At 39.6% G+C, this 71009-nt stretch overlaps 4 protein-coding genes across 5 annotated transcripts; 3 read left to right on the top strand and 1 right to left on the bottom strand.

The window, feature by feature from the left end:
- The first annotated feature begins 34894 nt into the window (after nt 1–34894).
- On the top strand, nt 34895–45400 carry parn (poly(A)-specific ribonuclease (deadenylation nuclease)). The gene is made up of 26 exons (XM_086295096.1): nt 34895–35020; nt 35266–35343; nt 35437–35516; nt 35690–35757; nt 36874–36955; nt 37126–37186; nt 38563–38731; nt 38897–38959; nt 39052–39090; nt 39170–39212; nt 39297–39377; nt 39494–39550; nt 39772–39849; nt 39979–40022; nt 40120–40162; nt 41071–41146; nt 41236–41346; nt 41422–41491; nt 41591–41646; nt 41957–42043; nt 42131–42205; nt 42310–42478; nt 42562–42686; nt 43089–43146; nt 43229–43383; nt 44517–45400. Exons 1-26 carry the CDS (start codon nt 35002–35004, stop codon nt 44561–44563), a joined length of 2034 nt encoding a protein of 677 aa, XP_086151222.1. The 5' UTR covers nt 34895–35001; the 3' UTR covers nt 44564–45400.
- A 2145-nt stretch (nt 45401–47545) lies between these two features.
- On the bottom strand, nt 47546–56071 carry rexo5 (RNA exonuclease 5). 2 transcript variants are annotated; one of them, XM_086295093.1, is made up of 19 exons: nt 55881–56068; nt 55031–55303; nt 54775–54901; nt 54565–54676; nt 54271–54378; nt 53586–53674; nt 53054–53169; nt 52750–52888; nt 52390–52484; nt 52213–52315; nt 52069–52133; nt 51011–51098; nt 50680–50796; nt 50461–50598; nt 50272–50364; nt 49798–50158; nt 49552–49709; nt 48022–48131; nt 47546–47935 (listed from the first exon to the last, which is right to left on the bottom strand). In XM_086295093.1, exons 2-19 carry the CDS (start codon nt 55279–55281, stop codon nt 47881–47883), a joined length of 2325 nt encoding a protein of 774 aa, XP_086151219.1. In that variant the 5' UTR covers nt 55282–55303; nt 55881–56068; the 3' UTR covers nt 47546–47880. The 2 variants fall into 2 exon arrangements, with proteins under 2 accessions (XP_086151219.1, XP_086151220.1); XM_086295094.1 differs by lacking the exon at nt 47546–47935 and adding an exon at nt 49299–49412 and having other exon boundaries at nt 55881–56071.
- A 503-nt stretch (nt 56072–56574) lies between these two features.
- On the top strand, nt 56575–61975 carry eri2 (ERI1 exoribonuclease family member 2). Its single transcript, XM_086295095.1, has 9 exons — nt 56575–56938; nt 57191–57252; nt 57349–57429; nt 57522–57649; nt 57730–57886; nt 58111–58211; nt 58462–58543; nt 58626–58714; nt 59457–61975. Exons 1-9 carry the CDS (start codon nt 56916–56918, stop codon nt 60921–60923), a joined length of 2190 nt encoding a protein of 729 aa, XP_086151221.1. The 5' UTR covers nt 56575–56915; the 3' UTR covers nt 60924–61975.
- Nucleotides 61976–63203: 1228 nt separating this feature from the next.
- Nucleotides 63204–66203, top strand: thumpd1 (THUMP domain containing 1). The gene is made up of 5 exons (XM_086297540.1): nt 63204–63695; nt 64174–64351; nt 64444–64529; nt 64750–64912; nt 65001–66203. The coding sequence occupies exons 1-5, from the start codon at nt 63489–63491 to the stop codon at nt 65327–65329; spliced, it is 963 nt and encodes a 320-aa protein (XP_086153666.1). The 5' UTR covers nt 63204–63488; the 3' UTR covers nt 65330–66203.
- The last annotated feature ends 4806 nt before the right edge of the window (nt 66204–71009 follow it).

The raw sequence follows: 71009 nt of genomic DNA, 5'->3' as shown, positions 1-71009 counted from the left end.
TTCAAACTAGAGGCAGGCATTGGGCAAAAGTGCTGCGTGCTGATGCAAATACAAGGCTTCAATTACACTCCTTTGTGTAAACACTGATTGTGACTGTTATTATGTTTAAAGGATCATATTGGAGTTTTGTTTTTTTCAGTCTATAATAAGGTTTTATAATTTTATGAGGATAGACAGACCGAATTGCAGACAGTGACTACGGGAGCATTTATTACAGATACATTTTGCTATTCTGCAATTATGAGGCACTGGGTTTTGCAGATGAGTGGGCAAGCAGGTAAGTAATCCAGTGATTCTGAATAAAAGTCCAATTACCTCCAAATGCACATTGTGGGAATCTAGCTGACTAGCAAGCAGTGAGACAGTACACTGGAGCTTCCTGGAGAAGGAGACAAGAGCAGGAGAAAAGTGAATTCAAACTAGGCTGCGCTGTTGTTAGCACTGAGATAGCTGAATGATCTGGTAAAAGTGAAGAAGAGAAGCCAATACTGCGTCCATCTCAAGATCACAGACAGTCTTGGGATTCAGGGTATGCAGTTAGTTTAATCCGTAGCCTTGTCACTACGTTTATCCTACACATGGCCCTTTTAAATATATTTCATTAATTTCTGATTAGAAATTATGGTCGTTTACTTGAGCAGCACGGGTGTTAAGCAGTAATCCAAGAAGCAGTGAGTCAAATAATGCATTCACTGGAAGAGAAGGAAAAGATCTGCTTTGAAGCAAATAGCAGACTCAAAGAAAACACATAAAATGTCTTGCAATTACAAAAATTGAGAGAGAGAAAAAGTGAAAAGGAGCAGATAAATGAGACATGCTGGTGTTACAGCAGTTTTTCACACACACAGAGAAACACACATGTGCACATTTGTCACCAGAAGATAATTTTCTTCTATTTTCATGGTTTATTAGATGGTAAATTTGACACTATATATCACATTACATATTTCTGACAGTGTTTATAATGAGTTAATGCTGAACCGCAGCACTCAGATATAGATAAGAGTTACTTTTTGCTCTACATTTGGGGACTGTACGGTATTTAAGAGTGTGTGTGCATGTTTGTGTGTGTGTGTGTGTGCATGCACGCATCTGTGTTAGATGCTAGTAAAACACAATCTCATTTCCTGCTTGTTTCAGGGCTGCATGTCGAAGCCAGAGTGTGTCCAATGTCAGCTTACAGAACATAATCAGTCCTTCTGTTGTGTAATAAACTGTTTACATGTACAAATATATTATTTACATGCAAATTATTTAATATATATTCATGCAAAAGGAAGCTCAAAGAGTAAACTACAAAAAATAACACTGTAGCTGCCCATGAAAAGCGAAACATAAATGTGTTTCTGTGTTAAATGTGTACACTGTTAAAAATTAGCAAATGAGAATAGCTTGAAAACTCCATATGATCCTCCTCATGTTCTCCTTTCGCCCTCTTTTTTCATTTTTCATTTCTTTATCGCTGCTTCTCTCTGCCTTCAAGGCTGAACTCAAGCTACCTCAGAATCCTCCCTCAACACAAGGCCATGCAAGATTAACAGTGTGTGTGTGTGTGTGTGTGTGTGTGTGTGTGTGTGTGTGTGTGTGTGTGTGTGTGTGTGTGTGTGTTTACCATAAATTCTCCTCTTTCCTCCCCATGTTTCCCCCCACATAGAACTAGATAGATGAGGTTATTTGTAAGTACTCTACACTGACAAAAACTGCTTTTATCTGCTCTGTGCTGGAAATGATAAAACAGGTCTCAGGATAAAAAAAAACATATCATGAAAGATGATGCGTTTTATTTATTTATTTATTATTTATAGGTTGAATGCGCTATGTGACTACTCCTCTTTAATCATTTTGCCTCTTTACCATTGTCTTATAGAATACCAATAGCAAGCCATAAGTGGAGACACTATGATGCCATAGTTTTCAAAATCTTGAACTATTCCTTTAAGGAGATCCACTGTGAAAACACATCTACAGTCCCCCCCTTGCTGCCTTCATGAGACATAAGAAGGAAGTAGCATTCAGGTGCTGATAATAAAATAGGCTTGATTAAATGGATGTGCAAGCAAGTGTGAACACCTTAAAAAAGCAGTACCTGAGTGCACAATCTTCCCATGAAAAAAGAAAAAAGAAATCCAAATCTACATCTCAGATTCTACAGCCCTTCATACAAGTACAATTATCAGAATCAGAACACTTTATTAATCCCTGAGGAAATAATGTGGTTAATTACTCCAGCTAACAAGACTAAATTAAATGATACAATATATTACAAAGTTACAAACTATAACAAAATAGCTATAATAAATACAAATAGCTCTAATAATAAATATCTGAGTATAATACACAAAACTAAATATACATGGTTAAACATTTAGGTGCCCGTCTTATCATACTGTATACTCTGTAGAGGATGTGCAGAAACTAAGGGTGTGCAACTAGTGCAGTCTGTAGTTGTTCTTTACATGGAGAAATTGTACAGTGAGATAGCCACATGCGGATCAATTTATTGATTCTGTTGGCATTCGCAGCAATCAACCTGCTGCCCCAGCATGCAACAGCATAGAGGAAAGCAATGATACCACAGACATGTAGAATATCCGGAGCATTGTCCAACATACAGTTATGTATATTTGGACACAAGTTTTACTTTTTTTTACCTGTTTACTGAAACATATTCCAATTATAGTCATATGATGAACATGGACATAACGTGTCGACACCCAGCTTTCATTTGAGGGTATCCACACTCAAATTAGATGAAGGCTTTAGGAGTTTCAGCTCCTTAACACGTGCCCCCTCTTTTTAAATGGATCAAAAGTAATTGGACTCAAAGGCTATTTAATGGGCAGGTGTAAGCTATTCTTTAGCTATGTCATTATCAATTAAGCAAATAAAAGGCCTGGAGTTGATTTGAGGTGTGGTGATTGCACTTGGAAGATTTTGCTGTGAACAGACAACATGCGGTTAAAGAAGCTCTCCATGCAGGTGACACAAGACATCCTTAAGTTGTGAAAAAGGAAAAAAAAATACCTGAGAAACTGATAATATATTAGGAGTCGCAAAATCTACAAAAGGGAAGAAAGCACTGGTAAACTCAGCAACGCAAAAAGACCTGGACATTCACGGAAGACAACAGTGGTGGATGATCGCAGAATCATTTCCACGGTAAAGAGAAACCCCTTCACAACAACCAGCAAGTGAACAGCACTCTCCAGGGAGTAGGTGTATCGATATCCAAGTCTACCATAAAGAGAAGACTGCATGAAAGTAAATACAGAGAGTTCACTGCAAGGTGGAAGCCATAAGCCTCAAGAACAGAAAGGCTAGATTGGACTTCTAAAAAAAAGCCAGCAGAGTTCTGAAAAAACAGTCTTTGGACAGATAAAACCAAGATCAACGTCCACCAGAATGATGGTAAGAAAAAAGTATGGAGAAGGTGTGGAACAGCTCATGATCCAAAGCATACCATATCATCTGTAAAACACAGCAGAGGCAGTGTGATGGCTCGGCCATGCATGGCTGCCAGTAGCACTGGAACACTAGTGTTTACTGATGATGTGACACAGGACAGAAGCAGCTGAATGAAGTCTGAGGTGTTCGTAGACATACTTTCTGCTCAAATCCAGCTAAATGCAGTCAAACTGACTGGGTGGCCTTTTTATAGTATACATGCACAATGACCCAAAACATACAGCCAAAGCAACCCAGGAGTTTATTAAGGCAAAGAAGTGGAATATTCTTCAATGGCCAAGTCAGTCAACTGATCTTAACCCAACTAAGCATGCATTTCACGTGTTGAGGACTAAACGTCAGACAGAAAGGCCCACAACCAAACTGCAACGGAAAGCTGCTGCAGTAAAGGCCTGGCAGAGCATTAAGAAAAAGGGAACTCAGCATCTGGTGACCTTCATGAGTTCAAGACTTCAGGCTGTCATTACCAGCAAAGGGTTTTCAACCAAGTATTAGAAATGAACATTTTATTCTCAGTTATTTAATTTGTCCAATTATTTTTGAGCCCGTGAAATGGAGAGATTGTATTAAAAATGCTTTAGTTCCTGACATTTTTAAGTATTCTTTTGTTCAGAATTAAAGCTGAAAGTCTGCACTTCAACTGCATCTGAGTTGATTATTTTAAATTCATTGTGATAACGCAGAGAACCAAAATTAGAAAAATGTTGTCTCTGTCCAAATATTTATGGACCTAATTGTGTGTTAAAAGACCTCAAAATAGACCTGAGAATAGAGACAGCTCTGGCTGGATTGAAACAGAAGTCACTGTTTTCCTGGTCCACAGTCATTTCTTAGGTCTTTAGTTAGAAAAAGACTGCACAAGTATGGGTTACTTTTAGTGACTGCCAGGTCAAAGTTTCGTCTCTCTAAAAAGAATGTGGTCGCACAGTGAGATTTCTGGTGCAGTGTAGATCAACAAGCGGAGGTTTTTGGCCATAATGAACAGCGCCATGTTTGGTGAAAATCAAACAGACACAAACATCTTATACCAACGGTCAAGCACGACAGTGAAGGGGTGATGATTTGGGCTTGTTTTGGTTTCCACCAGACATTTGAGTCGACTTTGAACCCCTTTATATACAAAGTATAGAAAATCTGTCTGACAGCTAAAGCTTGGCCGAAATTGGGTCATGCAGCAACAGCAGCAAATCTACAACCGGATGGCTGTAAAGAAAATAATCAAGATGTTGCAACGGTCCAGTCAAAGTCCAGACATCAATTTGATTGAAATGCTGTGGTGGAATTTCAAGAGAGCTGTGCATAAATGAACACTTGCAACTCTCAGTGAACCAAAGTGGTGCTGTAAACAAGAGCAGGCCCAGATGACTCCATAACAATGTGAGAGACATACGGAAAAATTATTACTTCAAGGTATTGCTGCTAAAGGTGGTTCTACAAGCTACTGAACCATAGGATATATTTAGTCTCTCACAGGAAAATTTTTTCACATGACTGCTGATAGGTTTGTAGCTTAAACCTATTCGCTGGAACTTTGAAGACAATTTAATTACACAGCAAAAGCAAGACACGAGTAGGCAAAGTTCTTTATGTTTCCTGTGCACGGGAGAGAACTGGACAAACGCCGTTCCTTCGCTTGACCCCAGTTTCTCTCATCTGCTCCCCCGTAACACTGCTCTTTTATTGAGGTCACATGAGTATACATAGGTTCATTAACATACAACGTATACATACACACAAAGAGTACCTTGCCTGTGCGTTGTGTAAGTATGTGTGGCTGTGTGTGTGTGTGTGTGTGTGTGTGGGGGGGGGGGTGTCAATGTGTGACCCCATAAAGACTTCTCTAAACCTGCTGGTCTGGAAGTCCAGCAGTTCAAGGCACTTAGACTAAAACAGATATAGCTACGTTTATCCTACCATAAAACAATAAGAGAAGGTACGACCTCTTCCATGCTCCCAGGATGTAAGTGTGAATGCCAGAACATTCTGGAATGCACACAAAGTCTTTGCAGACTATTAAGGATCAACCCTCTACCAACATGACATTGATTATACAACTCTAAGCATATATGAGTAGATATTGCTAAGCATAAATGACAATCAACAATACAAATCTAACAACTGCAGTTGATGACGTTAATATGATTAGTGGTGATTGAAAAATATGAATTAAAGTGTATCAGCATAAATATTCTCACTATTAATGCATGAAGGCGTCAGAAAAGCTTTGTGGTTGTTGCTATGCATCACAAATTCAGTTGGCAGAAGGACAAATCTGTCTGGTGCTGTTAAGTCCTATGACAGAGGCATCCACAACGGGACCTCTATACATCATGCTGAAAATATATGATTCAGGCTTTGGCTGAGCATCTGTTGGGCAGTAACAGAGAAATATGGCACTTTGGACAGTGCAGATGGGAGTTCAAAGAGAAAAGTAAAAAAGTAGGATCATACTAAATAAATGCTGAAAGTGGGGGATTGGTAAACGGGTGAGAACAGAGATAGAGAAAAGGTGAGATAGAAGAGATTGAGGAGGAAAGGAAAGGACACAGATGTAACGTTTAAAAGAAGAGATTTTTGAATCAACGCATTTCACACCGTGTTTGAAAAATTCATGGGCAGACTGTGAACTAGCAATCTCGCACATAATTATTTTATTCCAATCTCTGTGGCTTATATCACCACTGTGATGATAAGCACTCATTGATTTGGTGTTCTTTTACTACAGATGATTTATGCAGTCATACAGCATCCTAGCTGCCTTGAGCTCTTTCCTTTCTTTTTTGAAAGATAATGTTTTAGATCCTTCTCTATTTTCTTTCCTTCCTTTACCTGTGAATCACTCAGGAGTGGGAGATGTTTTCTTTAAAACATAGTTCAATTTTTCTACACACAAAAATGAATAAAAGTACTAGAAGTAAAGTTACATAACTTTACATAGTTAAATAATAATCGTAATGTTGACAATGATGTCCAGGAAGCCTGTGCAGTTTTCAGCTGCCCTAAAGGACAGACTGTGAGGTTGTTCATAAAGAATGGCACTGTCTGAGACTGAGAATACAATCAGGAACAGCTTTGTTCCCAATGACAAAAGCTTTTGTTTAACTTTTGTTTAGTTAACAGAGGTCAGCCTCAGTGTGACATGTTTGCAGCTTCTTTTTTTCTTTCAGTTGCTCCCTTTAAGGACCACCACAGGAGCTCATTTGCCTCCATCTCAGTCACACCAGCCCTCTCCATGTCTAACTTTGCTTCCAAACTTGAGCAGTCCCTCTGATGTGCTCATTTCTAATCTCAGTCATTCTGGTCACTTTCAATAAACATCTTAACATCTTCATCTCAGCCAACCTCCAACTCAGTCTCTTGTCTTTTTGTCAGTCCACTGTCTCCAAACCATGTCTAAGCAGATCTATGTTCTATTTTGTAAACCCTTTATTTTCACTTTTGTGTGACATGTATACAGCTGACTAACTTAAAATTGTGAAGCAGCTAGCAGCAAGTTAACAATTTAATGCTGCTTAAGCCTCAGTAACACAGAGACGCAAACTCTGGCAAACTCGTAGGTAAAAACTATGTACTCCCAGACCAGTTAGTGAGTGAGTGCAGCCCCACGCACGGGGCGATCTGCGTTAACTCGCTAACGGAGATTTGCCGCGTTAATGCGGTTATGGCGTTAACATCATTTTAGCGAGATTAACACCGACAGCACTACTTTAAAGACAAATGTCTTTGCTTCCAAGCGTTTACAGAAAAGTCTGCATCTTTCGGACTATAGACAACAGCAACCTGCATTGCTTTAGCAAACTATGCAATTGCAAGAATTTTTACGTTAGCAAATGGCAGCAATCAACTTTTTTCTTAGCAACCAGTGATTGTTTCAGGCCATATTTCAAGTCAGATTCATCTTCATAAATAAATTTTTGGTGTTTCCTATATATAAACTCCTTCATTGTCTCATCCTGCTTATTGTCCTCAATCCAGCTATGTTTGCTGCTGTCACTGTCAGCTGGCAGAGGTAGACACACAGCACCTCAGTTGGTTAGCATTGTTATGATATGTCATTGGATGTCAACAACTGCAAATGATGAGTGTGTCTGAGGTTGATTGAAGCCCTACAATTGTAGAATCTCTGGTGGGGTAAGTAATCTTTCAAATGTAGTAAATGCTTTTCCTGTATCGAACTTTTTGTTGTTCGTGCTTTTCTTTTACTTTTCCTGTTTCTTTTTCTTGCTTTCTCGCTCTGCGCCTTCACCCTTTTCTGTCATGTTCTACCTCTTCATTTTCCTTGGTCTGGTTTGTGTGCCTGTGGGTGGGCAGACTTTACAGCTCCTGAGACGTCTTTCTGCAGGCATGCCTTCCCACTGGTTCCCAGTGGATGATCCTGCCTGGCACACCTGCTCTCCAACAGCTCATCACCCACCTGTGTATTTAAGGACTCAGTCATCCACTCTTCATTGCATCATGCACCTTCAGTAGCAGTAACATGTTCAGACTCAGCTTACTTTCTTGCAAATGTGTTTTTTGTGTTTTGTGTTCTCTCATTTCCTGTCCTAGACTCTCCTTGGTGTTTGAATCTCCAGCCAATTGCCTGACAGCTCCTTTTGGAGCAAATCTCCTCTGGATTCGCTGTGGAAAAATCTTTCTTAGAAAAATCGTGATTGTACACTTTCCACCTTGTTCTTTATCACCATGTCAATTCCCAGAAAATTCACCTCATCCATTTCTTATCTCCTTTTGTGAAACAAACTGTTAAACTCTCATTTAGCTCTACCAGTTCTGCATTCATCAACAACTAAATTTTGTTTGAGCAATGTTTATGAAAGTCACACAGGATAATGACAAATAATTCAAATGATTGTGTAAACTGAAGAAACTTGAATGTTGATTGTTATAGAAGCATCTGTTCTCTATTTTAATTCATACTGATAATATAAGATTACAGTCGATTAAATCTAACGTTGAATCAGTCTGTTGGGTTTTTACCGGTGAGAGCTGCTCCACACAGTTTACACAATCTCTTTTTTCCTTGACATCAGATGTCAAATGTGCCAAATGTGTCCAAATGTTCACTGAACTATTTAGTAAATGTCTGTGCATGTCTAACCTTACTGCATGTCTCTCCACAACATTTTTATCTGTTTTTATTTGTTGATGAATGTGTTGGTACATTTCGTCACAATTCAACATGTATTCGTTTTTATTTTGTTATCATTTGTTATCAAAATAAACCTTTTAGATGAAAACTATGATTAATGAATCATTAATGAATCAGTGAAGTTAGCACTGGTTCACACACGGCCTACAGCAGTTTTGCCCTTTAGGGCTTAAAAACCCAAGTGGAGTTTGAGGCCTCCATAACAGTTTTCTGTGGGCGACCCATAGTGGGTTTGTGCATAGAAAATCATATAGGAGCCCCAAAGTGCAAAACTGCTGTGGGCCCTGTGTGAGCACACCCATGTTAAATAAGTGTGGGTTTTCCCCAACCCACACAGCCTCACCCCTACCCACTGTGGGCTCACATGGGCATGTTTGCTGGCACATTATTCATAATAAGGAAACGCCATATATTTTATTACACTGTAAGAAATATGAGGCTGAGAGAAAGTAAACTAACTCAAAACCTCAGTAAGATGAAAGATAAAATATATTATTGATGTAGTCCAAAAGAACTGAAGAAGTGAAGCTAGAAACTGGATGTTCAAAAGTATTCTGCAAGAAAAAGCATGCCCCCACACTTTTATTTCTTCCAGATTTAATTACCGTAGTGCACTTTGAATCTGGAATAAGTCATTAAGTTATCAACAAGCTATAATTAACTCAGTTTTATCAGTGAGGTCAGGGCGAGCAGGAGAGGAGGAGGGGTTGCTGTCTTATTTAATGAATCATTTCAATGTAAGCAGCTATCTCCTGGAAGTTTTCAGTCTTTTGAATATGTGGCTTTACAGCTGAAGGCCCCATCCAAAGTTGTGTTTCTTAATGTTTACAGGCCTCCCAAATACTGCACAGACTTTTTTAATGACCTCAGTGAACTGCTGTCTGTGATCTGTGTTGATTTCGACTGTGTAATTATTGTTGGGGATTTTAACATTCATGTGGACAACCCTCAGGACAAAGGGACTAAAGACCTGAGTAACACTCTGGGCAACTTTGGGCTGACTCAGCATGTAACAGAGGCCACACATAATAGAGGACACACTCTTGACCTACTGATCTCCAAAGGCCTGAGCATTTCAAAGGTTACTGTGTCTGATGTGGGCCTGTCTGATCATTACTGTGTTTTCTTTGAAAGTAAAATCTCAGCCCACACAAATATATCAACAACAGTGATCACAAAACGGTGTATAACTGAAGACAGTAGTGAGATCTTTAACCAGGTCTTCCCATTAACACCTGACCTGTCCAAAGGTTCAGTCAATGAGCTCGTCAATAGCTTTAATGCAAAAATGTTAAATGTAATGGATACTATTGCCCCCATTAAGGTGAAGGTTATCTCTGGAAGGAAAAAGTCTCCATGGAGAAACTCCACACTAGTGAAAAATGAAAAAAGAGAGTGTAGGAAAGCTGAGCGCAGATGGAGAAAAACAAACCTCCAGGTTCATTATGACATCTATAAAGAGAAACTTCACAATTATAATTTACAACTGAGGAATGCAAGGAGGTCCTACTTCTCTGACATCATCACTAAAAACAGCCATAATGCTCGGGTCTTATTTTCTACAGTTGACAGGCTAACAAACCCTCCTGTGTCAGTGGCAGCTGAACTTCATTCAACCATGGCCTGCAATGACTTTGCCAAATTCTTCACTGAAAAAATCCAAAAAATTAGACAAGCAATTGGTACATCAACAGCAGATCCAGGATATGTACTGTGTCCACCAAAAAACTGTTTAAACACCATGAAACAGTTTCAACCTATTAACAGCAAAGACCTGGAGGACATCTTAGGTCAACTGAACTCCTCCTCCTGCTGTTTAGATGTCCTGCCAACAAGTTTTTTCAAAAAGGTCTCAAAGACTTTAGAGTCAGACCTGTTACAGATCGTCAACTTTTCTTTATTATCAGGTGTGTTTCCAGAATCACTAAAAACTGCTGTAATCAAACCTATACTGAAAAAGGACAATCTTGACAAGACACAAATGAACAACTACAGGCCGATCTCAAATCTCCCGTTTTTAAGTAAGATCATTGAAAAAGCAGTTTCTCAACAGCTCAGTTACTTCTTAAAACAGAATAATTGCTACGATGCCTTCCAGTCAGGTTTTAGACAGAACCACAGCACTGAAACCGCTCTGACCAAAGTGTTTAATGACATATGTCTGAATACAGACAGTGGAAAAATGTCAGTCCTAGTTTTACTGGATCTCAGTGCAGCATTTGATACAGTTGACCACAACATATTACTCAAACGACTGGAGAACTGGACAGGTCTTTCAGGAACTGTACTAAACTGGTTCAAAACATACGTAGAAAACAGGAAATACTTTGTATCAATAGGTAACTTCACATCTGAGCAGACAAGTATCACATGTGGAGTTCCCCAAGGTTCCATCTTGGGACCCCTTCTGTTTAACATCTACATGCTCCCACTGGCACAGATTATAAACAACAACAAAATAAACTATCACAGCTATGCAGATGACACACAAATATATATCACAATGTCACCAGGAGACCGAGGCCCTGTACAGGCTCTTGGTAAATGCATTGAGGAAATCAATGACTGGTTGTGCCACAATTTTCTCCAGCTAAACAAAAACAAAACTGAGGTAATAGTCTTTGGCGCCAAAGAAAAACGATTACAGGTCACCAGAGAACTTCAATCTATACACCTAAAAACCACAAACCAGGCGAGAAATTTGGGTGTAGTGATGGATGCAGACCTAAACTTAGAAAAACACATTAAGACAATAACAAAGTCAGCTTACAATCACCTCAAGAATATATCAAGGATAAAAGATCTGATGTCTCAACAGGACCTGGAAAAACTAGTCCATGCATTCATCTTTAGTAGGCTTGATTACTGTAACAGCATCTTTACAGGTCTACCTAAAAAATCAGTCAGACAACTACAGCTCATTCAGAACTCTGCTGCTCGAGTCCTCACTAAGACCAAAAAAGTGGACCACATCAGTCCAGCTCTGAGGTCCTTACACTGGCTGCCTGTCCGTCAGAGGATAGACTTTAAAGTTCTGATGCTGGCCTATAAAGCTCTGAATGGTTTAGGACCAAAATACATCAATGACCTCCTGACCCAGTATGAACCATCCAGATCCCTCAGGTCATCTGGATCCGGTCTTTTATCAGTTCCCAGAGTCAGAACCAGACACGGAGAAGCTGCATTCAGCTTTTATGCTCCTTATATCTGGAACAAACTCCCAGAAAGCCTCAGATCAGCTGAAACACTCAGTTTATTTAAATCCAGGTTGAAGACTCACCTGTTCTCAGCTGCATTTGAATAAAGCACCAAATCCACACTTTAAGCTTAAATTTCAAAACTTACATTTAACTACTGATTTTATCTACTGTTCTGATTTTATCTGTTTTGATTTTATATACTGTTTTGTTTGTTTGTTTGTTTGTTTGTTTGTTTGTTTGTTTGTTTGTTTGTTTGTTTGTTTGTTAATTAGTTAGTTAGTTTATTTGCTTGTTTTAATCAATTTTAAATCATGCTTTTTATTTGTTCTTGTTTCTAATGTCTCTGTAAAGCACTTTGAATCACCTTGTTGTTGAATTGTGCTATACAAATAAACTTGCCTTGCCTTGCCTTGCCAAAATGCTGCTGCCAGGCCTCTAACACATTACACCAGCCCTTGCACCCTTTCACTTGTTACCAATGTTCCCTCTAAGCTGCACGCGTGCGCAATTGCGCACTGCTGGCACAGCCTCTGCACACAGAAAATCTGCGTTGCGCACAAAAAAATCTAACCTGAACTGCAATTAAAATTAAAACTTTAAAAATTCTGTTTTGCAGTGTTAGTCAGTAAGTGACAGGCTGCTACCATATGGGATTAGAACGATGCCACCTTATCCCATAGTCCAGCCAATGATGCGATTCACATTCGTACATACTCAGCTAATTGACATCGTTGACAGGCTATGACAGCATCCTTATGTGCCGACACCGGTGTTTTAGCAAGCAAAGCGGCGTGGCTGATGTGGAGTGAAGCTATGTTAATGACAACGTGTAGCCTACAACCATTGGAGATGTGAGCAGGACAGATGGAACAATTGACGGAAAAAGTGTGGACTTTATACCACTTTTTAAATTGTGTTGATAGACCACGTAAAACCAGAGTTATGATAAAAATATGCAATGTTTGGTTTTCTTCCCAAATACTATTGTTGTCTATTGTACATCATTAACAGTAAAACAGCATTTCATAAGGAAAGCGCTCTCCGACTGTGAGCAAAAACAAAAAAAAAACAAAAAAACCCCACCCTTTTCTATTGGTCGAAAAATGTACCATGTGGACCAATCAAAAAATGATATGGCAACATGGCATTTAGTTATTGGGGGGCGGGGGGAGTTAGGAGCAGCGGTGTTTTGAGATGTGAGAGATTTGCGACGTTTAGTTCAACTCTTGTGTAGTTAGTGTGTAGTGTAGTCAATAGTTTTTTAGTGTGTGTCAGAACAATGAGGCGACTGCTGAATGTTACAGGTGTTACAGGAGTGATACATCTCCTGCTGTCAGGCCTGCAGGTGTCAGGCTGTTGATCTCTTTTATCCCATAGTGGCTGGCGTGACCACAGTGCACACGTCTAATGTTGCTCACAGTGGTCCAAGGGACCGCTCAGAGAGTTTGTGTGTTCGCTCAGACGCATGAAAAATTAGAGGGAACATTGCTTGTTACCTATTAGATGTTATTGCTCATTTTTAAAGCCCTATATGATCAGGCTCCTGCCCACATCTGTAAGCAGCGTATTTTCAAGATCTTCCGTCAAGGCCATGGCGGTGATCTCAAAGATTCATCTGATCACTAAAGGTGGTCACTCCTTTGCAGTTCAAGCCGCAAAGCTATAGAACCTAAAGATCTCTGACAGGCAAAATCTGTAGCCTCTTTTAAATCTCTTCTTTAAGCTTATAAACGTATATAACTTGAGTGCTTATGTACGGTGGCCCCCAGAGACAAAGCACGTACAAACTCCAAAACACTTGCAAACTCCAAAACACATGCAAATTCCAAAACACTTGCAAACTCAAAAACACATGCAAATTCCAAAACACAACGGAAGTGCTCCAGGACGCTAGGGGCAGTGTTGAGCTCGATTTGCAAAATAAACGGCAAGTTTGTCTGTATGGGACGGTCTAGTCTCCGTCGCGCTTCCCAGGTTGCCTAGCAACTATGATACTAACTGCTGGAAACGTGTCATACAACTTTGTTTGACAGAAATGAGGGAGAACATATTTTGTTCATTTGTTTGTTTGTTTCTACAAGAGCTTTGTGTGATTTGATAAGTATCTGAGGCTGAGACCACAGGACAGTAAAACATGATTTTTGGGCTTCATTTCTGTAAAATGGCCTGCATTTGTATGGTAAATGGCCTGCATTTGTATAGCGCTTTTCTAGTCCATAGGACCCCAAAGCGCTTTACACTACATTCAGTCATTCACACACACATTCACACACTGGCGATAGCAAGCTACATTGTAGCCACAGCTGCCCTGGGGCGCACTGACAGAGGCGAGGCTGCCAGACACAGGCGCCACCGGGCCCTCTGACCACCACCAGTAGGCAAACACGGGGTTAGTATCTTGCCCAAGGATATTTGGCATGCCAGGATGCAGCCTGGGATCAAACCACCGACCTTCTGATTAGTGGCTGACCTGCTCTGCCACCTGAGCTACAGCCACCCCAGTGTACTGAACAGTTATTTCAAGATTAGTTATTTCAAGATTAGTTAGTAAATAAGAATTAGCTGATGTTGTTCATGAGACTAAAGTCATATCACTTTGGTAATGTAAATATAATATGGCCAATATTATAGTTATTATATTAATCATTATTAGCTATTACAGCAGTGAACATGAACTCTGTGTCAAATACTGAGCTTCAGTACAGATTCAAGTTGCAGTTATTTATATGTCCTATCACCTTAAATCTTCACTCAAAGACAAGTATCTTTGACAGTGTATATATAGGTGTATCATATATAAGAGACAAATGTTGTTCCTTCAGTATGTTGGCATTACTAAATTTGGCTCATTGCTTACATATATTTATAAAAAGAAAATGTACAAGCTGTGATAACTGTTTCTGATAAAATGAAGAGTAGACTGATATATGAAATATTCCTTTATTGGGTGAGAAAATCAGACCATGTCATAACTGCTTTAAGTCATACAGAATAGATATCAGAGCCTTAAACAGGCTGGCTTCTGCTAAATGGGTCAAACTGGGCAGAAAGTATACAAACACATAATATCCTTATAGAATATGATGTAACACTATAGATCAACTTACCTCAGAATATATGAAGCATATAAACAATTACAGCAATATGATGCAACAAACACAGCAGTACTACTAATCCAAAATACTCAAAGCTTCATAGAACTGAAACAAACATTTATTTTTAGCTCCATTCTGCTGCTGATACATACTTTAGGTTTCTGAATATTAAACTTGTTGCTGCCTTTCATAGTGTGTAACTTGAAGGCCCTGAGTACTTTCTCCCACACTGGAAACACTGGAATGATCAAATTATTTGAAAATTACCTAATAAGACTGATTCAGGACAGACAATTAGTTATTTTAAACTTTTCTAGCAGTCCTTCACAAACAGGGAACAGTCTGTCTATTCTCTCCATCTGTCAGCTGCTGCTGGCTCTTCCTCCTCCTCTTCCTCACACACTGTTGAGTTTGTCCTGGTGGATCATTAGGGGTGCAAAGCCTCACAGATGATGTGCGGCAGTGGGTCCCTCAGTCTGTCCTCACTCTGGACACTTGCAGTTGTCACACATGGAAATCAAATGTGTGATAAGCTGCAGGATTCAAACACAAGTGTAACTTATAAACACATGTTCATACTTTTATTACACAATCAGAGAGAAAGAAACAGAGAGAGAGTGCAGGACAGACAGACAGGTTAAAGTCTCAGGTGTATACACTGCTACAAAACAGCACAAAAGAAGGAGGATTTAGTGTTTGTGTTATTACGAAACAAGAAGAGTTCCCAGATGGTACAGTGGACACATGTGTGACTCCTGTGATTAAAGCATCTTTCTTTCAGCTTAACGAGTGAACCGTCAGCTCGTTCAAACACACGTTAAACAGTGCAGTGGATCCTGCTTGTGTCGTGATATTCAGGACTGCAAACCGAGCAGCATCACTGACTTTCAGCTTGTTGTGTTTGTGGATATATGACTGACTTTAATTATCCACAAAATCATCACAATCTCTGTAAGATTAAGGTCGACTATATATATTTTTTTTAAAGTAAAGGCTTTAAAACCAAGTTAATTCTGAAAGTACAGACATCGCTAATGTCACATAACTTTCCCGACATGTGGCCAACAATAATGGTTTAATGTTCTTCATTAAAAAAATATTTGCGCATAAATAAGTGACATAATATTCAGTACTTACTTCTGAAAGTTTACTCTTCCTCCGCTCCGCTTCCACCGGTTTTTTTTCGGCAAAATTATCCACACCACCACTGCACTATGAAGTCTGGGATATGTTGGGCCATGAAGGCTACACCGACCCATCCTTAAAATTCAGGGAAATTAAGGACGCATTTGAGGGCCGCATTTCGAGCAGCCTTTGAATTGGGAAAGCCTTCTCTTGTCGCTGTGACTTAATCGGCCTTAAAATGTGGCCTTTAAGGCTGCAAACCCCAAAATCCGGTCATTTTGCAAGTGTTTTTTAGTTTGTACGTGTTTTGAATTTTGCAAGTGTTTTGGAGTTTGTACGTGTTTTGGAGTTTGCATGTGTTTTTTAGTTTGCAAGTGTTTTGGATTTTGCAAGTGTTTTGGAGTTTGCATGTGTTTTTTAGTGTGCAAGTGTTTTGGAGTTTGCATGTGTTTTGGAGTTTGCACGTGTTTTGGAGTTTGCAAGTGTTTTTTAGTTTGCAAGTGTTTTGGAATTTGCATATGTTCTGGAGTTTGCATGTGCTTTGGAGTTTGCAAGTGTTTTGGAGTTTGTACGTGCTTTGTCTCTAGGTAATATGAGTACAACAAATAAAATAAAAAAAACTCTCCCTTATGTTGGTGCTAAAAGTAAAAGTCAGGGGATCCTGAACATCTGTAGAATCCATCGTCTGGGCCCAGTGAAGGTCTGTTCAAGTTATTAAATAGTTGTTGAGATATTTCAATCTGAAACCACAGTGGTGAACTTACTGACAGATCTTCATTGGCACCCTGAAGCCATGCCACTAGCGTGGCTGAGAAATTATCAAGCAGCTGTCTAATTTTGTCGCTGCCTAGCAGATGAAGAACTTAGATCAAAGTGTCTGGCTGCACAGCTACACCCGTGTGATTGCCAACTAAACACTTTTGACAAGCCCCATCCTAACTTATCCATGCATTCACAGCCTCAGACAACTTCTTTTTTTTTTTTACAAACTGCAGCAACTTCTTAATAAATAATGTACAATATTTTCATGTTGGTGTCACCCCCATGCTTTGCCCACACACCGGCTGAAGATAACACAGCTAAATTACATGTGCAAGCTTATATACACAAAATATTTATGCCTCACGCATAGTTTGATCAGCATCTCGACGCACAGGCTTCATTAAACCGCTGTTCAAAGACTTCCACCTTCATCAAGGCATATTTTCTCACGCCTAGACACACGCATAGACAACATTCACAAACCCAGCAACCTTGATTAGCTGGGTACCATCCACCCCCGTAACTTTAGCATATAATGTACGCAGTGTTGAAATGGAAAGCAATACTACATTAATCCAATTAAAACAGTACTCTCAGTAAGAAATTGTAAACAGCAGTTTTTAATTAGCTTAACCCAAATAAGGTCAGAGCTTTGAATTGAAGATGAGAGGGATTCAATCTTGTTATGAAAGGGCACTCAAGACATGTATATGCCTTTATCTGACTGTGACTCAGAGTTTTCATGGCATTTTGCGTCACATACAGCAATCCAGCTGCTCAGTGATGCATGGGTTATTACTGTGCATGAATCAACTCCAGCATATAGTCACCGAAAGAACAGATCGAGGGAAAATTTCCACTCAGCCACAGGACAGATTGTTGCAGTCCATGTAAATACTGTCAGTGACTGTGCGTTTCTACCAGCCTGTCTCAGATACCAGATGGTGGGATTTGTCCAGGTTGACATGTTGTATATTCAGAGTCAGACTCTATATCGTGAATGGATGAAAGGAGCTACTGAGCCAGAATGACGGCCACAACTGTAGGAGAAATCAGTTAGGTCTTAATGAGGTATAGCCCTGCAATCTAATGCAATGCCATGGCAAACTCCTGCAACAAATTCCACTTTTGTGAAGCTCCCAATCAGTTTCTCTTTGAGATTCTAAAGCTGTGGTAATGCCGTCAGGGATGGGTGGAGAATGGGAACGATTTGTTTAGGCCAAGCTGACTTACCTGGAAAACTCTATATGATTGTCTGATTGCAGAGAAAGTCTTGTGAATGTTAAGAGTAATGTGCATTGACGACATTGAATTTACAGATTAAAGGCCCAGCACAACCTCTCACGTGTCCTTAATTACCCTGGCCTGTTAGCCCTGTAGTCAGGTAGAGGATGGATGAGGCTGTCCAGAAATTGCATCGCGTCAACAATCTGTGTACCAGTACTGATAAAGCAGAACACTGTCCATGTACCAAGTAAATTAAGTCTTGAAGAAGAGTTGCTCGCTGTCTTCCCATTTCCATAAAAACTCCTAATCTTCCCACAGAATACAAACTGGATACTCACCTCCACAACTCAATTTCCTATTGGTAATTCAGGTCAATTCAATTCATTTTTATTTATGTAACGTCAAATCACAACAAAAGTTGCCTCAAAGTGCTTTAAATTGTAAGATGAAGACCCTACAATAATACAAAGAAAACAGAGAAACCCCCAATAATCATGACCCCCTTTGAGCAAGTGCTTTGGTGACAGCAGGAATGAAAAACTCCCTTTTAACAGGAAGAAACCTCTCGCAGAACCAAACTCAGGAGACGGCTGCCATCTGCCACGACCAGATCGTAAAGACTAGTGGACACTCACCCGGCTCACTGGAGTTTCTTCTAACAACTAACAAGGAAGCACACTGGTTCAATCATCTCTCACCTCTCATAATTATGACTTGGATGTGCCTTGAGGCGACTGTTGCTGCGATTTGGCGCCATATAAGTAAATCTGAATTGAATTGAATTGATGTTGAAACAAATGCTATTTCAATAAGAAGAGATCACTTGGAAGAACTGAACATGATTTAATGAGATCGAGAAAGTCACGTTTTCAGTGATTAGACTCCGATTCGACCGAACAGAATCCCAGTGATGATAGGATTTAGGACAGGACCCCCAGGAGTCTAGATGCTGGTGAAGATAAAGGTAGAGAGGTAGAGATGGGGAGGAGGTGGGTTGCATCAATGAGAGTCTGAAAAGGAAGAGTGACAGAAATCACAGATTTAAGCTACACAACAGATCTTCCTTATTGAAGTTATACGTAAGCTTCATTTAAACGTTAGAAACCAATGTTAAAATGAATCCTTTCAATATGGCTGCATAGATGCAAACCAGCTGTATTTTGTTGTAGAAGAACTGATTTCAGAGGTAAATGGAATGGTTCTTACATACTCTACTCTAAGTGAGCACTCAAAGCTCTTTATACAACTTGACTCACTCACCCAAGCCCTTTTTTCTACTCTTTTCCTATGTAGGTGCTCTCTAGCTAACATTCACACACATTCATATGGAGAGTAACTTGGGGTTACCGTCTTAGCCAAGGATATTTGGCATGCAGACTGAAGCAGATGGGGATTAAACCACCAACCTTCTGATTACTAGGTGACCTACTCTAATATGGAGCCACAGCCTCTCCAAGGTGAGTGCCAGAGATATAGGCCTTGTTCAGTGGCCATTTTGCTCTGGCAACTATGACTTGTTTTAGTCCTGTGTCCCAAGAACATGGGCAGTGAGTAGGAAATGAGGAATGAAGAAGCTAAATGATATTAAGATGTCAAAAAGTTTTTTGTGGAAAAGAGCCTATATTAGTCCAGTCACTGGAAAAGTTCATCTTTGGTGAACACTGACATGCATAATTTGCGTTATTAACCAGCCGCAAACTGCCCTGACAGCACTGACCTATGAGGGAACTGAGAGCTGCAGAGTCCAAAAGAGTGGAGGCTATATTGTATTAGCTGAGAGCTGTGGGCAGCATTAATTTTTACATAACCCTGCTTCACACGAAAGGCACGAGTTGCGCTGCAAATAAAGAATTTGAAGCCAGTAATATCTTCTTTTAGAATGATTTTTTTTTCTCAGCAAAGAAAAGTGATTTTGCCAAGCACCACATGCAACCATTTATTAGGTTTGTTCCAAGCCTACTGGTCCTGATTTGTGTTAGATTGTGTTAGCAAGGTATTCAATACATTTTTTTTATAGCTTGAGCTCATAAGAATAATAAGGTAGTGGAAATCGTCTTTGATTAAAATTTGTGATTGTGCATTAGCTTTAATCCAAGCCCCTTTAACTCTGTGATTTTTTTATCTGTAGTGGCTGGTGATAGAGAATCTGTGGGCACTTATCAGACAGGAAGTGATCCTGTGTAGTGTAGCAAGCTAATCCTGCAAAAAGCCATAATGTCGACAACTGCAGGAACCATTTCTTCCACATGGATGCTCAGATTACATTTTCTGTGCGAATGAGTTGGAGGTGCTGCTGATTAAGAGGTATCCTATATATAATTCATATCTTTCTAACTCTAAATGTCATTATTCTTCCCTTGATGAACATTTTAGTGGTAATAGTAAAGTTTCCATATCATCTCAGTACGTGACTATAATTCATTGGAGACGATTATTCATAGTAATGATCTAATTTAAATATTATACAGTATTACATGTAGCTATAGTTTTCATATCATATCCGAAATATATTTATTAAGCCGGATTGTAAAATGGCCATTTTTGAGGAACTGTGTAAACGAACAGTGATTCATTGATAGTGATCAAAGCCAAACACGGATTATCAGAAAGATTCGACTGATGTGAGAAATGGGTTTTTTCCCACTTTGGTTAAAAAAAGTTGATTAATTCATCGAGTCCATCCAATCAGAACAAGTATGAAATCAAGATTTGGCAGAGCCTAAAATCCATTTCTCAGTTAAATGAAGTGGCAACACCGAAACTTTCTTCTCATCCCTGTGGATTTTTTTAAAAACACTTTATTTAATCTCTGAATCTTGGTTTAGAGAGACAGAAGTAGTGTGTGTAGTCATAACTTAAATAAACAAACCCATCATTTTAAGCCATGCACACTCAATTGAAAAGCAGCTGATTTTTTTTAAGACCACTGTGTCTCTGGAGTGATTAAGTGTTAGCAGCTGAGATCTCTACAGATGGAGATTCTATTAATAATCTAATGTTTTAATATGATTATCTGTGATATGGCACACCTTTCCAATAAAGAAGTCATCTGCGTAAAATTATTCAGCATCTTTATAGCTCAAATTATTGTGTTTAATGTTGTCATTTGCTTTCTGCTTTCTTCAGTTTTCTGAGTATTTCAGCATCTCTTTCCTCCCTGCATTGGGTTTCTGACCTGCTGGTAGGACCAACTGTTCCCAGACACAACAGGCAGCTGCTTCTTGGCAAATAGCTTTAATGAAATTAATTATGAAATACCTGTCCAGAACAAAAGTTATCAACTAGTAAATAGTAAACAGTAGATCATTTATGAACTACAGAGCTTGATATTTTTCTCAGGAATTAGCGCAGGATAAAATGAGGCCCAAAAAAAGTAATAATGAGACGGATCACAAATCTGACCACATGAAGTTACCTCTATGTTGATTATGTCTGTCAGCAAAAAATCTAAAAACATTATCTTAAGGCTGTACTTGTGGTGCGATCCATTAACAACTAAGTAAAGGGGAAGAACTAAATTTGACAAACTTACAAAAAAATGAAAATTGTGGATTCTAAGGAGAAAAATTTGAATGCAGGCAACAGGAAATATGGCAAATACACAAGCTGGGCTACTTTGGATAGGCTATTAGGTTATATGTCCAGAGGTTAAGTTGTGGTATCATGAAATAGATAATCCAGAAAGCTATTAGTTTGTGAGGCACTTAGCTAACTATGCTAGCTTAGCAAACAACTGCATTTCAGCTAGCTAGCTCATGCTACTAAACTACACATCTGACATGGAGAAGTTTTCAACAGTCTGATACAATTTTTTTCCACAACTGCAGATAGCTGCGCCTCACTGCGTCTGATTCTACTGGAGGTTTCTTGCTATTAAAAGGGAGTTTTTCTTTCCCACTGTCGCCAAGTGCTTGCTCATAAGGGGGTTGATTGATTATTGAGATTTTCTCTGTATTATTGTGGGGTACCTTACAATATAAAGTACTTTGTGGCAACTGATGTTGTGATTTGGTGCTATATAAGTAAAACTGAATTGAACTGCTTGAACTGAACTGTCACAGTGAACGTTAAATCAAACAATCCAAATGTGATTGAAGTGCAGACTGGATAATGGCTAATGACCCAAAGCCAACTGCAAAAGCAACCCAAGAGTTTCTCTAGGCAGAAAAAGTAGCCTTAAATGGCTAAGTCAGCACCTGAGCACAGAGCATGCTTTCAGTTATCAAATAAAAAACTGAAGGCAGAGAGACCCACAAACAAGCAGCAAGTGAAGGTGGCTATAGCAAAGGCTTGATAGAGCATCTCAAGGGAGCAAACACAGCATCTGGTGATGTCCATGGGTTCTAGACACTGACTGAATGCAAATAATTTTCATCCAATTTTTTAAAACAATCCTTACATGTAGAGTTATGTCAGCTTGTCCAATTAATTTACATTCTTGAAAAAAATGGACTGTCTATAAAAATGGCTCTAATTCCTAAACAGTTCATGTAAAATAATCCCTGAATTAAAGCTGAAAGTCTGCACTCATTGGACACATATTGATTGTTTGATTTATCCAAGCAATCAGTCTGTCCTGTTTGATCCATTGTGGTGGTGCACAGAGGCAAAATTGCAAAACTTATGGCTTCCTCCAGCTACTTATGGACCTAACTGCACATTTGTTAGGTGCAAAATGCTTCAATTCCTGAAGATAATGGTGATGTTGCTCTGCATCTAGTGGATGCAGCTTGCTGCTAATACAGCATGATCAGACCTTATATAAAAGCCTCTGGGTCTGAAAACTGAAGCATGTGCAACAGCGCCTTCAAACTCCATTCTTTCAGATAGCCAGCAGGGGGTGATTCGCTTGGCTGCATAAAGAAATCAGATTATCTTGAAGTCTATTTAAGAATGCACACTTGATTTATTACCTCAGCAAAACTTTTCTTGAAGGTTTTATGATGCCAGCCACTAGTTTCAGGTATTATTTAATACATCACAAGGAAGATGATGATTTTTCACAAACATATAATTGCATCTAGTGTTAAACAGACTATAATGCAGAGGTGACTGACAAGTTGACTTAAAAGAGCGCAGTGTCCTACCTCTCTCTTATGTCCACGTTATATTTACTGCTTGGTATATCCCCAAGTGGCCACAAAACAGTTAACACACAACTTAATTAACCTAACAGCAGGCTGCCTGTTGTCAAGGTGTGCATTTTATTGGCTATATCATCTAACGGGATACGCACACGGACTCACATTAACACACACACTCAGAGCCACTTACGCAGAGCTGAGCATTGGATGGTGATAATCTCAGTCTGTGATGGCACTCACTGACACAGTAATTTTATGACTCACTTCCAATTTCCCAGCCCTCTGACTCTACAAGAAAGGAGGCAGTTACCAGTTTAAAAAAATGGCTGTGTTAGACCTCTTCTAACATCCAATTCCCTGTGTCCAATACTATCGCTAGTTGCAAGATGCTCTTACTAAGATAGATGGATAGATATTGTTGTTATTACACTGTGTTTCATCATTAAGCTGTGTCACAGCTCTGGAGCTTAATCTGCTCATCTTTCCCAGGCGCCCCAAGGTAGAGATGTGCATGTGGTGCGTTTACTTTGATGGATGAAGAGACAAAAGTCTTTGTGCGATCAATATGAATCATACTTATTATGATTCATATTGATCCATTTTCATATTGTTGTATCATCTGTCTTGCGGTTTGTTCATGCAACTTAGGATGGTGTATTTAGGGTGAACAACCACTAAAGGCCAGGAAAATGTATAAGATCTGAGACCAGTAGGCCAAATCTTTTGAAGCACATGTGAACTAAGATGTAACTTTAGTTTAACTTTATCTTATATTATATGTTTTTGTGGTTGTCTGACATAATTAAAAGACTTTGCAGATATTGCTATCCAGCCACATGTTTAGCTTCCAAACATAGCATTATGGCTATTAAATTAACACTGACATTGCAGCCACATTCTCCTCAGGCCATGTTTTGTCACTTTGAGTTTTGCTTCAAATGAAGCCTGATTCTAATTCTAATCTTTTAACACCCCGTTGCTCTTCATGTGTGTCCTTGTAAGACAGAAAAGGACTCAAGACTATGTTGCTGCACAACAGATTTGTTTGCGACAAACTTACACAACAGCAACAAAAAGGCTGATTGGACTTATTGGGTCAAGTGATCATTAGTGAGAGTCAGACTCTGATTTAGGACTCTAGCACAACTGCAGTGCCACTTTGTACAAAGAAAAAGGCAAAGCTGAAAAGCAGTAACAGGACCTATATAAGCCAGCAAAGTCTCCTGACTTTACAAATCTCTGTTTAACTCTATCTTTAATATCTTCTCATGTAAATATCAAATAAGCATGTTTAGTGGCTACAATTCTACCATTAACCTCTTAGTTGAGGGCTGTGTTAGAATTATTCCGTGTATAGTGTCAGATATTTCATAGAGCTGATTGAAACATGTGGTGCCATGACGGCAAGAGAATCCACTGGATGGCTGGGTGTGGGGTCTCTCTGGCTACTCCAGCTTCCTCCCACAGTCCAAAGACATGCACGCGAGGTTAACTGGTGATTCTAAATTGGCCATAGGTGTGAATGTGAGTGAATGGTTGTGTCTATTAGTTAGCCCTCTGAAAGATTGGAGTGCTGTCCATGGTGTATCCCCCTTTCGCCCTATAATATCTAGGAGGAGTTCTTATTTCATAATGAATATATTAAAATATAAATCTGCAGTGTCCACCCTTTTGTGTTTGTGGCTACAGTTCAACTAAGGTATGGTGTCAATAAAATATGTGTGCACAGATTTGTGTTATAAATATTTATTTTAGTGTTGTAGAGAGATATAAGTAATAACAAGTACTTATCCAGGAATAGCAATAGCCCATGGCCTCAAATGAGCTGCAAATGTTCTGTTGTTGCTTCAGAAGTCAACATTTTCAGTTCAATTCAATTATATTTGTATATCCATACATCTGTCTGTTTTCTTAACCACTCATCCACCTGGCTGTAGCCAATACCTGCTGAAAAAGGAAGAGTACATGTCCAAGAGGTTACCAGTCATCATCCTCAGATTGATTCATTTATAAAACTGGGCCAGTGTGAATGATCTTTGTCCAACAGACACCCGTGGGAGTGTTTTCTAGATACAGTAAGTTTCCTTACACTTGTTTCTGTGCCAGACAGACTTGATTCCAATGTAAAACTAATTCAAGAATAAATAATACCCTCATAAGCTAGCAAATACTGTGTTATTGAATGTGTTCTAAGAATTTTGATCAAGTCTAGAAATTTGATCAAGTCAACATGGACTATATTAGACACTCAACATATACTCCATGGCGTCTTCAGCAAATGTGAGCTTCAGTTAAATGATATAACTGTAATGTCTTGATGGCTCTTCTTCTTCCCCTCCTCCTCCTCCATCAGGTCCCTTTAGGGGTCGCCACAGAAGAACATCTGCTTCCATGTCACGCTATCCCTAGCATCGAGCTCTGTCGCACCAACCCTCTGCATGTCCTACTTGACAACATCCATGAATGTGTTTTATGGTCTTCCTCATTTCCTCCTCCCTGGCAGCTCCATATTCAACATCCTTTGTCCAGCATATCCACTATCCCTCCTCTGCACATGGCCAAAGCTTCGCACCCTTGACTCTCTGACTTTGTCTCCACACTGCTCAACCTGAGCTGTCCCTCTGATGTACTAAAATCTTGTCCATCCTCATCACTCCCAGTGAAAATCTGAGCATCTTCAACTCTGCCACCTCCAGCTTCACCTCCTGTCCTTTTGTCAGTGCTGCAGTCTCCAAACCATACATCACGGCAGATTTCACTACCATCATCTAAGCCATCACTTTCACTCTCGCTGCTATCCTTATGTCCCAAATCACCCCTGACATTTGTCTCCACCCACTCCATCCTGCCTGCACTCTCTTCTTCATTTCTCTTATATACTGTCTGTTGATGCCAGGTAATTAAACTCCTTTGCAACCTCTAATCCTTGCAGCTTTGCTGTTACAGCTGTCTGCCTCTCGTTCACACACATGCATGTGTTTAGTATGAAACTGATTAGCTTTTTTTGATACATAAATGTAATAAAGATTGAATGGGAGACAATTGGGCACAATTTTATACATCAAAAAAGAACAGTAGCTCAGTGACAGCTATTTTCCTCTGTCTTTCGTGCCCTGCACCCTGCCCTTGGACTTAAACTGAGTCTCTGTTATCCCTGTGTACCCATGAGCTGTCACACACGTGTTTGGCTTGAGATCTCAGTCAAACCAACAGCAAACAAATGGGAGTCATGTTCAGACTGAGCAGCAGCTCTCTGATTAAGTGTGATAATTTTAGAGTCCAAGTGTAATAAGTGACGCCATTTCTGCACACCAGCGATGGAAATGAGTGTATAAATTCCGAGGCTCACCTCCACAGCTGAGATTCATTCAAGCATCTTTCCTTTCATCCGAGTCAAACTCCTCATCCTCCCACAAGTTCTTTTTTAAACAAAGAGCCAGACCAGCGACAGGCAGCCAGCAAAGCTCCGCTCCCTAAATTGCCATCAATTTATTCTTTGTTCTCACTTATCTGTTACACTTCTACAACTCTGAAAAACTTTTATCTCTTTCAACAACTCTGTTTCTGTTCCTTTCCCTTCCCCACCCTGCAATTATCGTGCGATAAACCGCACTTTACCGTTCGTCTCTTTGGCCTGAAAGCAAATCAGTTTCTATTCACCGGAGGCCCAGTTTAAACAGAGAGTGTGTGCGCATTTGTGTGTGTAAGTGATGAAATGGCACAGGACGTGTCAACAGCAGGTTTTTGCTTGTGTGTTGCTACCTAATCTCACGCATGATTAGGAGAGCAATAACACGACTGTCTGAGCAGGTTACAAAAATGTGAGCGTCCCTTCTCAGTGTGTGTTTGCATGTACGCTTCCCTGTGTGCGACAGCCTAGAAAATGTTTATCGAACCACTAACTGTCACATTACAACCAGACTCTTTCTTTTCCCCCCCACCTGTGCACCTTCCATCTTTGTTTTTATACCAACCGGATAACAAATCTCTGCCCTTGACCTTCATCTAACATTCTCAATTTTCCCTCTTTACCTCTTTCATCACTTGTGGCTGCACTTCAATTTCTTTACTCTGAAAAAAGGGTGGTTGAGGAGACATCCACCGTTGGATCAGCAAACAATGGACACTCTCACTTGACAGAAGCCAACAGTCTCCTGTCAGCATGCTTTTTCCACAAATTGCTACTCCCCTTCTCGCCTCCACCCCTTCTCTGCCTCTCTCCCACCATTCATCCCCTCGCCTTCACTTCATTTCGTTCTTACATTCACTTCCTACTCTGCCCAGTTTGCAGACATTGTGCTCCTTTTGACTGAAAAGGTATGGTGGACTTTGTTGGAGAAGAGGCATAGAATGGTTTTACAGTGATCTCAAGAACCGGTGTGTGTGTGTGTGTGTGTGTGTGTGTGTGTGTGTGTGTGTGTGTGTGTGTGTGTGTGTGTGTGTGTGTAAAAGGGAGAGTGGAATGCGGCTATGTAATAGCAAGTTAAAAAACAAATCTCAATTTCTGGAGTACAGCACCCTCATGTGGTGCTTGTCTATTTTTACCATCCAAGTTTGTGCATCTCTGGATTTAAAGATCGCCAGCCATCCATTCATTTACTTCCACTTATCCAGTTCAGGGTCATGGGAAGGCTGGAGCCTATCCCCAAATGTGAATGGAGAGAAACAAAAATGTGACACCCACCCTCTGCAAAACCGGTGAAGTTGGTAATGATCAAGTGTTTTCTTCAGCGTTCAGCCTTATCATGCAGCGCAGCAAAATTTATTTATGAATGACTTTACAAGAATTTACAAATCAGATCTAGTTGCATAATTTAAGCTATTAAAACATGCAAAAGCTACACTTTTCAAAAATACTGAATGAATAATTGAATTTTATATTGGCCATCAGAAAATATCAGTGAATTTAATACTCTGCTTTGTTTCAGGATTTTGTTAGCCGAGTTATTTATGGATAGATTTTTTTTCCTATTCATTTTCATTGCCCAATTAAATGTTGACTTTGTGGTCTTGATGGCTTTGTCACTATTTGGAAGTAAACACCTAATCCATCACAGTTTTGTACGAGAAAGTGTTTTTAAATGGCTACAAAAAAACATTGCCAGAAAAATACACATCAATAGCAAAATTACTTGTCTTAAATTAGGTTATACTTATATTATAAGCTGAAAATGATGGTGGTCAATTAAATCTTCCGGATGATGTTAGATAATAGAACTGGTTAATACAAAGCATTCATATCTGATCCGTAAAGTCAAACTTAACGCCGGATTGTCATGCCAGGGGAAAATATCACTCGTTACGACACTCAAATATTAACTTGACAACTGTCATAAATATATGTATAATGAATGAAAAGGAATTTTCAGTGTTGTCAAACAAGCTTTTCAAAGAGTCCGGACAACTGAAAGAGAAATAAGGAAGAACTTTCTATTTGAGTTTGAAAACTGACATGAGTTGCTAGTACTGGGTTGGACGCCCTTTTTCTGGTGACTGCATCTGGTGACTCTAGAAGCCATTTCAGTGCAAGTTTGAAATGACCTAAGCTTTCTGACATGGTGGTCACAAGATGGTCATTAAGGGATGGACATGGTCATCAACAATATTCAGGAAGGTTGTGGAGTTTAAATGATGCTCAGTTAACCCAAAAAGGGCCCAAAGAAACTATCCCCCCATACCATTACAGCAGTGGTATGAACTGTTGATACAAGTCAAATGTGTTTTCCAGTGTTTTCTTGTCCAGTTTTGGAGAGCTCATGCGAATTGTAGCTTCTGTTTCCTGTCTTTAGCTGACAGCTCTGCTTCAAAGTCAACATATTGTGCATTCAGAGATGCTCTTCTGTATTCCTTTTTGTAAAGATTGGTTATTTGAGTTACTGTTGCTTTCCTATCAGCTTCAAACAGTCTGGCCATTCTTCCCTCCTCTTGAATCAACAAGGCACTTTTCCCAAGAAACTGCAGCTCACTGGTTATCTTCTCTTTTCTCTTTTCATTTTCTGTAAACCCAGGAGATAGCCGTGTCAACTGGGATCACAAACTGCTGATTCCAGTGGATCAGCAGTTTGTGAAGTAGTCAGACCAGCCTGTCTGGCACCAACAACCATGCCACATTCAAAGTCACTTAAATCATTCTGATGCTCAGTTTGAACTTCAGCAGGTCTTCTTGATCATATCTGCGTACCTAAATGCAATGACGTACTACCACGTGATTGGGTAATTAGATATTTGTGTTAACAAGCAGCTGAAGGGGACCTATTACAGGCATTTCCAGCTCAATATTTTTATTCTTTAACTTATAACAGCTTTCTTTCATTGTTTAACTCCTCTCTCCTTTAAGGACCCCCTCCCTTTAAACCAGCTTTCTATGACTCTCTGCCCTTCACAGATAGAAGGTTTGAACAGCAAGGCCACTGTGCTAACAGCTAGAAATGTGTTTCTGGAGATCTTAAGGATATCTACTCTGTTTGACATTATACAGATCAAAGTGTAGGAAAGAAAACTGTAACAAATTGAGCATTTATGAGCAGTGTAAAGCCTGATCTTTGGGCTCTTAGGGATTACTTGTATTTTCATGAACCTTATTTTAAATATGACAAAAATAAATAAATACAGAAAAGCTCTACCTTGATAAAATTACCAGAAACCTATATGACAAACACACCAGAACATGTGCCAGATGATATAGTGGTTTGAGCTTCCAGGGAAAATACAAAAGTACTTTGTGATATAGTGTGATGTGTACACTCAAGTTAATTGACTCTGAACATATAACACATACTACCTTACTTTTGAAATGCCACAGTACTGCAAGTCCTGCCTTATCCTCAAGATTTGGAGACTGCACATGACACTAACTGAGGACATTTGTTTCAATCACTTCCCATCTGTCAGTTAAAGGTTAAGTCTACATTTTGAAAGCCTGTCTTAAAAAATAATTGCATGAATATTAGTACATAAAAGTTTTCGTTTGCTGTGATTGTTTCCTGGCAGCACGCTTCCTGAAACAGTTCGTGTACAAACAAATGAAAATTTACTGAAAATGAAAACTTGGACTTAATAGACACTTGTCGAGGATTAGAGTGGCAGTTGTGGTGGAGCTCCTCAGTGGTGAAACAGCGCCGTTGACTGCTCAGCTGGGATTGGCAGTAAATTAAAATCAAACAATTATGATCTGATAAGCTGGCTTAAATAATATGCTGCTGAGTTATTGATATTATGTGGGGTGCTCAAAGGCTTTGGCAGGCTTATGTTCTGTAGGTTTTACACTGAAATGATCTTAATAACCTATAGTAGAAACAGACTAAACTGTCTGTATCTAGTCTGTATTAGAGCTGAATGTTTGGTGTATGAATGGTGAAGCCTTTGAATAAGATGTAGCAGGGCGGTGGGGTGGCAAACATAGTCAGTAGCTATGACTCTTTGAACAGAACTGAAATGAACCAAGTGCTTCATGATTCCAACCTGAACTCGTCACGTATTTTCACTGTAAGAGGTCATCATTTTGTCTGAATGAGGCTTCTTGTGGTTTAAAATGGGCATCTTCCACATGGATGTTTGCACAAAAGAAAAACGGTGTAGGTTGTAAATTGAAGCTGTTTTCAGAAAAGGATTTGTTTTTTTACCCCCTTTTGCTACCAAAGCAGCCCTGACCCATCAAGACATGGACTCCACTAGACCCCTGAAGTTGTGCTGTAGTATCTGGCACCAAGATGTTAGCAACAGATATTTTAAGCGCTATGGGAAAGTGTAAGTTGTGAGGTGGGGCCTCCATGGATCGGACTTTGCGGTTTGTCCAGCACATCCCCCATAGATGCTACACTGGATTGCGACTTGGGGAATTTGGAGGCCAATATCTCACACTTGTTGTTGTGCACCCTCAAAAATTTCTTAAACCATTTTTACTTTGTGGCAGGTTGCATTATCCTGCTGAACGAGGCCGCACCCATCAGGGAATACCATGAACAGGTGTATATGGTCTGCAACATTGCTTATAGGTAGCTAGTCCAGGTAGCTAGTTCAAGTAACATCCACATAATTAGTTCCACCTGCAGGACTCCTGTGGAGGTTCACTGTTTTTTCTCAGGTTTTCCCTGCCTCTACCAGCTTGCCTTCTTCCCATAGTGCAGCTTGGTGCCAGGTGTTCCTCCATGTAAGTGTTATACATGAAACCCAGTCACCCATGTGATGTAGAAGAAAACATGATTCGTGGTCCACTTCTGATGTTTGCGTGCCCATTGTTGGTGCTTTAGGCGGTGGACAGGGATCCACATGGGATCCCTCACTGGTCTGCAGCTATGCAGCCCCATACACACCAAACTGCAATGCGTTCTGTAATGTGACACCTGACTATTAGAACCAGCATTAACTTTATCTACAGTTTAAACTACAATCGTTTGCCTGTTGGATCAGACCACACAGGAAAAACCATGACTCTCCAAGTGCATCAATGAGCCTTTGGCCACCCAAGACCTTGTCGCTCATTCGCTACTGTTTCTTATTTGGATCATTTTCGATAGACACTCACCACTGCAGACTGGGAACACCTCACAGGAGCTGCAGTTTTGGAAATGCTCTCACCCAGTCATCACAGTTTAGCCCTTATCCAACTTGCTTCGGTCCTTATGCTCGCCCATTTTCTTGCTTCTAACACCAACTTTGAAGACAAAATGTTGACTTGTTCCCTAATATATCCCACCCACTAACAGATGCCACGATGAAGAGATAATCAGTGTTATTCACTTTACCTGTCATCTGTCAGTGCACTTAATTTTATACCTGATCAGTGTACAAAAGACAACAAATGAAAAGCTGTTAAATGATGGGAATACAATGGACAGGAATCACCCAAGGAGGGAAAAAGAAGATAAAAGGTGAGAGAAACTCATGAGATGTTGCAAAGCAGTCAATTTGCACTGAAAGAGATTTGAAGTATAAAGTTTTTATTCCTAAAACTGTTTTACAGGTAACAATAACATAATTTAAAGATTATTTCTTTAGTAGCTGACACTCAAGTCTTGAATCACTAAACCTGATCACTGCAACACAAACATCCACAGACATAAGGGTAGCATGTAATTTCATAGTTAAGTTATAATCTATCCATATGATGAGAGTTGTTTGAATTGTTGGCCTGTCAGAAGCTAATGCTGAGATCACCGGCACTACAACAAACCTTGATGTGACATGTGTTTGCTGTCAATAATGCAACCAGAAACTCTTTCAGTAGGGTACTGTCACCATGTCAGCAAAAACGTTTCCCTTTTAAAGCCAAAATCTTTGCTCAAACTCGACGTGTTCTCAATATTACAAGAGCAAACATCCTTCAGGGAAATGAGTTTCCTGAAATGAATCAAGTTACAAAATTTATATTTGTCATGGAAATGTTGCGACTCGTTCAGGTGTTGCTCAGCTATTACAGGTGACTTTTCTTTTCACATTTAGCAGACAAAGATTTTTCCTTTTTCGAGCTGGAGAATAATCAAGCATCCTTGCTGTTTTTGAGAAGCGCACAGATCTCTCACCGAGTGTATAGGAGGAAAAAGAGAACGGCAGCAAATGTGAAGCGACACCTTAAAGGTCATTTAAAAATCAGGGCTTCCTCAGATTAGTCGTGATTCAGCTGAAGGTTAATGCACACACCCCCACACCCTTCCCACACCCTCCCCCACACTCTATCACTTCCACTCATTAACCATATTTAATTAAATCTGTTTAATATGACTTGTCATTCATCTCTTATGTAAGCATTTGTCATCATGTCGGACTGTGCTCTAATTTGTTTTTCTTTGTGAGTCATCCCAACAGTTGGTTTGCTGCTGCATTTCCCTTTGTTTGTTCTGGTGTGAGATCTGTTCATACTATTATTATTATTTAATCCTCCTTTTGTAGCAATGCATACATTCTGTCTCGATCCTAACACATAGTAAAACTCTAAGAATAAAAACAAAACAAACTTTTTACATTTCTACTGAGCATAAAATGCTTTCAGTGTGACAACTAGAAAGGATGTGGCATTTCACATTTGAATCTGAGAAGTAAAAAAAATGTAATTCTGCAGCTTTACACCCCCTGAGAAAATACATACAAGCAGAAGCTTTTCTTTTCCCTTTCCTTTATAAAAAAGTATGAAAAGGAAAACCTTCCTGTCCCTATTTTTTGAAATGTCATCTTTGCATTTCAATGGAGAAAACACGTCACCCCTTGCTTCTTCCACTGGGAAGACATTTTCTATTGACAAAGATTTTTTTATATATATATTCCTTTGACAAATGCATATGATAATTGCAGAAGCTGTTCCAGCTCTAAGAAAATCAGTGGCAGACACACTGCCAGATTGAATTGAGTCACCACTTTACAACACATCTGGAACTGACAGTTACAAATCAGTCAAGATCTGGAGTATAAGATCCACAAAACACAGCCTCCTACAAGGCACCATTTGTACAGCTTGACAGGTGTACGCAGAGTTAATGGTTTTTGTTCAGTGTTTGAGATGAATTCTGTCACTGTGAAGAATATGAAGAGGAAGAATGTGTGGTATGTTTTACACATGAAAACTGTAAGGATGGTAATGTTTACCACTGATAAGTGTAAGTATCATGGGTGCAAAATGGCGAAAGAGGAGGTCGAATCAAGATTGTACCTCGAAACAAGCCAGAAATGACAAATAATAATCACAATGACGCAGTAGGCAAGAATAAAAGAGATGACTGAAAAGAGCTACAATACTGTGCAAAAGTCTTGAGCAACTCCCTTTTCTTTATATTTTGCTAGAAAATGGAAAGTGGGTGGATGAAGGCATACAAACATACATGGGAGTACAGTACAAACTTCTAACAAGTTTGAACTGCCTTAGACATTTCTTTGGATTTTTGCTGCCATTTGTTCTCTTCTCTGTAAAAATGATCCCATGCTGCTTCAATGATGTTGAGGTCTGGCCTCTGGGGAGGCCAGTCCATGACTGATCGTATCTATTGTCTGCTTTTCTACCCCGGTATGCTTTTAATTCATTGGCAGTGTGTTTGGGATCATTGTCATGCTGATAACAATGATGGTATTGCATTATGGATCAAAATCTGTTGATTTCGACCTATAGTTCCATTTATTTTGACAAATCTCCAATACCACCGACTGAAATGCTGCTCCAAACCATGACAGACCCTCCACTGTGTTTTACAAATGGCTGTAGACCTTCACTGTGATACCTCTCTCCTGATCTGCTCTGCTGACAATAATTTCAACCAAACATTTCAAACCTCATTTGATTCATCACTCCACGAGACCCATTGTGAGATGGCATTTTATACTTGAATGATCTATAGGTAAGTGTTAAGTGACAGACAAAACATTCCTCTGCAAATGGACTGAAATTTGTGAAAAAGCGGCCAATTTCTCCAAAAAAACATTTGAAAGACCTTCAGAAATCCTAGAGAACTGCCCAGAGAAATAGCTGCAGGCGTTTCAAGATGGCTGTCGTTTTTGTAGAGATTTCCTTCTGGTAGGATTTTTTTTTATGTGAAAAATCTATTTCAACTTTAGAGAAAAATATTAAAAATGAAAAAGAAATGGAATTTTAAACGGAAATGTCAACAGCGTTAAAATTAAGGAAAATAACTGGATAGCTGCAATAAATTGCAAAATCGTATTTTAAGTGTTACTCTATAAACATGCCCCAAAGGTTTCATGAAAAAAATGGAACATTTATTTTAAATATTGTCCTTTTATAATTGTCAATTAAATCTCTTTCAGCTCAAAAGCTACAAAGATGCATGACCGCGACAGCGTTACTTCGTGCTGCGGCACCGCCGCCGGAAGTGTATGTCAAACGGGTTAAAAGCCAGTTGACGAAGGCTAGCTAACCGTAGCTGTCAGCCGGGTCCAGTCATTGTGTAGGGATGGAGGTTACACGGAAAAGTAAGTAGCCAGACACCGTTTTCAGCGATTTACGGACTTTTTGTCTCACCATACATTTCACGATAGGATGAAATAGACTAGTGGTATGACAGATATTCAGTACTGAGCAGACTGAAAATGAACATCCCAGCGTGAGTGCTGCCTGCGAGCGAGCTACCCAGCTAGCTTGATAGCTGCAGTGTGTTCAACTGCTGGCTAGCATTGCGCTAGCATTCTGATACTGACTGACTGTTTCCTTCTCTCAGATTATAAAGACTGCTTAAACACTGTGTACAGCGCGATAGAAGAGGCTGACTTCCTTGCCATCGATGGGGAATTTTCAGGTATCCGTGTCAGAGCTGTAGCAGACGTTGGTATTGAAGTTCCCAGCATTATATGTGGAAACTGACTTTTTTTTTTAATTGTTTATTTTAAAGGGATAAGCGACGGTCCTAATGTCAGTGCACTAACCAATGGACTGGACACACCGGAAGAGCGATACACGAAGCTTAAAAAGGTTAGCAACGTTGAGAAACGCAGTTTATGCATATTAAATAATACTGCAACCTCCATACACACAATTCTAGTTGGAACCTCTACTTCTTTTATGGTCCTGCAGTAGCTTGAACACTTTCACTTTTCCGTTTATCGTTTGAACGTGTTAACATGTGTTTCTCTCCATGCCTGCAGCATTCCATGGACTTCCTCTTGTTCCAGTTTGGTTTGTGTACCTTCAAGTACGACCAGGCAAAGTCAAAGTGAGTGGTGTCTGTTTGTTGAATACAGTAAATGTGTTATTCTAATTGGTGAAACACAAAAATAACTAATCAGCTACTGGACTCCCATTAGTTTGCTGGGGTCTGGTCCTTTACATTGAAGTGCACCATAATGCATAAACCACAGATGGCCTCTGGTCAAGTGTAGGCATACTGTTTTAGATTCAGACTTATCTACTGATATTCTCCTCCTTGGGCATTCTCACACTTAAAGCCAGATTATGAAATGGGTCACTGCCCACAATTAGGCCCAAAAGCCTCCAGGCTTACTACATGCCCATTGCCTTGTACCATTTCAAATGAGGGTCTGGGACAGTGCAGTTTCTAGACACATTATCATAATCTGTTTAGGGAAAGAGGTGGTTGGAGGCCAAAATTAGAGCAACTGTGTCCAGTAATATTAGGCTTGTCGCTTTTGATATGGTTACTTTAAAGGTGGGGACCAGGCCTGTGACCACTCAGTCAGGTGTTGTCTTCAAAACAACTCTGGTGCATCAATATGGCAATAAAAGATGAAGCCAGTCTGCTGTTGCGTGACCAGCTTCTCTTTGTGGTAATACAGAGAATAACCATGATAAATCAGGGAAACTGGCCAATGCCAGTTGCTGATTGCATAAGCGAGTATTCACATCAACTACTTGCAGAGTGTAGCCAGAATCTCATAGATTGACATGGGTGCAGGCATTTTTTATTAATTCGTTAATGTATGCTATTCCTAGTTTTCCTTATTTATTTCTACTTACAAGGAGGTTGATGTCCTATTTTGGCCTTTGGTCCAAAAATCTATCTTTGAGCCATTGTTTGGTTTACTTTTGTGATGCATACAGTTTAAACCAATTCTCTGTGCATTTGTGCATGTGAGATAATGTTAAATCCAGGTTCTGAAGACACTGTAATTTTTGTGTATGTGTGTGTCTGTATACCTTGCAAAATATTTGTCAGTAATGCAAGACATTGTAGCAATATATAACTGGGGCCCAGTCTCCCTGTGGTGCTTAAAAGATGTAAAGTGCTTGAACCATATATATTTCTGCAGGTTATTGCAATAAACTCCCAGGAACTTAAATTATTTCTCCTCCCCATTTCCTTGCTCTGCAGGTACATCACAAAGCCCTTTAACTTTTATATATTCCCTAAACCGTTCAACAGGACATCTCCTGACATAAAGTTCATCTGTCAAGTGAGTATTGTTCCCCACATTATTGAATTGCTTCTTAATAAGCAACTGGGATATGACCTTTTGGATTCAGAGAGATTTCGATGGTTTAAAAATGGTGCTTCATGAAATGCTGGTTCAGCTGCAGAAAGCTTTAATAACAGTATTAACACAAACACATTTTGTCATTTCAGAGTTCCAGTATCGACTTCCTGGCCAGTCAGGGATTTGACTTCAACAAGGTGTTCTGTCACGGTGAGTGCAAAAAAATGGGTATGTTAGTGAATCAGAATCATTCTACATCAGCAGGCTTTTACAATATAAATGGAAGCCTGTGTACTTTGAGTTGAGTGAGAGGGAGAGAGAAGCCTGTACTGCAAAGTGTAGAAAAAAGGGCAGAAGTCGTCCAGCTGAAGAAACTGAAACAAGGGTCTGAGAAGGAAGCCAGAAAAGGTGCAGCTTTAAAATAAGTTTTCACAGGACGGATGATGGTCAGTCTCCAAAGAGAAACACTGCAGTTATCAAAAAACATCTGTATCCTTCGGCATCTGTGGAATACTAGAAACTAATTAAACAAAGTTATATAAGTGGTGACACCCAGCACTGATGGAAGTCATTTTTAATAAATGGTAATAAGATTAATCATAAAATAAACATGCATCAGGGCACCATCATCCACTAGCTTCTTCCCAGTAAAGGTTTTAATGGTGATTACAGGAATAGCACTGCTGTTTTGGACACTAGAAACACGGTTTCTCACTGTCTTGGTAACGGCTCCACCTCTTTGCTCTTCGCTGTGTGTAAACAGTCTCCGGCTGCACGTTAAACTGCAACGGCGTCATTGTCACTGCTACTGTTGTTAGCAGGGGTTTGTTTTTTGGGATGGGCTACAGAGCTTCGTGTTAAAGGAAGCAAAGAATTTGTGTTGAATTCTTTATAGTATTACTCAATGAATCGTATTTAATTCTGAGCATTTTTTTTTTCTTTTGGTTTATGGTTATTTTAGAAAGCTGTAACAATGTTGTAGTAAAATCAGTGCTCATTTGAAAGAAGTGAGTACATTTTCTTAGACTGCTAAATCTTCATCTGTTTATCTGTATGGTCTGCGGTCATCTTCAATTCATTCATCGAGTACGAACAAATTCAATTCAGGTACAAATGTTTGTGTGCACATTGTGAATGTGGCCCATTGCTGAAACTTTTTCTTGTGGCTTAGCGCACACTCCAGAGCACAAACCACACATTACAACTATGCCCCATTTACGCCCAGTGAACCCTGCTTGAATCATGTTAATCAACAACCTGTGGGTCTCTCTCTATTTTCACGTTGCATTCTTTCTGTCTCAATTGTGCGCCTGCAATTTCATCTAATCTCAATGTGCAAATTAGTTTGGCACAGATGGCTGATTTGTCAACAAACATTGCACCTCCCAGGCAAGCAGTGGACCAGCAGTGCACAATAGCGTGACTGCTGCTACCTGGCCTTCCACAAATGCAGTTGGGATGAATCGGTTGCATTATATTAAGTGCATTAAACCTCATCTGGATACACATTCCATGTTTGTACACGCTGCACAATAAGCTCCAGGTCACTGCAAAGTTTAAAAACGAGGCTTTGTGGTATTTTAAAGGAATCCCCTACCTAAATCAGGAAGAGGAAGCCCAGCTGAGAGAGCAGACAGAGGAGAGGAGGAATCAGCATGCCAATGGTGTAGGGACACCATCCTTTATCTCCCCATCATCCTCCAAAGGCTCTTCACATGTACCTGAGGAACATAAAGATTTCATCAACAAAGTTGTGTAAGTGCTGCTTCAGTTGTTTTCTTTACAGCATCAAATGAGTTCTTTGATCATGTTTTAGCTTTTGGTTGATGTCCTTGGTGGTGTATTGGTCAAGGAAGCCACAAAGGAAACGTTGTTTGCTTTTGAATACTCTACAATCATTTTGTTTTGTTTCCACTACAGCGAGAAGGTTGAGGCCCTCATGGTTAACTCTGAGAAGACTTTGGACCTGGAACCATGCACTGGGTAACTGGACACTCTTCTAGAAAAGCTGCATCTAACCCAAACTTTTGTTTTCACCATGTAAATTTCATTTTATTTCTACTTTTGCTTTCCAGATTTCAGCGAAAGCTGATATACCAGACGCTGAACTGGAAGTGAGTGTTGCTTAAAGCCCTGTCTTTGCTCTGACGGTCTTGCTTGGCTTAAAGATTAACATTTGTCTTGTTCCTACAGGTTTCCAAAGGGCCTGCACGTGGAAACTGTGGAAACAGAAAAGGTATGCTTATATTTTGTTTGAAGCTGTTTTTTCACTTTTTGCTGTTTTGTGAACATTTGAAAATACATATTTGTGTCTTTGCAGAAGGAGCGATACATACAAATCAGTAAAGTTGACGAGGAGGAGAGGAAGCGGAGGGAGCAGCAGAAACTAGAGAAAGAGCAGGCAAGCTATCAAATGTTTCTTGTGCTAATTGTCAAGCTTGTATGAAATTCAGAAAAACATGTTGTAGCTTTATGCATTTATAAAACTAACCGAACTGAATCACCTCCCCCTGACAGGAGGAGCTAAATGACGCTGTTGGTTTCTCCAGAGTCATCCATGCCATCTCAAAGTCTGTAAGTCTAGTTTTTCACTTACAGATTTATACACAAATATAGACTGAGGCTTTATACCAACATGCAATTTTGTGAGCAAAGTTTTGTTTGTTAAAGAATTTCTTTTATAGTGTTGCGTTTTGTTTTTTTGTTGTTGTTGTTGGTTTTTTTTGTTTTTAGAAGATTTTTAAATTTGCGCCCATAAATGTGACATTTACAGAACCACTCTTTCTGACTTGCAGGGTAAACTGGTTGTCGGCCACAACATGCTCTTGGATGTGATGCACACCATCCATCAGTTTTACTGCCCTCTGCCTGAGGTATGTTTTGCATATTTTAAATATGGAGCTAAAATGCATTTTCGGTACAAGAAATGGCAATTTCAAGCTTGGTATGAGATGTATGCATTATTTAAGGTGGTACACTTTTTTTTTTTTTTTTTTTTAAAGGATATTCAAGACTTTAAAGAAGTTACAATGTGCGTCTTCCCAAGGTAATGTTGTTAAATTTGGGGTTTTTGTCATTACAGCAGGGGTTTTGCATTACTTTTTTATTTGTTTGCTTTAATTGATTGATTTATTCACTTGCAGACTTCTAGACACCAAATTGATGGCTTCCACTCAGCCATTTAAGGTAAATCATTTGCTTAAGTGCTTTTAGTGGATCGCTGTTGGTCACTAAGATGTATTGAAAAGATGGGGGTGGGGTAACACTAATTTATGTTTTGTTTACTTTCCATCTGTGAACCCATCAGCTGAACTGCTGACTTACCCTCATGAGGCCCATTTTTCAGGCCTTCTGCTACAGCCAGCCAATATCTAGGCTACAATTTCCTATTTTTAAAACTCAGTCTTAATTGGACAGTGTTCAAAATTCAATTCGTCTTCTGCTTCATGTAGACTTTTTTTTCCTGGATGTAGGCAGTTACTTTGAAGTCTTCATCTAAGGGCAACAGTCTCCCTGAAAGGTTAACACTGTTACCCAGTATGATGGCTGCATTGCCTGCTAAGTCCTGAGTGGCGACACCTTCAACATTTCTGGGTTATCCTGCCCGAACTCTAAACAAGTGCCAGTATGATTTATATTGCTGTTGTGCTGACCTGCAGTTTTGGTAGTAACAGTAGCATTAATAATAACGTTTGCCTACACAGTTAGAATTCTGCTGATATCCAGTTAGTCAAGAGAGCTCAAAATACAAATGGAAACAAAAAGCTTCTGACATCAAACATGTCACCCCCACATCCCTGTGATGTGGTTGTTTGAGATTAGTGTCCACTAAATCTGTGTCAACCTGTAAATTCCCGCTGCTCTGTAAGTACTTTAAGAGCTCCCGTGCCTTAATTTCTCTGGTGTCAACAAACTTGACCACAAGCTGATTATGATTTTAAGTAGGGCTTATTAAGACAGTTTTTGTAATTGGGTCTAATTATAATGTGATGGTACAAGTGGCTAGAGCCCTCAATCAACTGAAGATATCATTTGTGATTTGTTGTAAATTATAAGTGATCAGGGCGATAATTGCACGTTCTTTTACATTTCAGGAGTTGATCACAAATACTTCTCTGGCAGAGTTGGAGAAGCAGCTGAAGGAGAGCCCCTTCAAGTCACCACAAGTTGGTGAGTAAATAAAGCAGACTCTGTCTGAAATGCAGTGACTGTCCAGAAACCCCGCTGACACACTTTTGTCTCTGTGCTGCTGTTCTCAGAAACAGCAGAGGGCTTCCCCAGCTATGACACAGCCCAGGAGCAGCTCCATGAGGCGGGTTATGATGCCTACATCACTGGCCTTTGTTTCATCGCCATGGCCAATTATCTGGGTAATCACTGATTCTTTTCACACAGAAAGTTTCAGTTCAGATATTTGATTTTAAACTTGGCGTTTCCCTTTACAGGTTCTTTCTTGACTCCGCCCAAAGCATACATCTCAGCTCGTTCCAAATTAATTGAGCCTTTCTTCAATAAGTAAGTGATTTCATAGATTTGATTTGCTTTAAGTGTTTTATTTTGATTTACATTTTTATTTTAATAAAACCTTTTTAATACTTGTTTTCTGTTATTAAGGCTTTTTCTGATGAGGATTATAGATATACCCTACCTCAACATCACAGGACCGGATTGTGAGTAAAGTACTGCAACGCAACATGACTGTCACTAATGGTCTATTATATTATCTTGGTTTGGACTCACTAATTCCAAAGTGTTTTTTTTTATTTTTGTTTTGTTTTTTTACAGACCAAATGTTAAATTTTGAGCATTTCTTAGAGCTGCGGTGGTATTAAACCAAAATAAACTGAAACAGCTTAAATATTGTTAGACTCACCCTAACACAATACAAAGTTAAGTTTCAAACATAAAATATGCTTGGTACAAATTCAAACTGCAGCTCGTCCACGTCATGTTTGTCTTTCTTCCCTTCTTCTTGCACAGTGCAACCCAAGAGAGACCATGTCCTGTACGTCACCTTCCCAAAAGAATGGAAGACTAGTGACCTCTACCAGCTCTTTAGTGCCTTTGGTATGTCACAATTTAGCCCATTAATTCTGCTTTTAAACGGATATTAGCAATTCTTTATAATTTACCCTCTGCTCTTTATCTACTCAGGGAACATCCAGGTTTCATGGATAGATGACACGTCTGCCTTTGTGTCCCTAAGTCAGACGGACCAGGTACAGATAGGTGAGTGTGACGCTTTAGCTAATCACAAAGTAGTAAATAGTCTTTCATAAATGTTTCAAACTGTGCTTTTTTTTTTTTTTTTTTTCTTTTTAATTTAAACACAGCTATGAACACCAGCCGCTATGCAGAGAGCTACAAGATCCAGACATATGCAGAGTACATCCAGGGAAAGCAGCAGGAAAAGGAGAAGCAGACAACCAAAACATGGGGAGAAGACAGTTGGGTGAAGCCTCACTACACCTGCTCCACCACTTCTGCGTTTGGATATTCCAGGTACTCTGTCCATTTTTCTCTTCTGTAGTATTTTCTTCAGATTTTCACAGGTTGTGTTTACATGAAATATTCTGCTGTTGTAGGATGAGGAAGCGAAGCATCAGTCCCATGCAGGGAGAGCAGGGAGCTGATGATGCTCAAATTACAGATGGCTGGAGTCACTACTCTTATCCTGATACCACAGGCACCAAGAAGATGAAAACTGATGGTGTGTGAATACGTGTGTTCATCTGTACTGTTTTTGTTTTGTTTTTTCTCTGTTTGGTAGTATACAGCAGGATTCCCCTAGGAAAGTACTTAGTAGAGGATGAGAGCAGGTGGCATGGTGAATGATAATCACTGCCAAGGAGTTAAAGTTAAGCAAGCCTGGGTACTCTAGCGCTAGATTAGTGTAATTTTATTAATATTGACCTGCTCCAAAGCAGAGATGTCAAATGACTTTGATGACATTATTCCCAAAGATATTTATGGTGAATAGTGAGGGAGTGCATATACTAATAAAAGCTCTGTCTTAATGCATTTTCTACACACACGCTGTGTCCCATTAAATGATAATGAATACTCTGAACTATAATCTTGGGTCTTGTGCACTGTTGTCACTGTTTCCTAGATGCGGCAAATACTAAAGCTGTCGAGAGTAAGACATCCGAGGGATGGCTGAAGACGACGTAAGTAAAAGCAGCCATCATTTATGCTGACACTGTCATGTTTGTTGTGATTTAAGCCTCTTATGGTTGCTGTGTTCTGCAGGGATCTATCAGATTCACCTGGGCTAAGTCCAGCCCCTGATGATGAGAAAAGCCCAGAGGGTACAAATCCAGGCAATGACGCTGATGGGACTGTCCCTTGGCAACAAACTCCAACAGTACACAAGAGGAAGGGTCAAAAGAAAAAGAAATCTGAAGGTGCGTTTTAGTTTTTTGATACCGGTCCATTAACCTTCTTTTTTTTTTTTTTTTTTTTTTTTTTTTTTGTGTCCCGTTTGGATCTTTAGCCATCAGAATTGTTGTCTTAAGGCCAAGAAAGATGCCAAGCGGGTTTATTACCGGTCCATTAACCTACTTGCAGGCCTGGAACAAAGATTCTCCTCATGTGGTTTTTAGTTTTTTTGTTTTTTTTCTTTATTTATTAAATAATGGTTCATCGTCACATTTAGATGTTCTGGAAGTAAAAAAACAGGACCAGGTCAGATTCAGGCTGACTCACTGCTTTGGGCTCTTTGTAGTGTTGTCAAATATAAAGATGTGTAGCTAAAATCTGCTTAGCTGTGCCCTTTCCTAAGTTAACTACTCCCTTCTTTTATCCTAGATAAGAATAAGACAAACTAAATATCTTCTCAACATACATTGGTGTGTGTGTGTGTGTGTGTGTGTGTGAGAGATATAACTTGAACAGGGCAAAATAGGAGTTTCAGAGTGAGACCATAGGTGTATCTACTAAAAAAAAATCTCAGGCAAGTTCGAATCCCAGTGGCCTTGACCTCAAGGTCAGAGGTCAAGTTTTCTGAAAATCCTGTGAATGCAATAACTTACACTGGGTGACGTAGGATTATGAAATTGATATTGCAGGAGGCCAAGAAATGGCACTGAGGGTGCCAGTATTTTTGTGTTATGTTCCTTTATGCCATCTTTTTGACATTCCAGAGAGTTGGGAGAAACTGGAATATGGTGGGAGTCAGGTAGGGAATACTTGACAAAGGAGATCTGCTTGTAGTTGATCTCATAGAAATAATATAGTTACCAAATATACTTGGACTATAGTTTGTTTTTGTTTTGTTTTTTTTCTTTCTTTCTTTTCTTTGTTGCTGGGAGTCTCATTTGTGAAAGCTGAAATTAGGTGAGAATCTAAGGGTTCACAACAGCCTGAGGATGTTAGTAAGGGATTACATGGCAGTTTAAGGAAGGGGAGGACTAACGGTAAAAAATAAAACTGTACATTTATCATATACTGTTTTAATATGACCTGGTGAATGTAGACACTGGGAGCAAGTTGTTGGGTTTTTTCAGTCATGTGAAAAATGTGCATCTCTCCTGTGCAGGTGCTGAATCTACACCAACGCTGTTCGAAGTCCCAGAAGTCTGGTAGCGAGAGGTGAAGCATGTAGAGGCCGCTGTCTCATACTGGGCTCCTGCACAGTCTCTCTTCCTAAGCACTTGGGATATTCTCCTTCAAGGTCGTATAGTACTATATTCATTTGTTCATACAACAGCTGTGGATACCGTGTCCATAGCTACCAGCCAAGCTACATAACTGGACTACTGACAGAGAACACAAGCCATAACAGCAGCTGCCATATTTTGATCCTACATCAGAGGAGCAGGCAACTCCTCTGGGTAAACACACACAGATGTACCACCAGATCTTTAATATCGAAATTATTGTTCATTTATTCTCTGATGTGTTCAGACTGGTATCTGCCACCACATCCACGTTGTCACTTTGGAAACATTTACACGTTTTAATGACGGATACCTGTAGTCAGTCTTATTTTTGTGAGTGTGAGTTGTGAGTGTGAGAGTTTATGCATGTGAGGGACATGTACATTTTTCTCCCGTCTTTGTATCCCTGTGAGTCATAAATTGTGAGATATACCACTTGACAGGTCCTATAGTTTACAAAGTCAGGGTTATTTAGTATTTTAATGCAGTCCAATATTTTTTCCATTTTTAAAAAAGTAATGAGAGGTGCTTGTATTTCCTTTTTTTTTTTTTTTTTTTTTTTCTCTTGTACAGAAATGATTTTTCTTTACCTTTTTGTGTTGAATGTTTTGTAACCGTGTCAACCTTCAGCTGTCTGAGTATGTTCTAATGCAAAAGGTGTAAGCGTTAAAATGACGTATACATTTTTGTATGAGAAAGTTTAAAAATCCTTGAATATTTCCTTGGAAAAGGGGGAAAAAATTAAAGAATGTTTCTTACTAATTGTTTTTGTCTCATTTTCTTAAACAATTGTTAAATAGACTTTTTTTTTTTTTTTTTTTTTTTTTTTTAAAACATTCCTCATGATTAAATTGACTACTTCTGATTATTTTTGATGTTGTTGAATGGAAAACATGCCTGAAATTATTTATTATAGCAGAGGAATTTAATTTGGTGACTTGGCTTCAAGATCCTCCCACATTGTTAAATATTGCACTCAATTTCTGTGTATACACCCCCGCAGCCTATAGGAGGATGCTGGGGTGGTGGAAGGCTTGAAACTGCTCCCAGAGGGGGAAGATGGGAAATTCTGGAGCCTAAATGGAAACTTGAGAGTTGTGTTGATTCCCGATTCTTGTGTTATCTGTCCAGCTTGCAGATCTTTAAAATACAAAATCATTCAAATCCCACGAGGCTTTCAGAATCAGTTGAGGGGTTGTTTGTTTTCTTTCCTTGTTTTGTTTTTTCCAGAACATGTGTTAAAGCCTTACAAAATTGTGCCTTCATTCTTTAAGTACATGGCACTGTATTGAATATGTCTTTTGGGTTTTTAAGAACAGGTGCCACTTTTTTAAACACATTTGAGCTCTGTTTGAGAACACAGTTAAATCAGTTATATATCCAAAGTGTTGGACATCAGCGTCATGGAATATATTAGACTGGAATTAAAAGCGCAGCAGTGTAACGTCTGTGACATGATTGTTTGGTTAAAAAGTCACAGGGAGACCATCCTGTCCCTTTTAACATCATAAATGATCTGACCCTGATGAAAGAGATTACTACCCTGCTGGCTAAATTAATTAATGCTGAACATCAAAGTGTAGAAAAGAAATAATGTGATACTGGTGGAAGTTCCTCTTCCCTACTGGCTGCATTTACATAGCGTCATATGTAATATCCATGCATGAATTGGAAAAAAATAAAAATAAAACTATTTCCTTCGGGGTCAACCTTCAGGATCAATAAAGTTTTATTGAATTGAATTGAATTCTGTTCTATTTATGCAATTCAGAGCGGTGGAGCTACCTTAGGATGAGAGGTGGAGTACACCTTGAGCAGCTCGACAATCTGTTGCCAACACAGAGGCAGACAACCATTCAGAACATACAAACTACACACACAGAGGCCAAATGGTCGATTCAAACCAGTGACCCTTTTGCTGTGAGGCAACAGTGCTAACCACTATGCAGCCCATTATATTAATATATTTATAAGTTTTTAGCTAATCCACTCACCACTGTTTTGGTGAGAAGCCTTTTCCTGTTGGGAAGCGGCACCTCTGCACAGAGCGCAAACAAGCACTGGTATCCTGACTGTTTTATCTTCTGATAATTCACTGGAGAATACTACAAAAAGTTCATTTTGTGCACATTTTCAAGGGCCGTGTCACCATACAGCAGATTAAGCAGAAGAAAGTGGATGGATGGATATATTTGTGATTAGTGGCATTTCCATACCTATATTGATACCAGGGTCATTTTTCTAGCTGTGATTTCTTCTAAAACAATCATTTCTTTAATCCTGCAAATGTTAAATGAAGAAACTGCATTGGCGCTTACATGTTCTGTATTAATTCTGGGATCTATTATTTTGAACATACAACACTGATTAAACAATTTTACATCCTGATAGAGGTTCTCACACACATCCACAGAGCAGGGCCTCGATCAGTCATGCACTGATGCCCAGCCTTTTTCAACCCTTAAATATTCGTGTGGATATATTCCAAAGAAATATCGCAGCATAACTTTGTACTGTAGGACCTGCAATTCAGACGTGCATGGTTTGATTAAATATGCTAAAGTTTCTGTATCACAAAAACATCAGCTATCTCTGAGGGAATCAGATAAGAAGCACTGATTGATTTTATATGCAATGACCTTTATATTTATACGCAGGCTTGGCTTATAAATGTTTGCACTCAGTCGCAGCAGAACTGCTTTAATGTGTAATTTTAGTCTGTAAATGTAATCCCTTTTAAGTACAACATCCAAATTCAAAGTTCCTATATTCTAAGCACAATAATATTCATGTGTTTTGTATTTAATTCAAGCATTACATTCGTGGAAATCATTCCATCTTCCTTTTACATACAGCATAATCCCTCTGCATGTTTTCCCCTCATAAATGAGACTCCCAAGTTGTTTTCTTCATTTTCTATCATTGTACCACAACATGAAGCCAGGTTAATGTATAAATATTGTTTATTCATGGAATGACAACCATCATATTTTTATTATACCCTTAGGGTATGGAGTTCTTCAATTTAGATCCACACACTAAAGGCAAATCTTAGTTTGCAGCTTTGATTATTTCAAGGCCATAAAAAAAACTTGCCGCATTACACAAAACTAAAAAAGCAATTCCTGAGGTAGAGCAAGTCTCAGTAAAACCCAACACCTTCAGGTTTCACTTTACTGAACAGATTTCATTTGATCCAGGTGACACAGGTTCAGGCATCCTGGAGCCGACAGCTCCATCTCCTCAATAATCTTGCTTGACTTCCATTAGACACAAGCCGGGAAGGTGACCATTTGTGCTAGGGGGAGGAAAAACAGGGAGGAAATGGTTCAGAAATGTATGACTGGAGGGCAGAATGAGGCAGAGACGCTGCGGGGTTCTCACCTGGCGTGTCCGAGCAACACAACCACAGACAAGGTGCCAGCCGGGAGGAATCTGAAGAGCTTCTGCAGGCAGCGGTCTAGCTTCCTCATCACGACATCCATCTGCTGTTCCTACGCATATAAAACATAAGAGTCATCATTATACATGTTCTGTACATCAATAATATTCTGAAAAATCTAATTACCAAAGATGCTTTTAGCTCTCCTAATTGAATTCAATTTTATTTTTATAGCTCCAAATCACAACAGGAATTGCCTCAAAGTGCTTTTTATTGCAAGAAAACTCCAACAATCATATGATTCCCCTATGAGCAAGCTCCTTGGCGACAGTGGGAAGGAAAAACTCCCTTTTAACAGGAAGAAACCTCCAGCAGAGCCAGGCGCAGTCATCTGCACAAACATATTGCAGCATAACTATTACAGGAAATGAACCTATACTGAGATTGGATTCTTATAAAAGAAAAAAACACAATGCAGCACTATCTATATCAACCAATCACACGGAGATATCCTGAAACCACATGATGACATCCATCATACTCCATTCGTTAAACGTAGCAGCTTATCACGCTCACCATGGGGATCTGTATTTGTAAGATCGTGCCAGCTAAGCATCTAAAGATAATCATGGTCCCAGCACTATCCAGCTTTCTGTTTCTCGTACTCTTAAATCCAATTTAACAAACTCCAGTGGGGCTGTCACTTGGCCTCTGCTCAGAGTAACCCTGATATACTGTGAGCTCAAGGCTGCAGTTTTATCCCTGCGCTCTACAGAGTTATTTAGAATTCATGACGTGTTTTCTTTTTTCTCTTTTGAGGTGCTGACACGCTGTGTGAATTCTGGGATCAGTTTGATTTTCCACAGGAGGGAGAAATTAATTACTAGTCACATTTCAACTCAATAAAACCTGACCACACGTTCAGAAAGTGTGCAGATAGGAAAGAATAAAAGTAACTAACAGATTCAAATTCTTCTGTAAGACTTTACTATATTATATTTTTGGTCATATTCTTAATTAGTGAAGTCATCTGTGTGTGATGTTTCTTCTTGGTTTAGCCTTTCCTTTTTCCCTTTTTATTTGGGATTTTTATAGGATGACACAACAGAACTGCGTTATGACCCAGGATGGTTGAAATACTTGTTCAAAGAAAACAACAGTATTGAATTCAGAGCCTTGGAAAAAAAAAACCAAACATTTCAAATGAGACCTTTTTGTGCACATTTCCAGATCAATATTTTTATGCTTGACTTGACTGGAGTAGCTTTGCATGACTCACAGTTCTGCCCTGTTAGCAGGCCCCGAGTTCACGCGCTTTCTGAAAACAGGTCGTTTTAACTCCCCTCACTTTCAGGTCAGCTTTTTGATTGGCTTCCCTCTCAACCATTTTTGGCTAGAAAGAAAATTCAAATGGTTCCAAAAAGATGAGAATTATTTTGTCATTTTTACAGCCAAAATTATGAAACAAGTCCAGGCAACCTGTGTCAAACACGGGTGATAAAGGGTTAAAAAAAGAACAATCTACTCGTTACCTGAGCGCTGCTGTGCCTGTGGGTTGTCTCCTTAATCTCCGCTCCAACCCATGAAGGCAAATGGACCGGTGTCAGCGATGGACAGATGAGGTAGTTCTTCTTCCACAGATCCTCAGAAGAGTTGAGCGCTGCGCGTCTGTCCTCTGAATTCACAAACACTGACAGCCGGACACGTTAGACTCTGAAGTGTACGCAAACGTCCCACACAGCACGTGCAACGCGTGATAAATGTAGTTTTCACCTTACCTATGCGTGCATGTCCTGTGGATTCTTTAGGCTTGGCAGATAGGATGACTCTCTTAACTGTGCCAAAGTGGCCAAATGTCTCTCTGACTGACTCCTCACACAGTTCAGATTTAGAGGTATTGAGATGCAACCATTTGTTTATTTTAGCAGGAAGTAGCCCGTTTACTGTTTTCACAAGAGTGACATCTAAGCATTCAGCATCTGACGCATGCCCATTAACTTTTGTGGAAGTGCTGATGCACTCAGTCATACTGTGGTTCATTTTAACAGCGTAGAGGTGACGGGCATTCAGAGCGTCACCCATCAGTGCTTTAAGAGTCACGTCCAGATCTAGCATTGACTCACACACCGGCCTCTGTACCTAGAAAATAACAAGTAGTTGGAGATAATCTGCATAAATGTGGGCCTAACTGCAGCACAAAGGGAATAAATAACAGAAGCAAATGGGAAAAAAAGGAAAAGGAAGAGAGCTACCTTTATACTCTGCCCGAGCACATTAAGGCCATTCAGAGTTTTTACCGCCAGCATCGCTCCCTCCAGCAACTCAAACTCAATCTCTGCGTGTACCTGGGAGATCAAACACTTAAGCATTCAAGCAACGGTGAAGAATTTCGCAGCTCTGGTTTTATAGCGAATTGGTGAAACAATGAAAGCGATGCACACCCTGACCACTGTGTTCAACATCTTGACTTTTCGAACGGCTCCGCAGAAACTAAACAGCTGCTTCACGTCTCCGTCAGAGAAGCCTGTGGGGAACGGCCCAGCAAACACTACGCACATGTCCTGAAGTCTTGAGCAAGTCTGCAGGGAATAAATAGACAGAGTAAATACAAGCAAGCGAATGTCTTCAAAATGATACAAAGCGCTGGCGAAAAGCCTCACCATCTGATGGTGCCGCTCCTGATGAGGGAAGTAACTCTTCAGATGGTTTGACAAGGTGGAAAACTGAAGGACGGAGAAGAACGGCTGCGCTTTCAGATTTCGGAAAGATTTAAGCACCTGGAGGGGGGCGGTGCATAATGAGTTAGGTGTAATTGGGCAGAAGCAAAGCAGGAAGAGTTTACAAGAGGAAAGTGAGGGTAAATATGAAAGAAAAACAATGAACCAATACTTTCACATGTACTGGAGAAGGAGTCAGTAACGTCTAAAAAGCTTTGGGGGGTTCAGTCGAGTGTTTCATTACAGACACAAGAGACATCACCTTACTTCTTACCTCTTTGTCTGAGTTACACTGCTTGTGACTGGAATCTTTTCCTAAAAAGGCTACTGAACGTCCAAGTGCGTGTAGCACGTCAGAAAACCTGCACAAGAAGGAAAGACAGAGGACCTGTCAGCAGCAGGTGAACAACTCAATCCATCCACAGTATTCTGAGACGACTTTAATGCCTAAATTTGTTTTCTCATTTCAGACTTTCATAAAGTTGGTCAGTCTTAGCTGGTAGCTGAGGCCACTGGATGGAAAGAGATCCAAAACAAGACAAAAACAGATTACAGAGATCAGGAGGCCGATTGCAAATAGTTTCACAGTGTGTTAAATACCTCTGAAGATAACACAGTGGGTCACATGGGTCAGTTCCTACATGCTTACTGCAGGAGGTTTACATCCTGTTTTAAAACCTACATTTCTTCAAGTGCTTAATTTTCAGGTGTGCAATGCACTGCCTTAACTTGAAGGTTAAAAAAACCCGGACAAAGACACAGTTCACTCAGCTCAGAGCAAACATGAGACAATCCACCCCAGCAGACCTCCAAAATATGTGGACATTAACTACTTGACCTGACCTGCAACACTAAAGTGACATTTGTTATTCTACAATTCCATTTCATCCACTTCTCCTCCGTTTCACCCACTCCAGCGATCACCTTGAAGCTGAATGCAGCAGATTGAGTTTATTCGTTCAGGGTTTTCTCCTTCTCTCTCTCAGTAAATGACAAGCAGGGTCATTTAAGTTATTTGACCTTAAATTATATATAATGGCAGCATCTGAGCGCAGTAAGGTTAATTTTCTGACCTGCTCCACCTACAGGTTACATCAGGTCACTTTATAATTTGTTAATGCCTGGCTATAAGAAAACCCACACCCTCTGCTGTGTGTGGGGTTTACACATGACGCGAAGGAAGAAAGACTGGATGAGTAATCCCAGCATGGCTTAGTGGATCACTGTGTTTTACGTTTTTAGTCAGACCCATGTTTTTTTTTTTCTTTTTAAGGTTACCCAAACACAAGTTACAGACTGACCTGCACGCTAACAATATAGAGACTGTTGTACCTGTGACTCTGTGAGGGCTCCTCTCTTGTTTCTCTCCACAGCGCCTTCCAGTGAATCTCTAAAACCTGACATTAAGCAAAGGAAATGTTAGATTATTCCTGTGTGTGTGAGTGTGTGTGTACTTTTCCAAATATGATTTCCTACCTGGCGAGGTCCTGTTTTGATAAAGTACTGGGCCAGCTCTAGGGCTGCCAGAGCATCCTCAGTTGGATGATGACCCAACATATCTTCTGTTTGTATTTTCCTCCTGAGATACGAGTGGAAAATTAGGTTATCGATCACAGTGGGACAGAAATATTTAGAGATAACACGAGAACTCACTTCAGTATGATCCCAGTCAGAACCTTGAGCTTATACCTTCGCCCACACTCCCTCTTGTACAGCAGTGACGTGTCAATTACATGCTTGTGGATGAGCTGCGGGGCGGGCACAGACGCAACATGGTTTACAGTTCATGTTAATGACAAAACTGAAGTATTTCTTTTAAGATATTTTCTCTGAAATTACAGGACATGATTACTGCTGGAATAAAGTACTATTTCAGCCGAGTCAAGATGATCATGTTCTAACATTTCTGATAAATGTTAAAAAGCTGCCAATATCCTGCACACAGTGTTTTGTTTTAATATTTTGTTTTTGTGAGCCATGACTTCATCAGAAGGTTTGAAAGAAATCACTCACTTTCAAAGCTATGAGGTCATGTTCAAGAGAATGGCCCACCAGAACTGCCTCATGTGGCAAAATCCTAATAAGCATTTCTTGAACATCCTGCAGAGTCGTTGTTACTCGTTGCAACATCGCAGGTGTGATACCAGAGAATCTATCAGGAGATACGAGCAGTGTTGGAGAAAGAATTTCAGACAGAACAATGAATATGTTTCTATAAGATGTAACATATGACACTGACTGACACAGATTCCTGTACAAACATAATGTGACTCTTAACAATTTATTAAAACTCGAGACCATAAAAAAGCGTGTGTACTTGGTACAGTAGTTGAGAATGTGGTTCGGAGGTTTCACCAGCTCATCCATTAAACACTTCCCATCACCGTCCACCAGAGAAACACGAGTTAGCTCTTTTCCATCTTTTGTTACACACTGAAACATAAAATAAACATAACAGTGAGTGAATGCAAAAACTCAATCATACTAAAAATTGCAGGAAAAAAGCTACAAATCGATGTTATGGATTTATGCCTTTTGTGCTGCAGTTGTTATCATAGGCATAGTCAATGAGATGCTAACACAGGCATGTGAGTGGAAGCTTCCTATTTACAGAGGCACACTGCCCTGCTGGGAAACACTGGGCAAAGAAATGGACATAGTGCTACAGTTTTTTTTTGTTTGTTTGTTTATTTTTAATCTGGGATCTGGTTTTCAAAAGTGTTGGGTAAGTCAAAAATCAGCCACACAATATAGCGCCGTACAGGTTGTTAGCTGTCAGCTGCACCTCTGTGATGCCACCTGATTCCATCGTGGAAAATGGGAAGTGACAAAATATTTTAGTCTCTCACCATTTCACAGTCGATTCCAAAGAGGGGGCTGCTGTCAGTCACACAGTCAGCGCAGTTTGTACACACAAATTCCTCAAAGCCGGGCATTCCTGTTTGAAAACAAATAAACCAACAGGTGAGGAGGAGACGCTGAGCCCACACAACACCATACCACTCATATTCAAGGTCAAAGCTCAAAGTAAATCTCGCCACTCAGCACTCATGTTGAAATGCCCCAGGTTGGCTTATTTTATTTTTCCATCTAATATTTGGTAATTTTGTCACAAGATATAGTTTAAAAAATATCAGATTACTGTTTTAACACACTAAACCCCAAATGGGCCCTGATCCTTCAGAGATCAGTGCTCAGGAGCACAGAATAAAGCTCTGTATGAATGGGTTGCTACGGCTTGTAGTAAAAAGCACCTTGGGAGTAGAAAAGTGTTAGATAGAAACAAGAAGAAGCCAAGTGGCAATTAAAAAAAAGGATGGAAAACAGAAACAATTGTGATTGATCCCAGTATGAACATCTATTTTTCTTTTCCTTTTTGTTGGATGGCCATGACAACATTAAAAAAATGCATCGACAGAAAAAAGATCCCTCTCATCTCTTATTTCATGATTTTTTTTTTATTACCAAATGTAATATTTGTAATATTGTGTCAACTCTTAGTTGACACAATATTACAAAGAGAAAAATTCTTACCTTTAACAGGGTAGTTATTCTTGATCATCTCATCCTCTGTGAGAACATATGCTGTGAGTCCTCTCCTCTCGGTCCCAAACACAGTGATGATTGGGTGGTTCTTCATCGCTGCACCAGTGCACAGAAAAAGTGAACACAGGTACAGAGAAGAGCAAAAACCTTACATGAAAACTCAAAAACACCAGAGAGATCGAATATTCTTCACTTAATGTTACAGTATAATAATATGATGAATATTAATAAGAAAAGATAATAGGAGCTAAATGAATCCATCATCCATCACATGATTCTCACCTTCCTGCAGTTCCTCATCTGGTTTGGAGACAGACAAACTGTCCTGTTTGGGAACTTGACTGGAAAAGATTCCAGATACTACATCTACAGATGATGGCGTGAAGGTGACCCTCTAAAAAAAGTAAGATTTATTTATTTTTTTGCTAAAGTGCTACGAATATGACTTCACTCATAAATAATTTGATTTGCTGTGTTTATTTTCCCTCTTACAGAAGTGTAGCTGGTCCTGAGGTGCTGCAGACAGTGGTAGTGTTTGTAAAAGTGATTCTGTGTCAGGTCCTCCACAATCACAACATTTACACCTTTAACCCTTCTGTGATGGCGGAGACGGCACCAGCTGGTAGACAGAAAAAAACACATTTTAAATTATTATTATTATGTGAGTATAACGGCACAGTATGAGTTACTGAGGACTCTTTGACACCAGCTGATGGGGTAGATAACACATTACTACTGCAGCTGTTACCTGGGCTTTTTGATGCCACCTGCTTTCCCGAGAGCGGCATACTGCAGCAGCTCTGTCAGTTCATTCAGGGCGATCGGTTGCTGAAGGCAGTCAGGCAATATCGAAACCCTTGGCAAGCAAGAGGCAGGTCCACACTGCAGCACCTCATCATCTCGCTGTTCAGTTTTGAATCTCTTAGCCTCCTCCTGAGCTGTGTGGGTGCTGTTTTTCCTTTTCTTTGCTTTGCACTTTGCAACTGTGGAAGACTCCATGTTCCAGCCAATTATATTTACACTGGAAGGCAAACCAAAAACATATTTCAGTTTGGGTAGAGCTAAGATTTACTGATGCTCCTTTTTAAATGTGCAATGTTTGTAGGTTCAAATAAGTGCAGAGCAATGCAGCCTTGTTCTGTAGAGCTGGAGCTCAAACTTTAGAGTTACTAATATAGCTGTGGGCATTAAAAACAGCTAAGAATCACACGCTGTCAGTGAGCTTTTTCATTTTCATGTTTACTTAATTTTGGAGCTGGTAATTGTTCGTTGAACTGTATTTTCGACAGGCAGTTTAAACCAAAATAAAATACAGAAAGACTATGCTACGTTTACAGCACATTACCCAGAGCTGGGGAACTGAAAACACAGCGAAGCCATTTGTTATCAACAAAAGTTCAGTTTCACAAATTAAAGTGCTCATAAATGCTGGTTCAGCGGACGACTTTCTTATTCTTCTCTTTCTGGTTAGTTAGTTTATTTATATCAGAGTCACAGTTACACAGGAAATCTCAACCTAGCTGAAATTTTAGTTTAAATCAAATTTGAAGTCCGGTATACGCGTGAGATGTATAATAAGGGTAAAATTGTGTAAATACCACACGCCATAGGTCCGGTTTGGTCCAAAATTATATGTTTCTGCCAATATCTTCAGTTAGTAACACATGGCTAAAGCATGTGTTACTAGTTTTGTCTTGTAAGTGCAAATAAAAACAGGTACTAGCACTACTTCCTGTCTGTAACTTTAAAAATAAAACACGAGTAGCTACGGCTATGTGCATGTAGCAGAATTGTTGTTTATAGATTAGCATTTTCTAGTTAGTTCTTAATTTTTATTCCATTTTGACTTTTTTGTTTAAAATTGAGCTTGGTTTCAGTTAGTTTCCAGGGGGAATTTTCTTTGTTTTAATTTAGTTATTGTTATTTAATGTTTAGATTTATTTGTTAATGGTTTCAGTGTTATTTTTCACAATTTTTTCAATTATTATTGTATGAAGCACATATTTCAGGGGCAAGCTTCAGGAAAATCAGCAAAGTTACTACAATAAAAACACAGCACTTTTTAAAAGCAGCTGGCTCACAGGCATGCAGACAACCACAATCTCAGTATACACGACGTCAGTGCCTCATCAAGCATGTTGTAATAAGGTTTTTACCAAACAGATACTAAAACAGGATATTTCATCTATAGTTTTTATTCTTTTTGTTTTAAACATTTTTCGAGTTCACAAAACCGTTTCTGATAGTTTAATTTGACGTTTTTAAGTCGTTTTTATTTTTGTTTAAGTTTTTACAAAAGTGGAGTATTTTTCACACATCTAGTCTTAGATTTTGTTCAGTTTTTTGTTAACTATATAACAACCTAGCTGCTTTGAGTGTTAAGAGGTCTTTTATTTTGATAAGAAATCGTAAGACGGCAACAGAAGCTCGACTATTTTTGACTCTACAGTGATGCCTGCCGACTTGCAGGCTTAAATAATCGAGCTCGGAGCTACAGATGCCGTTTTGAAAGAAACAGCGCGAATTCCCCGAGTTTTCAATTAATGGCTAAAGTCAAGCTCCTGCTATAGTTCACAGTTTCTCATAGAAAGACGGTCGCAGAAACATCACCGTGGCAAAATTAAATAACAGCTATGACCACAAGGAAATTGGCGAAGTAAGTAAAATTAGCCTGTTTGCTGGCTTATCTGCTAACCTAAACAAACTGAACAAAGGAACGTGTTTTGAAAGCAACGAATAAGTTTATGTCGATTACAAGTTACGTTTTTCAATATTGTTTTAGATAAGTGCTATAAGTACATCTGCGAGGACAGCGTATTCAGTTAAAAGTAGAATTGTGGTTCACTGTAAACTTTAAATTCAGGTGTTGTTACGATATACACACTATTTTATCTTCGTCCCTTCGCAGGGAATTAGGATTGTTGAGACAGCGGAGCAAGTCCTCTGTGTCGAAGAAATCTGTGGTATCAAGTGAGTATTCCACGTTCAAATCGGATTTGTTTGACAGTTGATTTTTTTTTTTTTTAACACTGGATCATGGCTGTGAAAACTGTCTGGTTCTTTCAGATCAAATATTTTCTTATCTGATTGTGATCGACTTTGAGTCCACTTGCTGGAGAGAGAAAAACAACCGCAGCCAAGAAATTAGTAAGGAGCAGATTTAACATTCACAGTTTACATCCGGGTGATGTCCTTACTGTTTTAACACCGGCCCATCTTTTCTTTCTTCCTCCCTGCAGTCGAGTTTCCTGCTGTTCTGCTGAACACGTCCACGGGGGAGATGGAGTCTGAATTTCACACTTATGTTCAACCCCAGGAGCACCCCATCCTGTCTGACTTCTGCACTGAGCTGACTGGGATTACACAGGTGTCTGCAGCATACACATTTAAAAATGCCAGCATGCTCTGTGTTACATTACAACCAACTTTTATTTCTCTCTTGTACAGATGCAGGTTGAAGCAGGGATCCCGCTTCACATCTGTCTCTCGCGGTTCAGCCGTTGGCTCCAAAACCTTCAGCTCGAAATGGGAGTGGCCTTTGCCAACAAAGACCAGAGATGTTCGGGACCGTCTCAAAAGCTGTGTACTTTCCTCACGTGGTCAGGTAAAAGTTCTCAGTATATTGGTCTACACATCTGTAAGCTCAGCATTGCTATGAATTGACATTGGTGAACCAAAGGGGTCTCAATTGTATTTTTAAACTAGCTATAGAGAACCATTAAATCTGCTCATTTACTGCAGTTCTTAAGACTATTTAAGGTATTAAATGGTATAAAATGAGCAAAAGTGCACTGAAATTTGTGTTCTTTGGTCTCTGCTGGGTGTCAGACTGGGATCTTGGAGTTTGTCTGCAGTACGAGTGTAAACGCAAACAGCTTCATAAACCTGATGTTCTCAACAGCTGGATAGACCTGAGAAGCACATACCGGGTAAGAGTTTCGAAGGTGTCTTTGTTTATTGTATGTTTTATTTAAGCATAAAATGTTTAAATGGGTGTCAGTTTTAAGGTAAAAGCACAAAGACAGATTTAAGTGAGTCCAATAAGGCATATATTATGCAGTAAAAGGAGTACATATTTTTATTAAGATCTAAGATGTCACAGACTGTGTAATTGAGCTGATTTACTCTAATTACCTCTGCTCATGTGGTTGTTTCTCTAACTTCTTTTTGTTTTTCCAGCTTTTTTACAACAGGAAACCCAAAGGCCTGAATGGAGCTCTTCAGGATCTCGGAATACAGTTTTCGGGCAGAGAACATTCTGGTATGTGACCAAGTGTAGATAATTCTGTATTACACACGACCATCAACCTAACGGCCTAACCCTTCTTTGTTTTCTCTCTCAGGTTTAGATGATGCCCGAAACACAGCTCAGCTGGCAGCAAGAATGATGAGGGATGGGTGCATAATGAAGGTTACTAGGAGCCTGGAGAGGGTGAGTGGCCGGCCGATGTCGCCCTTAACGAACCCCAACTCTGGAAATCCTAGCATCCCTCATCATCTTCCAAATTTAAAAGCTCTGTGAAGATAATAATATAAAGGAAATTTGCTCTGTGCAAAAACATTTTGATTGTGGACATTTTTTAAAAATGTTGTACTGATTTAGATTTTATTTATTAATAAAATTATATCTTTAAGTTTGTATTTTGTGTGCTTGGAGAGAAGACAACATTAGAACTAAGTATACTGTATTGCCAATGGTGTTCGCTCGTCTGCCTTCACACACATATGAACTTTAGTGACGTCCCATTTTTAATCCAAAGAGTTTTATGTCAGTTCACCCTTTGTAGCTGTGATAGCTTCAGCTCTTCTGGGAAACCTTTCCACTGGGTTTAGGACTGTTTATGGGAATTTCTGACCGTTGTCTGGAATCACATTTGTAAGGTCAGACACTGATGTTGGATGAGAAGGCCTGGCTCGGAGTTTCTACACTAACTTATCTCAAAGGTGTTCTATTGGGTTCAGGTCAGGACTCTGTGCAGGCCATTCTTTCACACCTGCATCCATGGAAATAACTGGAAAACCTGAGTTTGGAAATCCAATTATTTTGCTGGCTGAGGGAATGCTGTTGGCAATATAGTTTATGTAACTCAGAAGAAGTGCTTCCAGAGTTAATTTGATAGTTAATGGGTTGTACCATTCAGATACTGATTTAAAATCTTCTCTGTGTCCTGTAGACCCCAGTGATGGCCAAACCAGTGTTTGGAAACACTGCCTGTCCTGCAGACAAGAAAGAAAAACCTAATGAGAATGAAAAGAAAAATGCAGTCATCCGTAGCAAACACTCATTTAAAATTCCCCTCAAAGCTTGTCAAAAACAACCATGTCCCGAGGAGATTGCTCAAAACTTTGCCACAGAGAAAAACCCAAGCTCCGTTTACAAATCTGCTCAAATCTGTCAAAGCCTGATCTCACCAAAGACTCTTCTGAACGGCACGATGGCGCCGCTGTTGAGGCACGGCAGGAAATCAGTCACAGCAGAGGCTGCCCCTAGCCTTTCCACCTCAGTTGTTACAAACTGTGTTTCTCCCCAGAATAACAATAGCAGTCTTATTCTGTGTTCCACTACCGTGAGCTGCTTTTCAAATCTGTCTCCACCAAACTGGGCCTCAAAAACAGAAGCAATGCTAGGATCCACGGAGAAAGAGGAGGGTGCGGAGCTTTTAGTGGAAACTGAGGAGAGGTGCGGCTCATATGACGACATGGTGTTGGAGGGTGATGTTAATGAAGCAAATGATGAATGTGATGCAGAGTACATGTCCGAGTTTGATAGTGGATCTTATGATTGGTTAGAGCAGCATACTTCACATTCAGCAGGAAGTCGGCTCACTTTGAATGATGATATGAGAGAATCAACTGGAAAGAGCTCTAAAATGCAAAAGATTACCACAGATTCTACCAGTAAAGGTCAAAAATCTCATTGTTGTATCTTAACAGCAATGAACAACAGAACAACAACAGAAACGATGCATTCAGTGACCTCAGATATTTATTTTGCTGTGCCTAAAACTGTTAACATTGGTAAATCAAATCAGTGCAACACAGGACTTAGAACCTCCCTCCAACTTCACAAAACATCATATGTTCCCACTAAGAACTGTTCGATTAGGCCTAATCCTTTTGTCCCAGAAAAAACCTCCACCCCCAACACGTCCTTTGCCCGGCCCAAACCCGCCATCACACAAATCCCAAAACATAAAGACACTCTGAGATCCTCCTTTACCATCTACACCGAGCCGGCCAAACAAGCTACAGCTCCCTTGCGTCCTTCCTCACACGGCAGTGTCCTCTCCTCTTTGTCAACCAACGCTCTCCCCTCTCGTGCCGACCGTTCCATCATTTCTGTGAGAGGAGCTCAGAAGATCACTTCTCCACTGTGCGCGTGCGGTCGTCGTGCAAAGCGTCAGGTCGTGTCAAACGGCGGTCCAAACCACGGTCGAGGGTTTTATTGCTGCCCAGTCCGCCGATCGGGCAGCGGAGGACGGATGGAGAAAGGGTGCGAGTTTTTTAAGTGGGAGTCGGCCGTGATGAAGAGCGCATCAGCGGCCGCTCCTGCTGTCGGATCCTCTGTTTCACTCTGTCAGTTCAACTCCACTGTGTCCCATTGTCCAGCCCACACGTCACTGCTAAGGAAAAGCTACTGAAATCCTCCATCATACATTAGTACAGGGGTAGGCAACTCCAGGCCTCGAGTGCCGGTGTCCTGGAGGTTTTAGATGTGTCCATGATCCATCACAGCTGATTTAAAGGGCTAAATGACTCCTCAGCATTTCTTGAAGTTCTCCAGAGGCCTGGTAATGAACTAATCATTTGATTCAGGTGTGTTAACCCAGGGTGCGATCTAAAACCTGCAGGACACCGGCACTCGAGGCCTTGAGTTGCCTACCCCTGCATTAGTATTATTGGTGGAAAGGCTAGTATTATGGCATCAATGCCAATCAATATCACAAACTAACCACCTCTGATTACCAGTTTTAATTAACTCTTTATATAAATATAGGCATTTATATACATTTGTAACTTTACATACTTGTTAATAATTTCAAACTGAATTTCTGTTATCACTGTGGTCCACCTGGAGAACCTTTGAGACACACCAGGGGGACCTGGCCCACGTGTTTGGGAAACACTGGATTCATTCATTACTACACTGATCAATAACTGGGGCCACTCAAAAGAGAAAATAATTTATTATTATGTTGTTTATATTAAATATATTTTTAAATTTGAATCAAGGATCCATTAAATTCTTTTATAATAATAAAGTTGATTATATTTGTCTGCAGGTAGAGAGGAACCATGATCTTTAACAGAGTATAGAAAGTATTGACCACCAGAAGGCAACTTCTCTGTTGGTGTTTAGAATATCACAAAAACAACTAGCTGGTATAAGCAGAGTGTGGAAAAAGTAACTACATATAACAAATGTTAGGGAATTCTGCTTGTATTGCATTTTTTAAATAAATATCAGCTAATGTATCAGAATATTGGCTTTTTATATCGCTAAATATTGGTAGAAGCATTGGTCCTAAAAATTGGTCAGGTCACGTTTGAATCTGTAGGAGCCAGAACTCAGGCTGAGTTTTAGTAGCTCAAATAATTCACTCAATGACAAGCAATTCAGTGTATAACTGTTGTGTAATTAGTTTGGTTAAAATTCTGTCTCTCTCCATTAATATGAAAATATTATTAAAAATGTGAGACTGTTCATTTCTTTGTAAGCTAGCAAACTTACAGATTCACCTGCGGTTGAAATAATTATTTCCTCGACTATTTCCACTGTGACATAACCTATTGGTTACAGATGGTCCCAGTTTGAAGTTTAAGCTTCCAGTTGAGTGTTGCCACCACTACAAAAAATCAGATGTGACAAGGAAAGGCGGGTCTGACTGTCAAACCACACACTGGCTAATGACTTCTGACTGACAGCTCATTAGGTAATAATAATGTGGTTTTTAAGATAATCCCATGACCAAAATTTTTAAAAAAAGACAACTTTATTTATTCAATGTGTTCCAAAATGAGTGACTGAGCCCATAAACTCGAGAGGTCATGTCATGGTGATTTTTCCATAGACTTCAATAGGGCTGGATGTCTTTTTTGGAACCACCGGCATCGCCTTCTAGTGGCTTTCAGATAGTGTTCAGGGTTTTTTTTATACTATCACATAATCTACATGTGATAGTATAATTTTTTTTATACCATCTATGGTTCTATTCAATTCAATGCAATTTCAATTCATTTTTATTTATATAGCACCAAATCACAACAAAAGTTGCCTCAAGGCGCTTCATAGATACAGAGGAAAAACCCAACAATCATATGACCCCTTATGAGCAAGCACTTTGGCGACAGTGGGAAGGAAAAACTCCCTTTTAACAGGAACAAACCTCCGGCAGAACCAGGCTCAGGGAGGGGCGGCCATCTGCTGCGACCGGTTGGGGTGAGAGAAGGAAGACACTCACCCCTAGTGTTGGCTAAAAGAAATCAGTAACTCTTGTGTAACATTGTCTGTGAAATTGAGTTATTTGTAAACACTGATTCCTGATATAAATTACATGGGTGGAAACTCTTTAACACTTATTCATTCAGGATGTACTTTAGCATTGTTTTGGAATGATTTCGAGTTTGACCCCCCTCCCCCAAATATATATCAACCTTATAATGATTATTATTATTTACCAAATACATTTTTAAATATATGGGTTTTTTTCTTGTCAAACAATATAATGTACAATAGCAATTTTAACAGAAAAAAGATTGTGAACAAGAACAAATGTTTACTGTGACAACATTGTAAATAAAGTTGTTGTTTTTTTTAGTTATTTTGTATTATTTTAAGAATGTGGTCATTTATTTGGAAATCTGATACGGTGTCCTAGAGTAGCGTAGTTTAACACGCGGCCAGAGACTTTTGTCCCTCCTGACACGCCGTACAGGATGACCAACAAACGTGCACGGAGACCTCCTTTCTTGGAACGGCTATGGTTTGAACGCACGTGAGGGGGGAAAAGGCTGCACCAGTCCGTCAACTTCACTCGGTTTTTATATTGTTGCTGCAGGTTTAAAATCTCCGACAGTTCGTGTTGAGCTTACGGCTAATACAGGCGAGGAGGTACAATCAAAACAAACACAAAACAGGTAGCCGATAAGCTAGTGAGCCTCCAAACTCCCGGTTTTAGTTCTGTATCTGAAAGCGCTCTGGAAACATGTCAGCCGTGCAAAACGAATCCAGGAAACGGAGCAAGAAGCGCTTTATGGCCGGCCACCACAGCAAGCGGTGGAAGGGCTCCCGGGAGCTGGAGGTGGGCATGCAGGGGATCCTCATCACATGCAACATGAACGAGAGAAAGTGCACGGCGGAGGCCTTGAATCTGCTCGGTGAATACGCAGACAAGCTCTATGGTCTCGAGCAGGTAAGTTTACATTGTTTACATTATTGGATCAAAGGCCTCCGACGAGCAGTGTTTGGGGCTAATATGCTGGATGGTTTGAGTTAAACTAGGATTTAGCTTGCTCTGTTAATGGAGTAAGGGAAAAGCAACGATCTCATACAAGCTATAATGAATATGTGAAGAACAAATGGCTGGTTTCGGTGTTTCCACGTGTGATTGCTTCTTTTCTCATGTTTTACGTTACTGGAAATGCTTTCGTGTTCCACATGCGTAAAACGAGAAGCACACATGTTGCTTTTTCGTATCACTTGTACTTTTTTGTGTGTTTTTAATGCTCTACATTCAGTAATTTTCTGTGCTTATTATTCTCTTAGTGTAGTTCTTTGATTTAACTTGTGTCAAGGCAACATACAAAGTAAGAATGGCATTGCCCAGCGTAACCTCTGTGTTTTGCAGTGTGCATATATGACAAAAAAGTTGACTTGATTCTTGCTCACAGCTTCAGGAAAATACGGGGAGCAGCAGTGAAGAAGAGGAGGCTGAAGAAGAAGATGTTGATGTTGCCCTGAAGAAAGAAGTGGCCCAGCTGCGAGCATCAGAAACTAAACAGGAGAGGCGCTTCCAGGCACTCGACAGCGGAGCAAACAACGTGATCTTCATCAGAACTCAGAATATCGGTAAAGCTTTTTGTAGTTGATGCGAGTCTGTCTTTCAGTGTTTTTGTTTGGGCTTTTTTTTCAGATTTTTGTTTTATTTTGTTTTTCTGTAGAGTCTGATAAACTGGTTCATCATATCCTGTCAGATCTCCATACTACAAAGAAGAAAAAGTCACGTGTCATCCTTCGAATGTTGCCAGTAAGTAGCTTAGTTGCGAGTCTCGATGTGCATATGCGTTTGAACTGATGCAGGATAGAGAGATGCCGCCGTACTGTAAGTCGAGGGGTTGTTGAATCATCTGAGCATTCACATGACTGAAGCTCTAAAATAGTGCTTTTAAAATGAGCTATTATTTGATATTGATGCATTATGACAACAACAGTAAAACCCTTGGGGTTTTTTTTCTTTCTTCTTTCAGGTAACTGGAACCTGCAAAGCTTTTCAGGAAGACATGGTGAAATATCTGACCACTTTCCTGGAGCCTTGGTTCAAAACTCCAAGCTGTGCTACCTACCAGATTGCGTTCAAGGCTCGCAACAGCAACCACAACAAGCGAGACGAAATCATCAAATCTATCGCAGGTAGGCTCGTTCATTTTCCATGTTTTTCATGGCTGCCGGTGCCCGTGCTAAAGGAAACTAACTCCTTTCGAATCCGACTGTTTTACAGGCCTTGTGGGGAAGATGAACCCTAAGAACAAAGTGGATTTGACAAACCCTGAACTGACAATCATTGTGGAGGTCATCAAGACAGTGTGTTGCCTCAGTGTGGTAAAAGACTATACGCTGTACAGAAAGTACAACGTTCAGGAAGTGGTGAAAGACGACATATTGAAGCCTGACGTGACCACAGCAAAAGCAGACGCAGACACAAGCGATCAGACGGAGAAACCCGATGCGGGAGAGACTGACAGAAGAGAGACGAAGGGCGAAGAAGATAAGGGCACGAGTGTTTCAGAGAAGGGGGAGGGTGATGAGGGTGAAGGTGGGGGGGAGTGAAAGCTCACACTGAAGAAAATCGTTGAGGAAATACCGTTTAATTTTCTTTGTAGTGCCGTGCTTTTGTTTTAAATGGACTGATTTGTCAACATCATGAACTCCGTAAACATCACAAACGATTCTAATATAATTTAATATTTGGGGTTTTTTAATATTCATGGGGATATCTGGCATCCATTATCACCTTTATTGAGTTGTACATTTCAAATGGGAGAATTTTTTAATTGATGTTACAAACTATTTGTAGCTGCTCACAGTTTTTGGTTTGTCTTTTTGTTTGTTTGTTCTTTTAAATGGTTAATTTGACTTTTAATTTCAGTGTGTTTTTATTACTCGCTTAAAAATGGACTTTTCTTCAAGTTAACAGGCATCACTCCTAGTACCTTTTACTGTTGTGTAACTTGTTTCCTATATTCGTCCCTGCTGCCCGTGTGTTTAACTGGTTCCTCACGTATCCTTTACTTGGTTCGTGGTGCTCTCTGTTCTGCTCATTGGGACAATAAACAGAACGAAGTGGAGGAGAGTGAGCAGGTTAGAAATGGCATACATATAAACTCTGTATGGTGTGTTACACTTAGAAAGTGTAGATACTTCTTTGGCAGTTCTTTTGTGCTCCACAAGATGGAGATAAAACATTATTTTCCAGAGTACTGACTGTTACGTGATAATTGTGCTACCCTCTAAATGGATATTTGTAGCTATACTGCGTACTGTTGTTTTCTTTTAAAAATTATTTTAGGAGAAACAGACTTGCGTTTGTTTTAGTCTTGAATACTACATAATCCTACTTGAATACTCCAGGCTGTACCTACCGTTTAAAATATAAAACACTTCATATAAGAGAGTAACATCTTATTACAGAATACATGAAGAGTATAACCTGTTACACAGACAAATTTTATATGAGTGCAGTTTTTTCTTTTGGCGTCGCTCCAGCTGTTGCTGCTGGAGCGACGCCAGCAGAGGAAGAAATATTTCAGCCATTCTAGTGCTTGATTGATATCGTGCAGTTGAGAACAAATTAATCTCCGGTCTGAAGGTGCGGTCCTACCTGTGAGTACTTGTTATTCATGCATTAAGTTTCTAATGAATACTGACTACTCCCGTGCAGTGTGTCAAGTGCATTGTTTAGAACACTGCAATAAACAACTGATACTGGGAAGAAAGTACGGGTGGGCTGTGAGAGGCACCGACTCTCACATAAGCTGGGGTTTTTTTGGGGTTTTTTTTTTTCATTTCTATATTATCAGGTCCCAAAGGTAATTGCTCCTACACCTAAGTCAAACAGCCCGTGTTACTTATGTGTCATGCAAATATAACATGATCCATTTTGTAACCAGATACAGTGTAGATGGCATTGTCTAAGTGAAGGTGTGCTCTCAATGTGGCTCACGCAGGTCTGTGAGTCAGTAGGTTTAACAAAAACAGAAAAAGTCTGTAATTAGGAGCAACCCACATCCTAATTAAGTCAATGTCACGAGGAAGCATATTCAGACATTTTGATAACCTGTAAGCTATAAATGCAAAAGTCTGTAGTGCAGTCCTGTGAAATACTAAGTACAGCCTCACTGCTTCCATAGGAATTAAGAGGGTAATAGCAGCCAGGTGCTGTTAGTTAAATGTACTTGATTAACTGAAATTCAGAGTGTGATCACCTCTGTAGAAGCAGATGTGTGAACAGTTTGCTGGTCTGGAGGAGACGTAGAGCCACAGCCTGCAGGAGTCGACACTCAAATTCAGCCCAAGAGCGTGCAATGTTCAGAGAGGGAATAAAAGCAGCAAGAGCTACAGTGCTTAGCAATTTATTAGGCCGTCAACCAATGTAAGGTTTATGCCACAGTTAACAGTATTGGTAAATAATTTTTATGTTTTTGTAATGGTTAAACCACCAGTATGTGCAAGCTCTTTAATCAAAGTTTTTAAAGCAAAAAATATGATTATTGTTGAAAATTAATTTTCAGATTTACTGCTTTACAAAAATGGAAAGAAACATAGTAAAGCACAATATTATTTTTTGATTAAGATGCCAAAATAGAGGTATTTACTCGTATTCCTGCACAGAAAGATGTGTTTTTGCAGTTGAATGTTATGCTTGATTAATCGCTGACTTCTAGCTCAAATTTGGTAAAAAAAAACAAAACAAAGCTAAACTAAACTTGAAACCTGTTGGTTATTTGCCTAATAAATAAGTTTAGTTTGAAACAAGTTTTTGACAGATTTCCAAAATATCTGGTTTCTATTAACATTGTTTAGCACTGTACATCTCAGAAACTACTTCAAGTAGGCCTCAAGTAGCATGTTACATGTTGAAGTTTCTGACAGTGAAATCAGAGAATGGCGGAACAGGTACGACTTGTTTGGATGGGTTGCCAGGAAAACGCCTCCTTTCTCTAAAATGAACATGACAGCACATTTTAGGATTGCAAACTTATATCACAACAAATCACAAGAGTTCTGGATCAATGTCCTTTGCACAGAAGATACCAAAGGCGAGATATTTGGCTGTAGTGCAAATCATGTTTGGCCAGAAGAAAACACAGCCTATCAGCACCTCTGCCACCTGTTAGACATGGAAATGGAAGGATGATAATTTGGACTTGTTCCAAAGGACCTGGGCACCTTGCAGTCACTGAGATGATCATGACCTCTGCTGTATACCAAAATTTTGAAAAATGTGAGAGCATCTGTCTGACAGCTGAAGGTTGGCTGAAAATAAATCATCTGTCAGGACGATAATCTTAAGCACAGCAGCAAATCTAAAAGAGAATGAATGAAAAAGAGAAGAATCAAACATCTGTTCGTGTCTTTCTCCTGAGTTTATTATACCAACCTACAGTATCATACATATGAGCATCCCCAAACATGAGTGTGCATCTCAGACAGATGAACAAACTTGTAGATAGAACAGTACTTATCTCACCCAGGGCACTGAAACGGCTAGAGCCAGCTGTGTTTTTGATTGATAATATGGTGCTATATTATTATTATTATTATTATTATTGTTGTTGTTATTATTATAAATTTCCCCCGGTAAGAGGAACACTGCAGCAGAAGTGATCATTGTTGCTTTTTTGTAAGATTAAGCAAAAACTACCTAGCTAACAGAGGAGAGGTGGGAACTGGGAGCAGAATAAAAACAAAGATCATTTGGTGCACTCTCATGTTGCTGAAAAGTCTCCAAGGGGAGCCACAATAAAGTGAGTCATCGTTTTTGATCTAATCATGCTAATAGAATTACAATGACAAACCTAACAGTAATTGTTTACACATATAATGTTTCATGTGTACATCTCAGTTTAGCTTGTTAGCATGCTAACGTTTGTTTATTAGCACAAAGACAAAAGCAGCTGATGGAAATGTTTGCTGCTGTTTGTTTTGCAGATATTGTGGCATGAAATTGCCAGTGAAATTCATTTTGCTGATGATGATAGATTTAAAATAAAAACTCAGATTTCACTCACTGGCACCTTTGCCTTGCAAACAATGACAAAAAATAAGAGCCGCTTTCTCTTTTTGCATTGTTTGTTTTGCCATTGTTTGCAAAAGGTCTCGCATCTGTGACTCTTCCCTCAGTTTACAGGTTCATGCCAGAGTACATGCTCATATCTTTGTAGAATTATCCTGGGTATGTTCTCTGTTTCTGCTCTGCCTTCCTCTAAAGGTCATAAACAGTTTTGCAGTTTGCCTTTTAAAGATATTACCAGGAGAACCAGGCACTGTTTATAGATTTGTGGGCAGACACATCAAACTTCATGTCAAATCTAAGAGAAATAGCAAGAATTGTCTCTGAAAAAAATTGTGCAGTATAACTAGGATGTTGGATACAGTGTAGTGATGGTAATTAATCATAATAAGGACCTCCAGTTCACGTTTTCTGTCTCTTTCAGATACGCACACATGCTCTAACTGATTTGTCATTTCTTTTTCTGCTCATTACACTTGTGCTGAACTGTTGTTGTGACCCTGGCAGTCGTTATCTACACCACATTCTGCTAAAACTCACAAATTGCATTACCTCCAGCTCTCTGGTGCCCCAGCCAGTGAGACCTACTGACAAGCTTGTGGCGCTTATACAGGAAGGAAGGATTGGCTGTTTTCAGCCTCAATAGTGTGTTATTAGTGCAATACCAATTAGACTATGTAGCTAGTCATTTTAATGAGAGACATACAGTGATGCCTCATTATGACATATCTACCATCAGGTGAAATTCGTATGGTATAGAAAATGTATCATTTCCCATCGATTCTTTTTTTCTAATATTAGTAACTTCCAGATGATTCTTCATGGCATATGAAGGTTTTGAAAATCTGTCTTTCAGAGCTCACAGTTTTAAATGTTTAGCCAGAAACAACATCATCTAAATCAAGAGAATATTTACAGCAGTAATAAAATGGTGTTGTCTACATAAAAACATAGCCTCTGATGTTTTAATTGCCCCCAAGGCAATGTCTAATTAAACCTCTGTGGGCACTGCAGCACATTGGTTTCCAGCCAAAGGACTTACAAGCACGTACACACTGTTCAGCCACCCAGGATTGTACACTCATTCAGGTTTAAATGTCACAGGCCTGTGAAACAATTACATCCACAGGCGCATGTGCACACAGTCCCCAGGGTCAGGATTAGCATCCATTGGTGTGGCTCCATATCTGACCTTTATGAGTGGCTAAGTAGTGCTCTCCGGGGTCTCATTTGTCTCACTTTAACTGAACAATGGCCTCAATCCCCTCACGACTGCAGCTTTCTCTCTCTGCAGAATGAACATTCAGAGCCTGAAATTGTTGAGCTTAAGAGCACACCAAGGACTCGAGGTCCACTTATAGGTGGATGAAATAACCATTAAAGGTGTGAAAATTTGGTTCCAAAATGTAACATTAAGCAAGCAAACCACTGTCGAAAGTGACAATTTGTAAGAAAGCATTTAGTTCCTGGTTATTAAGGACCCTTTATGGCTACATCAGGAAATAGTTTTTCAATATAACTTCTGCTCACCTGTAACCTGGTTTTAACATGTAAGCTGAATAAAATATGAAAGGTTGAAGCCTCCAGTGCACATATAGGCAAGGCAAGGCAAGTTTATTTGTATAGCACAATTCAACAACAAGGTGATTCAAAGTGCTTTACAGAGACATTAGAAACAAGAACAAATAAAAAGCATGATTTAAAATTGATTAAAACAAGCAAATAAACTAACTAATTAACAAACAAACAAACAAACAAAACAGTATATAAAATCAAAACAGATAAAATCAGAACAGTAGATAAAATCAGTAGTTAATGTAAGTTTTGAAATTTAAGCTTAAAGTGTGGATTTGGTGCTTTATTCAAATGCAGCTGAGAACAGGTGAGTCTTCAACCTGGATTTAAATAAACTGAGTGTTTCAGCTGATCTGAGGCTTTCTGGGAGTTTGTTCCAGATATAAGGAGCATAAAAGCTGAATGCAGCTTCTCCGTGTCTGGTTCTGACTCTGGGAACTGATAATATAGATGACTGACTGAGACTGAGTTGTAGATACAATCAGAATTATGTAAAATGATCTAGGAAATGGACTCAATTCTGGATTTTACAAAAAAGGATTAAGGAATTTATAATATAATACAGATAGTATCATCTCTTCTTGCAGCAAACCAGTGAGTAGAGCTCAGACAAAAAAAAATATGCAAGAAAATGACTAAGAA

This window comes from Aulonocara sp. 'chitande type north' Nkhata Bay, linkage group LG6, assembly GCF_057382095.1.
Source record: "Aulonocara sp. 'chitande type north' Nkhata Bay isolate Kocher_YH1m ecotype deep benthic linkage group LG6, A_spYH_male_GT1.1, whole genome shotgun sequence".
Classification (NCBI taxonomy): domain Eukaryota; kingdom Metazoa; phylum Chordata; class Actinopteri; order Cichliformes; family Cichlidae; genus Aulonocara; species Aulonocara sp. 'chitande type north' Nkhata Bay.
This window is presented reverse-complemented; position numbering and strand designations above follow the sequence as displayed.

Coding starts and splice junctions, on each gene's coding strand:
- parn (XM_086295096.1), top strand. Junction 38,732..38,896: donor GATTTCATCAACAAAGTTGT/GTAAGTGCTGCT, acceptor TTTCCACTACAG/CGAGAAGGTTGAGGCCCTCA. Junction 40,163..41,070: donor CTTCCACTCAGCCATTTAAG/GTAAATCATTTG, acceptor TTTACATTTCAG/GAGTTGATCACAAATACTTC.
- rexo5 (XM_086295093.1), bottom strand. CDS start 55,281: ATGGAGTCTTCCACAGTTGCAAAGTGCAAAGCAAAGAAAAGGAAAAAC. Junction 51,099..52,068: donor GAGCCCTCACAGAGTCACAG/GTACAACAGTCT, acceptor CTTCTTGTGCAG/GTTTTCTGACGTGCTACACG. Junction 50,599..50,679: donor AGGAGCGGCACCATCAGATG/GTGAGGCTTTTC, acceptor TATTCCCTGCAG/ACTTGCTCAAGACTTCAGGA.
- eri2 (XM_086295095.1), top strand. CDS start 56,916: ATGACCACAAGGAAATTGGCGAA. Junction 57,253..57,348: donor GAAGAAATCTGTGGTATCAA/GTGAGTATTCCA, acceptor TGGTTCTTTCAG/ATCAAATATTTTCTTATCTG. Junction 57,650..57,729: donor AGCTGACTGGGATTACACAG/GTGTCTGCAGCA, acceptor TCTCTTGTACAG/ATGCAGGTTGAAGCAGGGAT.
- thumpd1 (XM_086297540.1), top strand. CDS start 63,489: ATGTCAGCCGTGCAAAACGAATCCAGGAAACGGAGCAAGAAGCGCTTT. Junction 63,696..64,173: donor AGCTCTATGGTCTCGAGCAG/GTAAGTTTACAT, acceptor TCTTGCTCACAG/CTTCAGGAAAATACGGGGAG. Junction 64,530..64,749: donor TCATCCTTCGAATGTTGCCA/GTAAGTAGCTTA, acceptor TTCTTCTTTCAG/GTAACTGGAACCTGCAAAGC.